The sequence below is a fragment of the Grampus griseus genome (genome assembly GCF_964374135.1).
Source record: "Grampus griseus genome assembly, chromosome: 15".
Classification (NCBI taxonomy): Eukaryota; Metazoa; Chordata; class Mammalia; order Artiodactyla; family Delphinidae; genus Grampus; species Grampus griseus.
Window position 1 is genome coordinate 5,434,324 of NC_139009.1, and position 72,089 is coordinate 5,506,412.

The following is a 72,089-nucleotide window of genomic DNA, read 5'->3' on the forward strand; positions in this document are numbered from 1 at the left end:
TCTAAATGTCCCCTTCTTATAAAGACATCAGTCATATTTGATCAGGTCCCACCTTAAAGACCTCATCTTAAATTCCTTCCATCTCGTAAAGACCCTATCTCCAAATACAGGCACATTCTGAGCTACTGGGGTTAGGATTTCAACATATGAAGTTGAGGGGACACAATTCAGCTCATAACGTCCATCATAGGACCTGATACACCTGATAAACTCACCTACTCATCTTGTAAGACCTAGTTCAAAAGTCATTCCTCTTTGACCTCCAGCCTTCCAAGTACAATTAACCCATCCCATTCTCTCTTGTTTCAGGACCTCGGAACCTTTCTGCAGTTACTGATTTTCTATATCCCTTTAAGCCTTCAGCAGATCAAGGACAGTGCTGGGTCTTACCTAACTTTTATCCTTTCTACCTGGCACATGGTAGATGCTCTATCACAGACTACATTGGTTATAAAAGGAATGAAATACTTTAAGAATCAAAACTTAAAATTGTCATTCAAAAAAATCCCTAATTTTTAAACCAATTGCTGAGCAGAGAGATAGAGTTTTAAATGGTAGAGACACAAAGGATATTCCAATGGCTTTTACTCTCTGCTATCCAGTAACTCCAGGCTATTTTCTCTGGAATTACCTGCCCAGAAAAGGCTGAGATCCAATGGAAAATGCCAGATGAGATGAGGGAGCCCCTCCCAGCCTGACCTCCTGTTTCTCCTTATCTGCTTGTACGCCTCACCTTGCCCTGCTCTCATACCTGCTTCACTCTCTAAAATCCTGATGACAGGTTGTCATTCCAGCCTCCAGTTATTTTTTAACAAGCAGCTGCCGCAGCACTCTCATGAAAGCTCCTTGACATCACAGGGTTGGGAAAACAACAACTGTGTCCTGAGTAAAGCAAGATGTCCTTGCTCCCCAAGCCCCAGGCAGGCCAGCTGGAGTGCACATCTGCTGGGCATGGCGACCTCCTTCCAAGGACTGGTGTATTTTAGAGGCTGGTTCCCTTTGAAATTCATGGGCACAGGGGTTTTCCTTGGGGTCTAAGGCAAGTTATCTTGAAATTTTTTAATGGTAAAGTCTAGATTAGTTCACATTTCAACCCCAAACCCAAATCAGTTCCTTTTACTACCTGTGATTTCTCCCCTTCTCCCCTGCAGACAAAAGAATGCATGACCCAATGTACCAACAGATAGGGCGCCTGTTTATTTCTAACAGATGCATTTTTAAAAGTTAGAGTAACAGGAAAAAAAAGTTTAAAGGAAAAACTGGAGCTAGTGTTGAATGGATTAATAGCTGGCAGGTGGCTGGGTGTGTGTGAGAGCAGATAAACACAGAGGTGGAACCAAGATAACTGAACTGCAGTCTGGCCACCATGCGATCAGCTGAGGGTGCACTGACTGCTGTAAGCTTGTTCTGAGCTGTGCAGTCCGCCTCCCTTCTCCCTTTCTTCCCCAAACGTAAAAATTCCCAGTATAAAGATATGCTTTGACTTTCCCCTGAGAGTTGGTTACTCACCTCTCACAATGTTCTGGAAAACAGGTTGAGTGTGCTGGTGGCTTCACACACGGTCCATTCGTAGAGAGCATGAGGACATAGAAATTACTTTCTCTTGACCTTGAGGTTTTTAGGACAGGGCTCTCCTTCCAAACCCATATTTCTATGTCTTTCCTCCCTCCCTCTCCTCCTTTTCCCAGCTGGTATTACATGATGTACTCTGCTTTCTAGATCTGAAAATACGTGAAAAGCTTGGGCTAAGAGAAGCTGGTGGCATTTATAAATGCTTGCAGAAGTCCATCCTCTAATGTCACCAAAGAGAACAAGCATTTGGAGGAGGAAAGAGAAACAGGCAGTACATGAACATAAACTCATTTGCAGTTTAAAAAAATTAGATTTACTCATCGCTCTATTATAAACTAAGAGAATTTTCTCCCAATTCATCTTTGTCACAAAGAGAGTTATTTTAGGGGTCATTGTAAGGAAGAATGTTGCTTTTTTTCTGTATCCAAAAATGCTACAAATATATCTTCTGTTCTGGGGGCAAAAAAAAGCAATAACGCTCCCTCTTTTCTATGAGGAAAAGGCAGCTTCTTATTTTTATGTTAAAGAGTTGTCAAGACAGTTATATTTTTCATAGCATTAAAAGTTATTTTTTTACTCTGCTTAATTGTTCATTGAGATTTGAAAACCAAATCTGCTTTCTTGCCAAATACCTTTGTAACATGTACATTTCACACTGGCTTTTATTATAATAGGTGTTCTCATGGAATCTCGCATTCTGGTGTCTGCTTTGTTATGATATTATTACAATAATTAACATTTAGCACTTACTGTATAGCCAGCCTTTGATCCATATTTTTAACAAAATGTAATAACAATGCTGTTTCATGCAGCATCTTTCATCCCAGGGCCCAAGTAGCTGGCAGCATCGTATTATAACCCAAGATGGTTGTATTCACTCTTGAAACCCTCCCAACGCCCCCATGGGGTCTGTACTCAGCAGGCATCTTCCCTAAGGGGAGAGAAGGGAAGAAAGGTCAAGTGAACAGCCAACTGCAGTGCTGGGGCAGCAGAGCCAGGAATAGCATCTGGTCCATTTGCCTTCTTGGTCAGAGATTCCAAAGCTTCAAGGCACCTATTTTTAAATAAAGGAGATGGATGAGGAGATAGAAGCAAAAGTTCCCAAGCTTATTATGACGGGGATTTGGATTTATCCTGAAAGTCATGCTATGTCTTCTGAAATGAATCCCTAGAAACAAAACTCTGATTAGATTATGCAATGCCTGTTCGGCAAACATTCATGAGCACCGCTTTTTGCCCCATGCTAGGTCTCTACTATGTCTCCCTGCTTTAGCAACAGGTTAGAAGGAGGCATATGAATGACTTCAAGAATTATAATTTTCAGTCCCTCTAATCAGGGCCATCAACAGACACCAAGAGGCATCGCTCACACTCACCACTCAGTCGAGGGGATGGCCTTTTGCCCAAGGCTACCCTTGGAACAGTTAACCTATCTCTTCTGCTTTTCTCCTGTAAGTCCCAACTCTTAACTCCTAGCATCCTTACAGGAAAAGAAGCATGTCACCATGTTAAATTTTGTGGGGATAATCAGTCATGATGACCAAACAAAAGAAGCCAATTGTCACTCTTAAATTCAGAATCATGAACATGGCCATTATAGTTAATTAATTATAGTTAATTACTACATCATGGATATGGAAAATTCTTCATCCTATCTTGGCTTCACTCCGATTTATAAAATCTCAGGTAAATGTCAAGGTGTAGGTCTAGGTCAGAAACTGGCAGGAAATGAGGCAGGCAAAGTGTCTGCCACAAACAAGAGACTCTAAGTTATGTCTGGAGTGAATCACAGTAGGAGCTACAGAATGGCAGGGGATGGCAAGTGGTCCCAATGTGAATGGAATAACGCCCAGAACCATCACAGGTAATCCACGTGGACACAAGGCTTGATGTGCTCAATCGGGTAAAAGTCCAACAGTCCCATGAAGTGGGGCTCATCTCCATTCATGTCCTTATCTCCATGTCCTTATCTCCATTTATGGCTGAAGAAACCGAGGTTGACAGAGCTTAAGTTGCCCCAAATCACAGAGCCAGGAAGGCAGGAGTGAAAGCCATCCGACTAGCCATGCACTTGGCGTCATGAATTTCTTCAGCCTCTGTTGAAATATCTCTAGCTGCCAAAAAGGGGTCTAAGTCTGATTAATAATAGTGATGATTAGTCATCATAACAGCATGGAGTTAGCAGACACTTATGCTAACCACGTGCCAGGGACTGTTCCAAACTCTTGACATCCATCAACTAGTCTTACAGCAACCCTATGAGGCCTAATTTCTATTTTATCCCCATTTAATGGTTGAAGAAACTAAGTCCAGGCTAATGAAGCTAGTGAGTGTTTTCACTAATGGATCTACTTGCATAAAACCATCTGCCATGCCCCTCTTCCCTTTTATCAACAAGAGAGGGGACGTGAAGACAATTTTGGTTTGTATGATCTGATTCTGCAGCAGTGGCAGCACCAAAGAAGAGAGACCTGTGTCCATTCTTGACAATTATTTTTTGTCCCTTCCAAGCACATGAAACGCCACAAAATGCACCACTCTCTGATCCCTCATGGCACCCCTGCTTCCATCTCCACTAAAATAAGAACAAACACTTTTAGAAAATGAGTGATTCAATCAAGTGCATTCCAGGCCAGTCCATAAAGAAAACATCCAATTCAATTTTAAAACGAATTTAGTCCAGATCTACATTTTTACCAATACCATATGCATCTTGCTGGACCTTCATTTGAGTTGATTCTCATTCCACATGTAAATAAAAATAATAGCGCCCATCAGAACAGATCTCTGAAAAGGAGACTTCTTCATAACAAAACACGTAGCAGAAAAATATGTTTGGCTGTGCTCCAATGCCCCAGAGTTGATGTGGGCAGGAGAATCCTGCATCAGTATAAACTCCTCAGCAAAGTTATTATCCCTACGCAGCCCAGCAGCCATTCTACACTGCAAAGGAGCGACCACAGCACTGAGAAACCCAAGTGGAATTTCATTTCTTGTAACTGGGGGCAGAAAGCTCAGAGAAGCTATAAATACTTTCATTTACAGAGAACTATCAAATGGAGCCTCAGCACGTTGACGCCAGCTTGGGTGGCTGAGTTGAATCCTGTCTCATCTTAAAAAGCATGTTTTGCCATTTGGATAAATTTGAAAATGATGCCAAGTAGACTGATTTAAGTCATTATAACTTGTCCCTGTGGGGTGGCATGCTCATGGTCTCCGACAGCATATCTGTCCCTGGAATAGCTTTTATGGAAAGGGTCTTCATACTCATTGCCTTTCTAGAAAAGGAACTCATACAATGAAGTGTTTGATACAAAAAGTTTACTATAGGTCTTCCCTGGTGGCGCAGTGGTTGAGAGTCCGCCTGCCGATGCAGGGCACACGGGTTCGTGCCCGGTCCGGGAAGATCCCACATGCCGCGGAGCGGCTGGGCGCGTGAGCCATGGCCGCTGAGCCTGCGCGTCCGGAGCCTGTGCTCCGCAACGGGAGAGGCCACAACAGTGAGAGGCCCGCGTACAGCAAAAAAAAAAAAAAAAGTTTACTATAAAAGCGATGGAGGAAATCATGGATTGTCAAAATAAGAAACATGGATTCTGAAACTCAGGTGATGTTGAGAGTTCTGGGAGCACATTGATGATTCAATTCCGTAAATCATATGCGGAAATGTAGGTGGTGTCCCAGAACGAGGAGTCCTGATCAAATGAAGCATCTGAGCATCATGTGTTCACAGCTAAGAAAACTACATGCTGGCTTCAGAAAGGTGTGAAGATTCTGTCCCCAAAACACACATCAGCTAGGGTTCCTGCATATTGAGCCAGTAGCACCTTCTCTGGAACTTTCCACGGCTGCCCCTCACTGGGTGGTAGGAGTGAAATGACCATATTGTTTCTCCGGCTGCTGAAAAATTCTGGGGGAAAAAAATGCTCCATCTGAAGCATGTGTTTCTTGTGATTTGAATCTGTCCTTCCACAGTCATGCTTCTCTAAACGTCCTGTGGGCATCAGGTACAAACGGAGACAGCAAATGCTAGCAAGAAGAAGAAATAACAGAAAAAAAAGAGAAAGGGGGTGCCGCTCAGGGATTCAGACACAGTAGAATCTACTTGGAAATCAAGCAGTCCCTCTCCTGTGCTATGCAGCTGCTTCCCACTAGCTATCTATTTTACATTTGGTGGTGTATATATGTCCACGCTACTCTCTCACTTCGTCCCAGCTTCCCCTTCCCCTTCCCCGTGTCCTCAAGTCCATTCTCTACATCTGTGTCTTTATTCCTGCCCTGACCTTAGGTTCATCAGAACCATTTCTTTTTTTTTAGTTTCCATATATATGTGTTAGCATACGGTATTTGTTTTTCTCTTTCAGAGTGGTGGTCTAAAGAGGGTGGGAGGGAGACGCAAGAGGGAGGGGATATGGGGATATATGTATGCATAAAGGTGATTCAATTTGTTATACAGCAGAAACTAACACAATGCTGTAAAGCAATTATACTCCAATAAAGATGTTAAAAAAAAAAGAAGTCTCTCTCCTAGTTCATAATTCTAAAGAAAAAAAAAATCTGATTTTGACCTCAAGTGGGCAACATTATTTGTTCAGATAAAACATTTAATCAAAATTATTAAAAGCTAAATATTAGAGTAAGAGTAAATTGGTATGACAGTCCCTAGGTCCATCCACGTCTTAAGTCAGAAAGAGAAAAACAAGCATTGTATAATATTGCTTATATGTGGAATCTAGAAAAATGATACAGATGAACTTATTTGCAAAGCAGAAATAGAGACACAGATGTAGAGAACAGATGTATGGATACTAGTGGGGGAAGGGGGGTGGGATGAACTGGGCGATTGGGGTTGACATATATACACTACTATGTATAAAATATCAATAGATAACTAATGAGCACCTACTGTATAGCACAGGGAACTCTACTCAATGCTCTGTGATGATCTGAATGGGAAGGAAATCCAAAAAGAGCAGATATATGTATGTATACGTATAGCTGATTCACTCTGCTGTGCAGCAGAAACTAACACAACACTGTAAAGCAACTACACTCCAATAAAAATTAATTTTAAAAAAGAGTAAATTGGTTACATGACCTGGGAAGCTATGTTCAACTGAAAATGTCCTAGTCTGTGAAAAACTGGCATTTACCGTCTTTAATAGCTTCCCAGTCTCCCTCTGTCTACAGAGCCTGCAAACCCACGCTGTCCAGAGGGCTTGGTCAGCGTCCTTTAGACGGGCACTTGCCCGGCAGGGCAGCTCCCTCATCAAGGCCCACGTTTGCAAGATTGCCTCTTTTTTTGAGAAGCCACAACCTGAAAATTAGAAAATAGCTCGGTATTTTGACTCTCAAGAATGCTGAGCAAATTCCGTGACCCTGACGTGAGATTTGGGGACGGGCAAGAAATCAGAGATTCCACTCTTCCTCTCCGTGCAGGTGGCAGAGTCGGAGAAGGGGTGCTGGATGGAACCAGGAAAGAAGGAGCCTCTCCTAGCTTGTCAGCACAAGACCCATTAATATGAAAATTAAGGTAAAAACATGATTGGCTGTTTCTCTTAGCACGGTGGAGAGAGAACCAGGAAGGATTATTTTGCGGAATGATAAACTTCCCTATCTAGTGCCTAACCCTGGGGAGATCCAGAAAAGTATGAATTTTGATTCGAACAATAATGAACCGGTAAGTGATACAGCTTTGGCTGTATAATGACTGTATTAATTTGCCGGCTCTGATGTTAAACCCAGAGGCCCTGAAGAGATAGGACTTTATCTAAGCAACAATTATCATGCTGAATATGCTGTTTAGAAAGAGCCCACAGTTCTGCTTGGCTATCATGGGCATAGCTTTTATTCCTTGGGCAAAGTTATACATTCTCATAGAAAATTTAATAAATGTGGTGTCGTCTGAAGGAAAATAGGGTTGTCATTTACAAACAAATGCCAATTTCCATTTCAGGTTTAGACCTCAAACTCGAAAAGACATCGAGAGGGAGAAACCGTTCATATATTCTGACCTACACTTATTTCCCCGATTTAGGAAAAATGACTTTTTCTGTGATAAAGAGATTGAATTTTTACCTCTGCTTGACACTGCATCAGCAGGGTAGACCCTTATCTGTTAATTTGTCAGTGAGATTATTTTTTTTTCAATTGCACTTTTCCTCCTCACGGTGAGAAAAAGCCCTTTCAAGTTTCATTTGACTGTGGAAAGGCGGTAAAGGACAAAATTGAACTTTATGCTAAGGATTTTATTGCTCCATTTGCCAGGCTTAAAGCAGTCCGTGCAGGCAGTGCTCTTAGGATTTTCTATAACTACTGGAGGAAAAGACTACCTGACCCGCACAGGGCTTGGCCTTATCAGCAGCTGAACTGCAGCCTAACAGTATAATTATTCTCTACCGGATTGGGGAAAATTCCAGGACATTCTGGAGTGAGGTTGTATTATATTCAGGACTTGCCTCTATAAAGGGATTTTAGGGCACTGAGGGCAGAGGAATGCTGCTCAGGGAGTGTTTGAAGGCTGTGCACTATTTGTGCTGTCAGCTCTGAGCAGCCCATGCTCAGGCTTACATCCAGGGATGCAGTGCTTCCCCAGGTCTGGTCCACACCTGCCTGTGTGCCCAGAAAAGAGCCGGATGCTGAGCGCTGCTCCAACGAGCCCCGAGAAAAGAAGGCCAAGACCAAACTGCTCTCAGGTTGCCAGGAGGTGCTGGCAGGGAGAGATAGAAGTTTCTAGACTTTTCGGTCCTGCCCCAGTCTCTTCCTCCAGGATCTAATTAGGCATCAGGAAGAGTAAGCAGTTGTGTCTCCCGTCCCTGTGGCAGGGCACCCTCTCCCGCTGACCTGCAACCAAGAAGGCTGGGGGGGTGGGTGCCCTGCCCTCCCCACCGCCCCCCGGCAGGCTCCCTGGAAGACAAGTCCAACCTGACAGCCTCATGCTAATTGTGCAACCGACCTTAGGCTCCGTGCTGTCATTTCTTAATCCTCTGTTTTCGAATCTGAAAATAGGGGTCATTACAGTGTCTGCTGTCCAGGTTTGTTTAGAGGTATAAATAGTTTAATCCCCAGAAACACTCCCAAAGGGCCGTTGAAAGGATCAAAATGTGAAAACAATAAAAATGATTTCATATATTTGAAAGCACTTCCCAAATGTCTTTGACCATAACCGTCAGGAAAGCAGACATATTTGTTCATGGTTTAGAATGGTGGTGACACTAGCTCTACAGGCTCTCCTGGATCAATGAGAGAGCTACTTTTAAACAGGGTCCCATCCCTAAAGTGCCAGGGGCCCAGAGACTCAACAAACACAGATAGATTTCCCTCCCCTTCTTCCTGCTTTGTACTCAGCTCATCTCTGCAAAAGAATCTTCTCACAGTGTCCCTTCCCTCCTTGACTACCTTCAAACCTTCAGCTTCACACAGGGATCTAAAGGAATTCCCTCTCACAGGTTCATCCCGAGCCACCTTGAGACCCCCTTGAAAGGGCACAGTCAAAGTCATGGCAAAGAGCACTTCAAAGAATAAACCGGGAAAGCATCTTCAAAGGAAAGGATCCCTTTTGTTGCCTGAAAAGTTGTTCTTGACATGGGCTAACAGCATTTTATATCAATGATCACCGTGACCCCATCCAATCCTAGGAGGCAGGTACATTTTGTTGATGGTGAGAAACTGAAGACAAACAGATTAAATGACGTGCCAGCACTCAACAAAGGCGTTTTGTAAACTGGAAGCAAAGTCATCTGGGCACAAAGCCCTCCATAGAAGGGGAGAGTGAACCCTGGGGATGTCAGCTAGTTGCTCTCTCCTCAAAGGTGAAAACAACAAAGCCCATCTGTTTGGAAAATCTCCAGCATAAAAAGATGCGGGGGGTGGGGGGGGGTGGGGGGGGAGCCCTTGGAAATTCTTGAGACAAATGGGTCATAGAGTCGATAAGAAAAAACTAAGAGTAACATCTGGGCACTTCTGGACTGTCTTCCAGCTCCATGCTTTGGGACCCCCATGTGTGGCAGAAAACACCATAAACTGGGAATTCACATCAGATTCCTCTGACCTTTCTTGACTCCAGTCTATGAAGTGCACTATTTACAGAACAGTCTTCCCTAAGCAAAAGCTCCTTCCTTATCTCCATAGAGACCTGCCCAGCTCCCTGCTGCCTGGGAAATCCCCCAAAGTCTTGAAATGAACATAGGACCCTCCTTTAGTCCATCTCCCAGCTGCCCCAGCTCTAGAGTCTGCAGCGCTTGTGCAGCAAGGCTACGCTTCTCACTGCCTCACCCAAATTCTTTCCATCTCTCGGCAACTGTGCAGGCTCTACCTCCTCCAAAGAGCCTCTCCTGATCATTCCTGCCCAATCTCCACTCCCCCAATTCTAAACTCACTCATTTAATGGTTAAATATTGATATCCCTCTGTTTGGCAGTCTTGGTGATGGGAGGAGTATTTATATCCTTCCTAAAGGTTTCTTGTGTGGTATTTGATACAGATTCCAGCTTTTTAAATTGTCAACCAAATGCCTGCACACGAATAACAGTACGTCTTTTCTCTGGACACCTGGGTGGAGAAGTTGTGGTCAAAAGGACCAAGGTGAATATAGAGTCAGGACTCAGCATCGCCGCCATGCTGGACCTCCCCGCAAGGACTGCACAGCGTCCTCTGCTATGAGGGCCTGGACCCGGCCAGAGACAGCTTTCTCTGCTGGCTGGCTGCTGTCCCACCACTGATGAGCTTCTGCCTGGTTACTGACAGACTGTCAGAAGCACATGGAAGTCACCAAGGTGTGACCATTGCACCAGCTAAACACTGTAATAGGACTCGACCATTCGCGGGACTGATTTGGTGGCCCGTAGGCATGCTCCTTTGTCTTCTGGAAGGATGTGACTCAGGAAACTGGTATCCCCTAGTAATAAAGTAATGAAGTATCTTTATTATTGGCATTTGTTTTCCAGCCATAAACTTGCATTTCCGAAGTCCCTTATGTACACATTAGCACACGTTTTTTTCCGTTAAATTGCACAACAATGGTCTGCTGGAGGATTACCATCCTTAATGCTATAGCTCAGGAAACCAGCCCTCAGAGGGTGAGGGACCAGTCCACAGTTACACAGCCCGAGGTCTCAGGCCCGTGTGGCAATCTTTCCTGGAAGAGCCTGGAAGAAACTGAGAATGTTGACTTCTCCCAGGTGTGTGAAGTTGGCGCTTTATTTCAGATTCCTTTTACAAATAGCTGGAGGATTCAGCAGAGGCTGCTTTAAAAAATTTTTGTATTCTCTTATTGGAGGAGGATAGGGTCAAAAAGAGCCTTCAAGGGCAGTAGGGAAGCAACGGGACAGATTTCAAGTCCTGTCTACTTTTTCTGTGATTTAGAGAAAGGTACTAAAGCCCACTGATAGAGTGGGATCAGCAGGTGTTTGCCCCCCTCTTGTCTGGTACAGGAGCAATAAGACAGCCTTTGAGGACATTCAGTTTGGAATTAGGGGCCAGCAGGGGAAGGAGACGGGAGGAAGAAAGAGATGAACTGGCCCTGCCACTGCCCTCTTACTTTCTTACCTAATTACTTGGCCAAACTAAGCTATTGTCCATCCCCTCCTCCTGACACGCAGGCACAGCACACATTCTTACAAGCGTGTTCCATATTCTCCAATATTGGTGCCATTGCATGCACCATTCCTTCTGTTTGGAATGTCCTTGGCCGCCCCTTTCCCACCTAAGTCCTACCCACCCTGCATAGCCTGTATTTCCTACTTATTAAAAAATATGCCCTTCAGCATTTGACAGAGTTCTCACAGATAGTAAATGTCCAGTTAATGCTAATTGAATTTCACTTGTTGGTAAGATATCTAGAAGGCAATTCAGCCCCAGAGTAAGGCACCCAGACTGCACTACACTTAGTGTGTATGGCGACAGCCAAACATGCCTCTCCCACGTTCATGCCTTCTTCCCAGGACAGTCTGGATCCAACATCTAATCAACGCCAGACCCTGCCAGTGGCTGCAACTCAGGACTTTTCTGAAGGGCCAGCCCAGGTCCACTGCCCTCCAGGAGCTCAGCTGAACCTTCCCTGGGCCCCCATCCAGATCTACTTCTCTCTCTGCCCCATCCTGCTTTCATCCCTTCCTTTCTGCAGGCCTTAATCCCATGAGGTCTTGCTAATCAATGTCCTGCAAGGACAACGTAGGAGCATTGTTCAAACAAGAAGACGGCGCATGCGTTGCTTTATCAAGCAGGGCAACCGTGCTACTCCTCCCACCCGACATGGGCTGCACTGTCTCCCTGGATTCCCCTTCCTCCCTCTGAGCACAGCCCTGCTCAGGGAGGAGAGTTCTGTGTCTATTCACGGTGCAGGCTGGTGGTTGGTTGTCTAGATGGGCCAAAGGCTTCCTGCCCACAAATGCCTCTCGTGGACCTGAGCCCAGGGCTGATTCCCACCATTGTAATCAGCTCCTGCAGAGTGTGGATGGTCGGGGAGGATACACCCACACAGCAAAAGGAGAGACACACTGGAAAGGGGCCTCGGAGGAGAAGATGTGGAAAGGGCGTTTGTGGAGCCCCCAGCTGGAGGAAAGCCCAGAATTTAAATTTCTGTTCCTGCCGCTATTCAGAGTTTGGGTAGCACTTTTAATTACAGCAATGCAACAAGAAATGAACGCCCGTAGGGCATCATTACTGGTTCCATTTTTAACATCCTGAGAGGCGGGCATGGATGGTTCAGGCAGTGCCAGTAAGTGGAATCCAAACCTTCCCTGTCTTCAGATTTCTAACCTACTGCCCATTGCTTTGGCCAGTCTTGTTGCTTCCAGCCACGACGGAGGACTAAGCTGGCCTTGATTAGCACCTGTGCCCGTTCCTAGGCTGGCACGTGGTCATGAAGCTGAAGAATCGGGGTGCCGGGCAGGGACTTCTGCTTCCCTAGAAAAGAAGGGGTTACCATAATAGGATATTTCAACTGTCCCTCCGGAGCTAAGATTTTATAGCCAGCCAGACATGGGTCTGATGTCCCCGCACTCTTTTTCTCTAGAAGGATCTAATCACAAAGATTGAGAAGACAGCTGGATACTTAAGAAGCTGAGGGTGGTCTAGGGTCCAGCCACCTACCCAAGGTCTGTCACAGTATCATAAGCTGTGCTACCACTCGTCCTAAATATATAAGTCAAAGTCCGATTTTAAAACTGTTCTTTCCATCCAGTTGAAGGAAGTCGGAAGGATGATTTATGTCACCACAGGTCATCTAGTTTACGACAGTGATCGACCGCTCTCCCCAACACATTTTGGGTTTTGCCTTTGCTTAATTGAGTTTGGCAGTTGGCATGCAACCTTTAAAAAATTGTACTGAAATGTAAACCTTGCAAAAAAAAAAGATTATTTGATGAATTTATCCTAAGTGCCAACCAAAGCGCAAATGTTCCCTGTGGACCTGTTACAACACTGGAGGTTCCCTCTGGATTGCTGGAGAATAAGCAAAGGAACACAGCACAACATTTACCAGCTAAGCAAGTGTAGTCTAATATGGACAGAATGTTTGTCCAGAGTCACATCTGTGTCCTGTGACCACCAAAGCCTGGAACTGGTTACAATTAATGAGTAAATAAAAGCAAAAACCACTGAATGCGTAAGATACAAACAGTGACCGGCCAGGAACACTATTCCATCCTTCAGAAGCACAGAACAAAACAAGAATCTGAGGCCACTCTGCCTTTGCTGGGTGCTCAGTTGCCTTACAGGAAAGAAAAATATAACCAGAATATGACGCCGTCAGCAGCTGACTTCAGGTGCCATCTGCATGGATTCCTGGCACTATTAATTTGCAATTAACACGGGCCGTATGTTTTATTCCCTGCAACTCGCTGTCTGAAGTCTGAGGGAGGGGGGTTAGCGGAAGGGAACATGCAGGTGGGTGGTGAGTCTTCTCAGAAACAGATAATTCTGCTTTTCGATCCTGAATCACTGATATGTAAGCCGCTCTCTCAGACTAATAAAAGGTCACTGTTGAAGGGAAATAGAATATTTCCATCATGTCATTGTGTGAAGCAACTCCTCCAGCATGTGGTAGTACATTACAGAGATGAGCCTTGTGCCACGAGGCAGGCTGGCAATCTTTATTTACATCAGACTCAATCCATTTTGAAATTCCAACGTGCTGGGCAAACTCCTAAATTCTTGAAATGGGCAGAGGGGAGCAAAATCTGCTAAAAGTCTGTGGGCACTAGAATAGAGCAAAGAGAAAGAGTTCTAGATTTGGTCGTCCCTGGCTTCTGATCTGGGGGTCTGCCCCTCAAAGCTGTGTGACCTATGGCAAGTTACTTAACCTCTCTGTGCCTCAATTTCCTTATTCATGAAATATTTTTTTAAGGCTCATTGTAAGGATAATTATTAAATGAGATAATTGTGAAGTGTCTGGCACAAAAGTTGGGTACTTTGCTAGATACTTATTTGGTGTCTCAAAGTATTTCAGCCAATTATCAAGCAGCCACTTTTTGGTAAGAACAATGCTATTTGTACCCAATTTACTGAAAAAGAAGTGAAAGTCCAAGTAGCTTTCTCACACTGCTACACTGCCCATGGAAAATCTTGGTTGATCAAAAATGGAGAGTGACTTTCCTTGGCCAACTCTCTAGGACACGTTATTTCAGAATCAAAAGGCAGGGGTAATTCCCATGGTGAAAGTCCATAGATCAGAAGGGCTCATTGACTTACCTTGTTCTCAAAGAGAGCAAAACAACGTTGGGGTGACCAGATTATGTAGTGAATCCAGCTGATGGGTGACATAGAAGTAACAGATTGAAAGAAACTGACCTTTACTGGTTTAACCTTTAATAATATACATAGCAACAGACATCTGCTAGAGTTGATTGAAGGCAGATGTCTAGCAAAACAGTTAATCAATAGTGGGCTAGAAAATTGGAGCTTCTTCCAGAGCAGCAACCAGAGTTATTTAATAAAACCAAAATAAATAATAATACCAACAAAAAGCATAGGTACTCATCACATATTCTCTCATTGCCTTGTAGCCATGTCAGCAGATAAGCAGGGACTCTAAAGGTTTAAACGAAAAGCCTCCATGACACTCAGGAAAATACAACTTCCTCTAAAGCTGGTAAAGAAATGCAGGTGCTTCTGCATCATCCAGAAACTCTGCCACTTACAGAAAGAGCATTTCATGGTTGCTCGGGGCCAGGACACAACTCCCTTGAACACCCGCTCCCGGGCCAAGACCTAGGGGCATGACTCATCCAGAGGGAACAAGGCAATTTTCTGTGGGGAAGACGTGTCTCCACCCCAGATGTTAGCCAAGTTCTGCTTAATTAAGTAAAGTTCTGTGAGCCTGAACACGTACTAGCAAATGCTTTCAGTTCTCCTTTAAAAACTGTGGGGAAAAGAAGATAGACGTGGGGGAGGGATTGTCCACTCACAACCTGCTTGACTGGAAGGCAGTTGATGAATTTCAATGATTTACACAAAGATAATTGATCAGGAATTTACCGCTAACTTTATACAAGGATTTCACACTTCACACAAAGGTCAATGTAACTCAAGATGTGTTTATTGATCATCCACCCTGTCTAAGAAGATTCTAAAAAAAATGTTTGGAGCTAGCAAGTGGGAAGGTAGGAAGTTGTTATAGAAGGAAATGGACAAAAATGTCAATGAAAGCATTCCTTCCCTGGTAAGCTTTCAATTTTATATGAGAATCCGCCATGGCAACCGTTATAAAGGTAAAATAAATACGAGCTAGGGAAAAGTTTAAGACACTTTCTGTAGACAGGTAGAGGAAGAAACAATTAATTCTCACTGGAAAAAAAATTGGAGTGGCTTCACAGAGACCAGATTATAAATAATGCTTCTAAGAACACGTCCGTGATTTACACTAGCACGTGATTGTAAATACATAAATTGCATACAACTTTTTCAGGTACCACTTAACTGCTTAAAACAAAGTATAGGTTTACCAGGTGTTACAGATTTTGAATTATGTTCCCCCAGAAGATATGTGGGAGTCCTAGCCCCTAGTTAGGACTCAGAATGTGACCTTCTTTGGAAATAGGGTCTTTATAGACGTCATCAAGTTAAAATGAGGTCATTAGGGTGGGCTCCAACGCAGTATGTCTTTATAAAAAGGGGAAATCTGGACAGGTACAGAGGTGCACAGAGGGAAGACTGTGAAAAGACAGAGGGAGAACCCCATGGGGAGAGGAAGGCAGAGATCAGGATGATGTTTCTACAAGCCAAGGATCACCAAAGATTGCACGCAAACCACCAGAAGGCATGGGAACAGCCTGGAACAGATTCTCCCTCACATCCTTCAGAAGCACCAACCCCACCTACACACTGATCGCAGGCTTCCAGCCTCCAGAACTGTGAAACCATGTATTTCTGTACTTTAAGACACTCATTCTGTGGCACTTTGTTATGGCGGTCTAGAACACCAGCGCACCAGCTTTGCCACTTCAGAAGACGTCCTCCCAGGGCCTAGGGTCTAGACCCATATTCTCCAAAGATGCACATGGAGACTCACTGAGGTCGAGGAAGAAAGCTCTAGGACTCCTTTGTATCTCATTAGTTTAAGACTTCTATTTTGGCCTATATTTTAAAAGCATTATATATTAACACAATGATATAGCATATAAGTTATAAATAAACTATTATACGTATATAGGATCCTTTGTTCAAAAATAATTTTCTAGTAGCGATACACAATTTAAACAATATACAACTGTTAAGACTGATCAAAGTCTGGATAATCACAGAAAGAAAATGAAATCTCTTATTCCCCTAAATTTCTCATGGGTAAAATACAGTCCCAAAAGGCAAAGTGATGTGGCTTTAACTACCATGAAATGATAGTAATGATACTGTGATGATAGCAGTCATCGGAAGACTGACCTTCACAGCAGTTTACAGTTTCTGAGTGTGTTCTGTGACTCAAGGAAGATGAGGAATAACTCTTGCCAAGGGTTTTCTTTTCTCATCTAAATGTGAGGCGTCCAGGGCTGTAGACTCACTGCGCTGTTTCAAGAGCCACATGTTTCCATTTCTCCCCCCATGCCTTCCAAACAGCCAGCACCTAGCAGTCGTTGAACAAATCTGGGGGCCTTCTGTTGAATAAAAGCCCTATTTTTAGCCACTGCTTCCTTTCTTTGGGTTGGTCTCACTGCCCATTTAGAAGGATCACTTCCACCACCCACCTGTCCAGATCCAGACCCTAATTATACTAACAAATGAGGGCCACATCTCCTGACTGGGATTTCCATGAACCTCTCTGAACCCACTGTCTGGGACCCAAAATTTAGCATTTAATGATGACCTGGATAAACGACAACTGAATGTGTCATGTGGATCTAGCCCACTTTCCGCTAGGTCACAGTTGTGCTCCTTGAGGCCATGGACAATGCTTTGTACTTCCTGGAGCCCCAAAGTGCTTGGCCCTGTGATGAGCTAAGGTTAACCTCGTTGATCAAGGTGAGTGCCCATGGGAACACCAGACTATTTCTCTTCAGGTGTAGAAGGAGCTCAGACTTTGGTGTCAGATTGAGCTAGATTCCAATTGTGAGTCCGACACTAATTTCATGACCTTGAGGAAGATGTTCAACTTTTCTGAGCCTCAGTTTCCTTACCTGTACAATGGGTATAACAGCATCACACCCCTCAGTCATGAGAGGATTAATGAGCTCATGCATAAAAGCCTGTCTGGTTCACAGTACCTGTTCAATCAATGTCCAATACATACTTTTGACTCTATTTCCAATTCCATTACTTATTCTCATCCCATCTAGCCAGTGTTTCTTTCCCACTAGTCAATGTTCATTTTCTACACACATCATTATTTAGGACACTATGGTGTCACATTGTGGAAGTACACTTTTTTAAAAAAAAGAAGGAATCAGTGTTTGAATGTTACTGTGTTCTTTCTCATGGCTCCTTTCCAATTTAATGATGACACTGCTGACAGAAACAAAAGATCTGTGTGTCACCCAGCATGATTATAACATCTTTGTCCATTATGCCTCCAGATTATTGAGGGAGAGTTGGTTCAACTCATATTGGGTACTCAGAGATGACTGGGTTCATGTCTGTCTTCTCAGAGCCTTTTAATACAGGGGAGTACATTAGAAGTCAGCAATACCGGGAAGATCAATTCAACACGATCTAGCCAAGTCAATGGCAGGGCCAGGGAATGACGGTGGGCAGAGCAGAAGACAGAAGAGAGGAAATAGGAGCTCTGGTCCCAGTCACCAAGAAGCCAAGACAACATTAATATCTGAGTCATCACTTTCCTTCTGGGGCCATCAGTTTCCTTGTTGTAATAGTGGGGCTCCAGGCTCTCTAAGAAAACTAGTGAAAAGTCTAAGTTCTTGTGTGCTTTTCCTGATTCACCCATGATTCTCTGGCCATGGACCTTAGGCCTGTGGTTCAGTTACAGGCAAGCTGAGCTGTGCTTCCAGAGGCTGCTGTATACAAAAGTGGCCACATTGCCTATTTCCCTACTCAGATGGTTTCTACCCCTACCATTAACATCCTGGGACTCATGACTGAGTGTGGAAGGAGTGGAGGGTGTACCCTTCGTTTTCAGATCATTATGTCAATGTAATCACTTTCTGCAAAATCCCATTGCAAACTGGAGTATATTGAATGTCCCCTTAAAGAGGCTGCCTTCACAAATGTCCTGTGAATTTAACATAAACAGAACCAAACTGGGTGTTTTTTCAACACTGTTTTGGGCCAGTTCATTATTTCAGAACATAAGCAAACTGAATTAGCTCCGAAAGATATAAATAAAAAGTCTTAGATCAGACAACTGAACAGATAGTGAGTATATACTCTAAGCTATGCCAGGGAATCAAAAATATGAATTAGGCATAACTGAAGCTTATCGTAAAGAGAAAGTGAAGCAACAGACTTCAAGGTGCTTAGCAGAGTGTTCAACACTTAGAGTGTTCAACACTTCATCCCTGTTCTTTCCTCCCCTTGGGAAATAGATGGGCTACAACTCAACATTTCTTCCTCAGCTGGTGTTCTTCTGTGGTGTGAACCCTGTGCTAGGAGAGACAAAGGAAGAAAAGGCACAGTGGGGGACAAGAGACCTCAGATAGCCAGAGGGACACCATGGGGTTCAAGTGAGGAACATTGAAAGCTGAGGACGCAAACAAAGTCAACCGGAGCTCTGCTTTGCTCTCATTTCCCTTTTGGGGCATCACCAACAGCTCCTGCTGACTTCCTAAGCCTGTGTCGGGCTGGGGGCTGGCTGGGGAGGAAGAACCCTCCACATTGCAGGGCTGCCAGGACTCACAACATTCTGAACATAGACAGCAGCCCACTAGGCAGCCCAGAAGGGTTCAGGAGCGATTTGAACAAATCTCTGATTGAGGGAAGGTGTCCAGAGCACACACACCATTGGGCAGCCCCCAGAAAGGGCTCCTGCTGGCCCCGGTGTCACTGTCGTTGTCACAACACCCTGACACCTCTCCCTCTGCACCCCCAGGCTTCACCCCTTTACACTGTGAGCGTCCATGGAGGAGAAAACAATTGTTCGGGGAAGATTGAAAACACCCCTCTAGCTTCTGGCCAGAGCATTTGCATTTTTGGAAGAGGTTCTTATTTCTTTTTAAGGCTCAGAGTGAGAAGCTTTTAGAAAAGCTAAAAATATCTGTTAAAGAAGAGAAAGAAAGAAAAAAAGAAAACAACCCATCCAGCTTTCCCTTCTTTCTGAGTAAAAGTCTCAGGACCCACGGAGGAGCAAAGTCAGCTTTCCCACCCTCTTCTCTGCAGGCACAGGGCAGGGAAAAAAGTCATCAGGGCCCGGGTCTTCCAGAAACAAAGGTACACAGAGATAAAGATAAAAGAAACCCAAGATCACAGTATGTAATCATAGCAGTTGAAAGCTGAAAATGGTCTGTAGAGTTAACACTAATGCCTCATTTTACAACTAAGGAGACTAAGACACAGGCAGACAGAACAGCTTGCTGGGAACCACAGCACCGAGTTCCAGCAGCTGAGACAAGAGCCCAGCGGGAGCCCCTCGGCTGCCCAGGGTGTCCCCAGACCCCTCCCCACCAGCACCCCGCTTTTACCTACACCTCAGAAATGACTCTTGGGAATCTGGTCCATCCACTGCCCATTCGGGGACACCTGACTCAGGGTGGGCTGAGATTCCTCCAGCTGCCCCGGCAAGCAACCGTGACTCTGCAGTCTGGGGCCCGGCTTCCAGAACTCACTGAAACACCAACATGCTCCAAGGGAGTTTCCACCAAGGACGTGCAGTCTCAATAAGAAAGTCACTGACTCACTCAGGAATAGAAGAATTTCATTCTCAGTGGACTTTAGCGCTAGGAGGCCAGGCCCTCCATTCAAGAGAAGAGAAACAGGCCTCGACGGGGCCACGATTTGTCCAGCAGCACCTGAGGTCAGCACAGGGCTGGACAGCATTGCTTTCACCACGCTGCCGGTCCCGCCAGGCCACGCTGCCGCTGTTGTGCTTTCCCTTTATTTTTTCCATGCAGTCTTTCAACCAGCACCTTTGATTGAGCTCCTATTATGCTCCTGGCACGGAGGATACAACACTGAGCAAGTTGAGTAAGATGATGAGATTCCTGCTACGGGGACCTTACATCCCACTGACCACTGCCCACCCCGACTGACCCCATACGGCCCACATCTTCCCATTCTCTCCATTTTACAGATGAAAAAAGAGAGGCTTAAGGAAATCACCTAACATGCAGCTGTTACTTCAGGAATCCCTCTTTATGTTAAAAAACAAAAAACTAAAAGGCTAAAAATTAGTTTATACGGGAAGGGAATTTCACCCTCGTATGTCTGCTGGAAGCTGTATCTCCAGGATAAGGTGGCCAGACTTACCAAATCCAGGAAAACCATTTACATTTGAATTTTAGATAAATAAAAATTTTTTAATGTAAGTATATCTCAAATATTGCATGGGACACACTTATACTGAAATATTATGTTGTCTATCTGAAATTCAGAGTTAACTGACCCTCTGCATTTTTTCTGTCTGCCCTATTCTAGTAAAACATCCTATCCCAAACTGAAGACTAGCGCCGTCTTACGTTATTAGGAGCAAATTCCTAGGTAGTGCCTGCGAATTACTCCATTAGATTTGGCTCTTGTGCTCAGTTTTCCTGCAAGAGTCACTTATGCAACAGGACTAACTGGCAGAAGGTCCACAGTGCAAAAGATAAAGACAGATGAGTTTTCTAGACCTCCAGAAAATGGCTCTTCCTAACTGCCTAACAGTAAGTCTATCTGTCCAGCCTGGCACTGCACCGGAGATTTTTCAGTGCATTTTAGAGGCTGTGATGTCTTGGTTCTCATAACCACCACATAGGAGAAAAGGGCTTGGTATTACTCAGTTTGCAGGCAGGCAAGATAAGCACTCACAGTGGTAATTACCGAAGGTCCCATGGCAAAGGTCAGGGTTGGGAGCCACATAATTCAGCTTCTATGCTGATGTGTCCTCAGTGCTGCTATGGTAGAGGTTTATTCTTAGCTTTCAATCTCTCATATCTAAAGTCTGCAATTTAAAAATGCCAGTGAATGAGTGTGATTTATAAAATCACAGCCTATGGAAAGGCAGGTCTTCAGAAAGCTGGGACCCTGGCCCTGCATTCAGCTGGCCTCACTCAGGAAGGTGAGGAGGGAGGCAGACCAAGGAGTTCCCAGCCAGGATTCCATGTGTGTGCTTTGGACTAAAGGTTTGTATCCCCCAAATTCATGTTGAAGCCTCACCCCAAAAGCGATGGTATTAGGAGGCGGGGTTTATTAGGTCATGAGAGTGGAGCCCCCATGAATGGGATCCGTGCCTCTATAAAGAGGGCCCAGAGAGCTCTCTTGCCCTTCCCACCAGGGGAAGACACAGCAAGAAGAAGCCCTCTGTGAACCAGGAAGCAAGCTCTCACCAGACTCCGAATCTGTGGGAGCCTTGATCTCGGACTTCCAGCCTCAGAACTGTGAGAAATGAAAGCTGTGTAAGCCACTTGGTGTTTTTGTTGTCGCAGCCCCGAGCTGACTGAGGCAGACGCCCCTTATCCACCTTCTGCATGAGGGCTCCGTCTTTGGTTGCCGTCCTTGTGGGTCTGCTCCTTCTTGTCCCGTCCTCAGAAACAGGAGCGAGCAGCTGCCCACCCCCTGCTGAGCATAACAGCTCCACACTTTTGCATCAGAGAGTTGTTTAAAGTCCCTCCACCTCGTGACCTTCTGAAGCATCCAAGTGAGGTACTAGCAACCTGTCACACTGCCGACACCAAGAGGAAAGCACAAGAATGAGAGCTACGTGGAGAACTCCCCTTCCTGTTCTCCAACCTCACCACAAGCACTAATCACCTTCAGTGCTGACAAAAAAATCACTTCTCTATTGTTTAAGGGCTTAACGGTTCTTAACAGCTCTAAAGTCTTACGTTCCCAGGACTTAACAGTGACTAACTCCACACTTGTTAGCCTGCCTCTCCATCTTGTCCCATGAGGAAAGGTCAGGAGAGACCAAGCAATGGGGTTAGTGCCCCATAAAGAGACTCCAGAGAGCTCTCTTGTTCTTTCCACCAGGTGAAGACACAGTTGCTGCTCTGAGGGGACAGCATTGGAGGCAACCTGTCAGAGGCCACATTGCAGCCCACTGTGCCACCAACTGGTCCCCGGGCGGACCGGGCAGGAACAGCCAGTAGTCACTCCCAGGACACCCTGTGACCCCAGCTGGTAAGCAGAGGCCAAGCTGGCAGATCCCCCTCCCCTGCCCACCGAAACACAGCCTCACGTCCAACAGACGCATCTGGAACCTCAAACTTAGGAAGAAAGAAAGAGGAAAGGCAAGGAAAAAGATATTGTTTGTGTCAATAACCCATGGACCCATCCCTTCGGTGTCACGACTTATCCTACACAAGTCCTTCAAGGCAGGCCTAGTGCATGGCCTGTACAGACACACAGACACACACACACACAGAGCCAACTTAATCCCTGTATCATTGGCTGCCACTGGTTTTCTAAGAACCTTACCAGGGCACGTCCTGACTTCAACAAGGACCTGCTAATGGTTTTACATTTCTCCCCAGTATTAGAGGCCATTCTTGTGATTCTTATCTTCTAATGAAATCAATAACTTCAGGAGACAGCCAGAGATAGCGCAGAGGCAATGCCGGAGCCAAGGGCACTGCAGGCTTGTCTGCTAAGCCGTAAATAATCATCCTGAAATGACGATCAAACCTTGACTTTTGCTTAGAAAAATGACGTTGTGGATCCCCTGGCAAAAGAAAATTTCTTCCCATTTTACTTGAAAAAAAAAGAATAATGCACCTCATATAGTTGTGACTTTGCTAACATTGAAAACGCCATCTCTCACTGAAAGCTCTATTCACTTGCCTTTTAGGAGCCTGTACTAGCAGCTCATAGCGTTTCCTCTTTCCGCCCCCGTGTAAAGTGTGTTTCTAGCAATAAACACCCCAGGTGAGTGCTTGCTTTAGTCACCACACACTTTTGCCTTGATCTTTAAAACTAGCCTATATATTTAGTTACTTATTTCTTCCTAATCCTCCCCAGCTCAGGACAAATCTGACCCGTCACCACTAGCCACCACTTGCTGCTTTTAAAAAGTCCTTAACACAGCCCCACCTGCCATCCCATTGCCTTCCCACTGACTGCCCTGGGCTGTCTGGGCTTTGGCCCCAGCGGTCCCGCCTTCTGATACACAGAGACCCGCCCCCGCTGCAGCCCCGCCCACACGTCCAGACCAGGACACTCCCACTCAGCCCCCAGACCGAGTTCAGCTGTCACCTCTTCAGGGATCCTTCCTTGGTCTCCCTGCGGGCTCACTCCCCTTTTTATACCCTTCATAGCTCTGTGCACCCTTCCTTTCATATCACTTAGTGTGCCTGTCAGTTTCAGTGGTTTTCTATCAATGTCCATCCTCCTCACTGGACAGTAGCTTCCCGAAGAGCAAAGGTCAGATCTGGGTTCTGGCACAGGAACTAGCTCGCAGTAAATGTTCCAGAACTATGTCTTTTTTTTTTACACATTTTTTTTTTTAAAGAAGATGTTGGGGGTAGGAGTTTATTAATTAATTTATTTATTTTTGCTGTGTTGGGTCTTCGTTTCTGTGCGAGGGCTTTCTCTAGTTGCGGCAAGCGGGGACCACTCTTCATCGCGGTGCGTAGGCCTCTCACTATCGCGGCCTCTCTTGTTGCGGAGCACAGGCTCCAGACGCGCAGGCTCAGTAGTTGTGGCTCACAGGCCTAGTTGCTCCACGGCATGTGGGATCCTCCCAGACCAGGGCTCGAACCCGTGTCCCCTGCATTAGCAGGCAGATTCTCAACCACTGCGCCACCAGGGAAGCCCCAGAACTATGTCTTGAATGGAAAATGCAGCGCCCAGTCTATCTGGCACACAAAGGGTCCACTATGATTTTCTCAACTATCATCCTGCCCCGATGGCTGTACAGACAGAAGTCATATCACGTGATGGGTGTGCTTGGCGCAATCATCCCAAAGGGCCTCTTGTTCCGCGGTTCACCTCCCTCAAGAGGGGCGTGTGCCCCAGATAAGGTCAGGGCGAATTGGCCTTGCTCAGAGGAAGAGGGTCATCTAGGACTATCCTCGGTGCCCCATGAAACCTCCCCCCAAATAAGGAAGCACCCCAAAAGTTAGTCAAGCGCTTCTTATCGTTGTGCTACATGGGCAACAGAACACAACACCCACACCACACAACCTTCTCCCGTGCATTCAGGGGTACCTCTACCAAACGTGAAACAGTGATGGCAACACTCCCCTCCCTGATGGAGGAAAGCCAAGTAGGTCGCGAGGCAACGTCCCATCCCCACTATTCTAGCATCAGAGAGTCCACTCTCCCCGGGTAGCGCTCACCCCCCTGACTTCCCCTGACATGACACGACGTGAGCTAAACAGTACACGTGACCACACAGATACACTTTGAATGCAAAGGTGCCGAAGAGAAGGAAGAAAGAGGACAAATATGTCCCCCCGCAGGCTGGGCTGCTGGAGAGGAGTGCAGGGAGGGAGGGAATCCAGACGCGGACCAGCCCGGAGTGAGGGCTTTAGTCCAGAGGCAGGGAGCTCAGGACAAGGGAAAGGTGAACACGCAGGGCTGTGCTTGGCTGGACTCAGGGGCTGCATCTTCCACCCTCAGCTCTGAGTAACGCCTAAGTACCAGAGGGGATACCCGGCAAATGTTTAAAACCCCAATTCAACTCCTGTCCCCCGCCCGTGACCTTACTCCCACCTTCCACTCACCCCTCGCCACATCTCACCCCAACATTTGCGTGTTCCCCACCAAACTTTCATGCGCAGATGAGTTATCTGGGGATATTCAGTGGATGTGTTTGCATGAAGATTCAGGTTCGGTAGGTCTGAGATCCTGCACTTCTAACAAGCTCCCAGATGGTTCCCCTGCTCTGGCCAAGGGACCACACTTGAGGTAGCGAGGTTTTAGGATGCACTAGGGTGGTATCTACGTGGCTCTAAATCTACTGGCTGAAAGTAAGGGGGTAACTACAGGTAACCCGTCACTTTGTCAGGCTGTCTGTACTGTGTAGGCCATGTGCCTGCCGAATTCACGCTGCCCAGGAAGATTTACAGGAAGGCGCCCTGGCCTCACTCTTGCCGGCCCAGACGGTAGCTGAGCCTTCTTTGCAGCATCTCCTAACTCCCTGGGGCTCTCCCACAGGCGGCTTGGGATGGTTCATTGTGTGTGTCAACATGACTGGCCACGGACGCCCAGGTTAGACGTTATTCTGGATGTGTCTGTGTTTCGGGTGAGATGAACGTGTGAATGGGTGGGCTCCCTAAAGTGGATGGCCCTCCCCGGCGTGGGTGGGCGTCGTCCAATCCACTGAGGGCCTGAGTAAGACAGGAGGTTGGGGAAGGAGGAGTTTGCTACTGTTTTCCTGCCTCCCTGCTTTGGCCAGGATGTCTCCTCCCCTCTCCTCCTGCCCTCAGACTGGGACTCACTCACCCCATCGCCGCTCCGCCCATTTCTCAGGCCTTTGGGCTCAGAACGGACCACGCTATCAGCTCTCCTTGGCCTCCCACGTGCAGACAGCAGATGGTGAGACTTCTCAGCCTCTATAATCACATGAGCCGATTCTTCATAGGAGACCTCCATATATATACCGACCCCCTATCAGCTCTGTTTCTCCGGAGAAGCCTGACTCGCGCGCAGCTCTTGTCCACTCCTTGCCTCATGGGACCTCCCAGGGTCCTCTGCTCAGGGCAAACCCACTGTCTCCACCAACGCCGGGTATTTGTGCCTGGCACACTTTGCTGCCGATTTAGGGTGAAGGATGCTTTGTGACCTCAGAGAACTTCCCTGCTGGTAACATAAACACTGACATCTTAGATGCCTTTGTTCTCAAAAGTTCTACGGAGCCTGTAATAAAAGCTGCGGTGTCCTCACCTGCATAGGCCTCTCTGCCTCACCCCAGCCCCCAGCCTCAATAATCGCTTTGTTGTGCAAAATAGTGTACTTTTATCTCTGTTTTGCTGTTTTCTTCCAAGCCATGCTGTGATCCCACAGAAGAATTTTGCTTCAAAAGAAAACAGCATACAGTCAGAAGAGAATTTACACAATTTTTGTAAGAGTAAAACACATTGCAATTTACATTAAAACATATCTTCTGGTCAGCACGTGGGTTGCACTGAGGAACATAGAACCACTTATTCTACTAATTTCTAGGAAATGACCTTGAACAGTCGTTCAGCTCTGCACCTGTTTCCTCATCTATACTATGGTTACTGGTATCTTCCTCACAGGTATTTGTGACATTTCAAAAAGCTGACAAGGTAAGGTACCGAATGCATACCTGGCAGGCATGGCCTCTCTTCCCTGTGCTAGTGTCCTGCTCTCCCCAAAATCAACTTTCATGATCGCTTCAATATTAGCCCCATGTAGTAGAATTAGAACAGCAATCCTGACGAATTTAGGGGGGAAAGTAGAATGTATTCTAGGCTGTTCATTAATTTAGATTATCCAGGCCACCCCCTCCGAAAGTATCCGAAGAGAAATGCACCACTTGGTTTGGCTCCAAACACACTTGTAAAGACACGCGCCCTTCTCTTTCTGTAATTTCCCCTTCAGATCTGTGATGTAGACCAACAGCGAGAAGACAAACGTCCCCGTTAAAACACATGGGTACTGTGATGACATCAGCCATCATAAAAGCCATCAGGAGAAGGCTCACAAGGTAACTCTCCATCACGGCAGCCTTCTGGGAAGAGTATTCTAGCCATTGGAAAGTGACAGGCATGGCGGTGAGTGGAGAGAAGGCTGGTCTACGTACACCTAAACGGAGATGGAAAGTTTGCTGTGCGTCAAGGGCTTCTGGACTCCGTGTCTTGTCGTGCTTTTCGACTGGAAAGTGAGTTTCTTTTCATTTTTTTCCCTTTGGACAAACAAGACCAGAGCATGGGAATTAATACAATTTAGCCCCTTTATAAGAGTCCCAGCTGGCAGATCAGAGTGGGACATTTTCAGATGACAGGAATAGGACCTAGGAAGGGTTGGGGCCCCCAGGGAAGGCAGCTCAAAGGCGGAACTTCCTGTGAACGGGGCCACATGCACCCCTCAAATGCGCCTTAGGAGGAGAAAAGAAAGAGAATCGGGGAAAGGAAAGGTAATCGTCGGGTATGGAAACTGATCCACTCAATTCATAGGATCTGAATCCAGCCAGAAGAGCAAACGGAGTCGGACCAGAATTTCAATCTCAGGACCCTTTTTGCAAAATGAATGAAACATGTCTCAACCCCCTGACTGCCCAGGAGCAGGGATTCTGCAGCAGGGAGCGAGCTGCAGAGAGCGGTCAGTAGGAATGTGGACGGGAGGGTTCTTGTCTGTTCACCTGATCCTCGGTCATCAGCCTGCTGGCTTTTCCTCCTGTTGAGCATGTCCAAGGTAAAGGCGGCATCTAACATTTGAAGAGTGAGTTTAGAAGGGCTTTTAGGTACGTGCTGATCTCCTAGCAACATGCCACGCGTTGGGCTGGGTGGTGATCGCTGCTGTGCTCACTTTACAGCCAACAATGCTGGGTGCTCGAGGTTACACCAGATTACACATAGTTCATTGTTTTGACAAAGAAGCCTCTAATCCAGGTCTCCTAAACCCCAAACTGTAGGACCCCTGGCCCCCCACTACAGGGACCTCTCCAAGAAGTGACACAAAGCAACAGACCTTCAGACCTTAATATATTGTCAGGACCTACAAACCCAGCGTGCTTGTACAATTTCTACAAAGAAAATGACAAAAGCACCCTAAAGTTCCCACATTACCATCAACAGACGTGGGAACTAATCAAGCAAATCTTTAAACATTAGAGGAAAGCTCTTTGCCTTTTTACTCAAATTGATGGTGATAAAATACAAAATCAACATAGATTAACACTAAATATTATCTTAGCATTAAATTGTAAGTAATCAATGACTTTTTTTCTGACCTTTCTAAGCAATGGATAAGGATAAATTAGTGCCTTGCACTAAAATAAAAATACTTGGTCAACAGCTTCTCAAGTTTTGTTTTCCTTTTCTTGAAGGAAAACAAAACAAAAAACTTGGAAACATGTTTCAAAAATCAAAACTAGGTTAAGATATTTAGGATTTATAATAAATTTATTTCTACTATGGCCCATTAGGGTTTTTCCTAAGTATACGAGGATGGTTCAGTATCAGAAAATCTATCAGTGTCATTTACCACATTAACAGAATTAAGGGAAAAACGTCATAAGATTAGCTCAATGGATGTAGAAACATTATTAAATAAAATTTAAAATTCCTTTCAAATTAAGAAAAAATAAACTTCTCAGCAATATACAAGAATTTCCTTAACTACATAAACGGTATTTAGCGAAACTTTCAGCAAATATCAGTATCACACTAAATAGTGCAGACTGAGCCTCATTCCCATTAATATCAGGAAGAAGACAAGATTCCCCACAGCCAGCTCTACTGCCCATCATATCAGAGGGATGGGAAGCAATGACCCTAGAACCAAATGATCAGGGCTTCACACGCAATTGCCTACTGGCAAAGAGTCTCAATTGCCTACTGACAAAGAGTCTCCTTGAATAAACTTTAGTCAGGCTCCTATGAGCCTGCTTCTCATCTCAGCCTCATTCTTGGGTACTGTCTTGGGCCAGCCTAGTCCAGTTGTAGAACACATTTTGCTAAGTCAGTTTAGGGAGCTTCCCCCCACCCTCGATATCTGATCATTGTCTAATCTGATCAAGTTCTTTACCTCCACCTTTGATGTCTAAATCATTGACCTGCCTTCAGCAAGAATCCTGTTAAGTTAGTTTAGCAAGAATCCCCTGACCCCTGATGTGCCCTCTTAGTAATTTCCCATCCACAGATCCTTGGCTATGAATCCCCACTTGTTCTTGCTATTTCTGGAGTTGAGTACAATGTCTCTCACCTATTGCAATAGTCTTGACACCTATTACAATTGTCCCAAATTGTCTTCCTTACCATTTTAACATGTCAGAATAATTTTTTTTCTCAAACGCTACCAGTAAAATAGGAATAATAATATTTACCGCATAGAGTTGTCATGAGGATGACGAGTTAAGACATACAAAGTGCTAGAAGAGAATCTAACACATAAAAAACCCTCTAGAAATTTGAATGACTATTATTACTGTACAGATATTTTTGAAAAGAAATGTAATGAGTGGAAAGCAATGGACAAGATGTTAGAAAAAATCCTAGAAAATCTAAAATAAGTTATTAGATATGAGGCTGTAGGAATACAAAATCAATTTAAAAATCAATACCAGCAATAACCAATACAAGTTTTTTAAGTTTCAAAAGAAAGTATTATCCCATCTTCTTCAATAACAACAAATGTGAGGTACCTAAAAATAATCTAACAAAATATTTATAGAACATTTATAAGGAATATTATAGAGCTTCATTCAAAGACATGATGGCCAGAATAAGGGAAGGAGGATCTGGAGGTTGGGGGAGAACAAAGACATTGTTGAAAGTGTCATTTGGCAGAGAAGAAATGTGACCCACCACCAACCAGGTGTCAGATCGAGGACTCACTGAGTTTCTACTTCCTCAACTTCACTCATGTCCATCTTCAACTAAGTGTGTCCTTAGTGCAGAATCCACTTCAAAATGGAAGCATCTGTAATCCAAGGCACAAGGAGAATAAAAGAAAAGGTGGGTTTTCTTTTGTTTCCTAGCAAAAATAAACTTACAAGTTGTCCTAAATGTTTTACCTTTCACCTTTTGGTGAAAAAGAAGAGAATTCCAAAGGTAAAGCCTCTTTCTAGAATTTTGACCAGCAGACAGGACAGTCCCAAGGAATTAGCAACCACAATAAACTCATAGTTCTTTTGGGACACTTTTGAAACATGGTTCATGAAGCTTTATCATCAGCTACATAAAATCTGTTATCATTTCTTAGGCTCTGGAGATTTTATTTAATCGAGATGTTGAAGTGCAGCACCACCTTGCTAAGTCTGCCTTGCTAACCTCGCGTTTCTGGAGGAGAGGCTGTTTTCATTGCTTCCTCCATTTGCTGAACTATTTTATAAGCGTGAAAATGTGATTAGTTTATTTATATTTAATCAAAACACATTACAAAAACTTGATAACTTACTACTGAGAGCTTTGCATCATTGATGACAGATTAGAAAAAAAATCGTTCAGCAACTTACTCTGACTTACCATCATAAATATTCAAATCTTACATATTTGTTCCACAAAACACTTGTTTAAGTGGCTTTAATTTATTTTCAATTTTATTGTCTCAACAGTATAATGCAAATCAACTGTTGAAATTGTTTGGTACCATGCATCCATCCAATAAATAGTGAAGAGTCTCTCCCTCTCTCTCTCTCCCTCTCTCTCTCTCTGTCTCTCTCTCTCTCTCTCTCTCTCGCTCTCTCATGCAATTGATTAAAATGAACATGATGGAGCTTTAGAGTCCTGTAGTCCATCCTGACAAATTCAGAGTAGATATTTACATCCCATCAGCTAAACAAGTTCTGTGTATGTGCAGAGTGAGTGGATGGTGAAATTTCACCATCATCAATAACTTCTTTCTTTAAATATTGACCTCTAGGAGTTCTGTTTCCTAGAGGCTATGTGTTCAAACTAAACACTGAAAATAGCTAAAAATTATGAATAATTTTTTTCCATTCTCAAAAATATCTTTATGACATCACAAGGAATTGTCAAGCCAAAAGCTAAGTTGGAAAAAACAGAAGTAAGAACAGCAATGAAATCATTTTTGCCTTGAGAGCAGATATGATGAACTTTCATTTTCATGGCCTTTATGGAACTACCCAGGTCCTGTTACGCAGACCTGGGGTCCAGAGGACTCCAGGACTCCAGCCCCACTGTGAGGGGTAAGGGATGCAAACCTCACGCTCAGGCCCCCCACAGATGGTGTCGGTGCTGAGAAGACTGGGTTGGGAGCTGGGAATTTGTGATGAAAAATAAGCTTTCTACCCAAATTAACATTAATGAAAACAAAATTCATACATTAAAGGTTTTTGGACTTTCCAGATGCTACCAATAAAACCAACAAAACTGGAATAGTTATATTAATATCAGGGGGAAAAGCAGATTTTAAAGCAAAAGTATCATTAAGGATAAAGAGGGTTACAACATAATAATAAAAGAAATTTCACTGGGGAACTTTTTTCCCTAATTTTTTTTGTTTTGTTTTGTTTTGTTTTGTCTTCGTCAGGGAGAGAGCTATTGTTACCCTTACACATGATTTTTTTCCCCCAAACCTTATGTATTCCATGACGTCTTCCAATATCCTAAAGGCCTTGGAACTCAAAAGCCAGTTTATATTCCCTGGAAACAGAGTCTGAGATGCAAAACTGTACAAAGATTTACTGGGGAGTGTTCTCAGAAGACACATCACCAAGGAAGGGAGGAAGGTAGAATTGGGCGTGGGAAGGTGACTCTCAACAAGGCTGCACCTGAGACCCCAGCCTCCCGCAGGGGGCTCTGGAGCTGGAGACTGCCCCTCAGGTCCATCCCATGCTGAGGCATGGGGACCGGGCCTTTGTGCCCACATATCAGCCAGCAATTGAACATGTGCCCTTCTCAGCGTTCCTGGTCCCTGCTGCTAGCAGATTCGACATCAGCAGCATTTAGATCACCCTGGTGAGTGAAAATCCTACCAATCCTGCACATGGGCTCATGTGCAGCCTCCATCGCTGGTCGTGGCATCAATTGTAACTGCATTGGGGGGCGGGGGGATGCTAATGACAGGCTGGCTGATGTCAACAGGCCCAGTCATTCTAGTTCGTTCTTCACTACCTCTACCGTGATCCACAGGGAACACACTTTGCTGGGCATTGCCTTGTGATCCATCGATCTTCACACTCTGGGTTCACTCCTAGATGTCCATCCACAGGTCTCTTACCCAGACCTCCTTGTCTCCCATATGCCAATCTTTCTCTCTCCAGAACATTCACCCTTGTCCATGAGCTTGGCCATAAGTGTCACATGGCATCTATTCTTATCTCAGGCCCCTTCCCTTTCCCTACAAAGTGGATGACCAGATGACCCACCCAGATACGTGTCCCCTGGGGGATTTCCCCTCAATGCTGTCTTGCAAGGCCATTCCTGAGTGGTGTCATCCACTTCTTCTGTCAGCCCGTGGTGGATTGGATTATATGGGGTCCAGCCAACTGTTCATGAATCTTCCTCATTCTCTCTGACCCCACTCAAGCCAGAGATGCCCCAGCCCTGGATCTTTCACTTCCCCTTATGATGAGTCCACACAATCTCATAAGGCAGTGTGTCCGACAGAGACCAGCCTGGCCATGTGGTCACTTGTCATCCCATGGAGCAGTGTTCCACATCTACCAGGGCCAAGAAGTGGGCCAGGAGCCACACTTCAGTGACATATACTTCTCTGCTGATGAGGACACGGCCTTTCTCCAGAATGCCAGGAGTTACCACGTGACTCTCCCAGGCTTGCCATAAGCTCTGCATGGTGTCCTTCCCCATCACACATCTCTCTAGAGAGTTACCATGCTATACCACGTCTACCAAAGGGTTGCCCAGGTCATACGGCACAAAGGGCACGACCGCTTGCACCACCACACTACCTGCTGCAGACCCTTTTCCTCTCTGGGTCCTGCTCAAAGATGACAACCTTCCATGTCACCCAGAAAATGGGTTGAAGCAGTATTCACAGGGATGGAATATGCTGCCTCTAGAACCCAAAGATGCCTGCTAAGGGTTGTGTTTCTTTTTAGTGGTGGAAGGTATGAAATGCAATCGTTCCTTATTTGGAGGGACGATCCCAGCCAGCCCAAGTCTCTGGATTCCTGAAAATGTCACTGATATGGCAGGCCTCTGAGTCTTCATAGGGCTGACCACACAGCCTTTGATATTGTTGTGTCTTACTAAGGCCTTCAACCGGCTGTGGATGAAAAATGTCACCTGCCGTATCAGTAAACTAAGGATGTTGCAGCCAGCAAGTGGGCAGCCACTGCAGCTGCCCCCAGCTGTGCACCCTGAGGGGTCTCAGGATGGAGAAAAGCAGGACACTGGCCCCAGATAGCTGAAGTGTACATCAAAGGAATGATTTCAGTGAGCCCAGACTCTTGCGTCTTCCCATACATAGAAAAGTGCTAAATTCCTTAACTTGAGATGTCTGGTTTTCTTTAATGAACAGTAATCTTTTGATGTTCTGACTGCCTGGTCTTTGTGCAAAAACCCCTATATACCCTGGCCCCTCCCTAGCCTCTTTGGAGCCGTCCCTCAGAGCTCTCTGAGAGGCATCCTCCCGGGCTTGAGTCCTCAGAAAGTCCACCAGATAAAACAATTCTCAGCTTTTAGGTTGTTGGTGTTTTTTTCAGTTGACACTTCTTATCACTCCTTGCTCATCTAGTCCAAGTCGAGTGACACATGGATGTAGTGGATGAACGTGACATTCTTTGGAATGTCCAGAGAGTCCAGGTGACTTCAGACAAAATGGCAAAGAGTGGGAGAGTCAACACTGACCTGTAGCAGGACTGTAAAAGTATTCTTTGTCTGTTTTAGGTAAATCTGAACTGCTTCTGACCCTCCTTTTCTCGGAGATGGAAGAGAACACATTCCCCAAATCAACACTTCCTTCCCCAGGCCAGAGACTGTGTGGAACTCTTTTAGCCAAAAATGCCACATCTGGCAGAGCAGCTGCAAGGGAGCTGCTACTTGATTCACTTTGTGGAGGTCCTCTGTCCTCCGCCGAGGTTCACCTGGTTTCTGTGGGGTCAGATGGTGAATTGAATGAGGGCTCTGACAAGGACTACATCCCCGCATTCTCCGTCTCTCAGGATTCTGCACCCTGTCCCAACATGAGATGCGATCCTGTTTATGGTCTATCATCTTGTGGGGGAAAGGGTCTGCCCCGCAACCATATTTCTTTCCTCCAGGTAAAGGAACCAGTGGATAGATTCTGTCAAAGACCAAGTGCCTCTGTTCCCCATTGTACTTGTGCTCCAGGCAAATGACAACGAGTGCCTCCATGGACCCAGGGGCCTCACTGTGAGCTGGACCTGAGCGAGGATTCCATTTACTACCTGACACCCTGGTCTGCACTCTAACAGGAGAGCCATGGTGACACTTTGGGTCCCATATAAGTTCAGTAATCCTTGGAAAGCTGAGGTACTGCTCTCTCCCCAATGCATCTTTGTCTAGCAAAGGAGCTGCATCCCGTTGGGGAAGAACTGGGGAAAGTAGTGCTGAATATGCTTGCTGTACTGTTTTTGGGTCCTTCCTGGGAGGAACTCTACTCCTCCTTCAGTCCATGGGTTCTGAATCTTAGAGTTAACTCAAGTCAAGAAACAAGGCAAGAGGTCCTGACTGTTGTCAGAGGTGGCTTTGTTCATCCTCTTGATTGTTCGTACTTGCTTTCCTTTAATTGTATAAATCAAGCGTTACCCTCGTTGGCTGCCCATCCTGGTCCCTTCTAGGAGCGTTAGCTCTCTTCAGGGCAGGTTACCGCCTGGGGTCCACTGATCCTGCCTCTTACTGTGGCCGTCGTCTCCTCAGTGCTTCTGCTGGGGAGCACACCACCTGGCCTCTATCATCTCAGGGTCCTATCATCCCCATTGCTCCCAAGAACCAGCTCTGTAATTTTATCATCTGTCATCAGCTTAACCCACAGAGTGTAGCCATTCCTGAGCTTCTTGGTGATGCTGGGGCCACTCCCTCTAGCGCATGGCTTTGGGCACAGGAAGCCCTCCAGGCTTTCTTGGGAGCACATCCACTCCAGCATGTCCATTTCTCTGAGCCACTGTGTCCATTCCTCCACTGTCTTGCTGAGTGTGGACCCTTGCTTCCTCCAGGCTTTCAAGTGTTAGCATTGTCTCCAGGGATCCTGGCCAAAATGTGAAATCCTGAACCAAAGTAGAGTGCCCCCATCACTAAAGTCTCCCTTATTCAACTCTAGAGTCTATACCCTTTGTCCTGATCCCATGAATATTCCCCTGGGTCCTTCTGGAACATATTAGCTTGATCCTGCAGTTTCTTTGCCACGGAGACTTTATTTTCCCTTTCTGGCCCAGCTCAGCCCCAGTCAGGCTGTGCTGAGATCTGGCCCTCCTCATTCATCTTGTTGCCAGGGAGGAAGATGGAGCTAGAGTTTAAGGGGGCAACCATTGTCTTATAAGAGCCTGCCTTGTTTGAGGCTTCTGCGGGATCGTTAAGAAAGAAGAATCAACAGCCTTCTGCAAAAGTGGAGGGGACCACTTCTGTAGGCTCAGGGGATCCAGGGGAACAAGGACTTCAACTGTGCAGGTAACCCACCCCAAGTACTGGGGTCCTACCTCTTCTCTATAGGACCCTGACCTTGGAGGCCCGAGAACTTAACCTTCTCCAAAACTCTGTTATTCTTAGGATTAAGACCGGCCTTTCAGATGCAGAACATTGGGATTTGCTTAGATGCTGCCAAGGAGGTACTTTGCCTTAAACAGGTGATGAGTCACCCCGAGCCTGTCACTTTCCAACAAATCGGCCACAGCCACCCCATCCCACAGACCTTCTAGTCACTGTTTCCCTAATGCTTCTCCAGCGCCAACCACGTTCCACTCACCCTCACTGACAGGATCCACACTGTCAGCGCCTGTGGGCTCCAGCTCCAATTTTCCACTTAGAGGCCACTTCTGACAACACTTCCCATGTCGACTGCCTTGAGGTTCCCTGGAAACAGAGTCTGAGATGGAAAACTGCAGGCAGAAAGTTTACCTCAGAGTGTTTTTGGGGGATTCATCTGTAAAGAAAGAAGAAAGACAGGATTTTGTAGTAGGAGAAGCTGACTCAAAATGAGGCTGCAAAGGAGGCCACCTCCAGCCAAGCCTTGCGGGGGCCTGGGGCTGAAATGCCCTATCAGAGTTGGCTCAGAATGTGTGCAGGGGACTGAGCCTTTGTATTCCTGCCCGTCACAGGTCATAGGTAGCCCTGCATGGGCAGTTCCGAAGCCCAAGGTGATATCCAGTGAGCCGCTCAGTCGTGAGCCATCATTCCCAGCAAGGGAGGTGGGTGCTCTGCCCTAAAGACCCCCCAGTGCCACTTCAGCCAAAGTGGGCCTGCTTTCTGTTCTCTTCTTCCTGCTCTCACCCCCGACCTAAGGTAAGGAGCAGAGAAAAGGTCCTATCTGACGGGGAGGGACAGCAAAGGGAACACAGAAATCCGGGGTGAAAGAGGAAACTACAATTCACGTTTCAAAACACTATCCCACCGGACCAACTGCGCAGTTTGCTAAGAATTACCCATCCCCTTCTGTGCACTCCTAGGAAATGGTTCACTCTTTTGTACACACTCTCTTTCCCATCACACTGAAGCGTCTCAAGGGCTATGATGGTCCTGCACATTCCAGGACCCTCCGTGCTTCACACGGCAGTGCCAATAAGTGTTGAATGAATAAATGAAATCATCAAGCAAGTCATTCAGATTCCTCCAGATTCCTTACTGTGGGTCACAGAGTCAGTTTTATGGCCTGTTTTGTGGTTCTGTGTCCAAGGAAAATGGCCCCAGTACCATACAGTACACCTATTTGAGGTGAAGATCTAAAAAGACCATGCTATTTTCTAAAACAAGAGCAGGAGAGATATGGCAAACGTGATACAAGGGAATAACATTGAAGATGAAAACACAGCCACATGTGCTCAGTGCAGCAAGTCAGCAGCTACCCCCAAGCCTGGGCAGTGCGGGTAGGTGGGAAGAGCCCTGGCTGGGAACCAGCAGGCTCTGCTGTGGAGCCACAGAGTGAAGACCAAGGAACTGGCCTCGCTGGAGGCAGTTACTCCACCCTCTGAGGCTCAGTTCCGTATCTGCAAAGCAGGATCATGAAAGTGATACGCTCTGTCCCTCAGGGTCCTCAGGCGGGTCAAATGAGAGATGTGTGTATGCTGTCAGCTGAACACACAGCTGCCGCCCACAGGACAGCTGCTAACACCTACTCCCCTGCTGGGGCAGAGAGTTCCCTTGCAGGGCTGCTGCTCAGAAGGGTTCTTCAAGGGAGGGAAGCTGAGAACAGGGACCTGAGGACCCATCACGCGCCAGTGAGAGCAGCAGTTGTGCTTCGCTCCTGGCCCCGCTGATTTCTGGCTGGGGAACCTTTTATCTGAACTCCTTACAGCTGCTTGCCTCGTGAATCTGTTATAAGGACCAAACTATAGAGAGCATTGAGAAATCATCTGTTATTGCAGAACAACAGAAACTCTGAATTCATTTTAATGTTCTGAGATCCTTCCAAAAAATGCTAGCTGTTAATCAATAGGTCACTATTTTTTATTATTACATATTTTTTCTTTTTTTTCTCCAACGTGTAAGCATGTCATTTGCTGTGACACACTTAAACTAAAAGGTCATGTTCTCTATCATTAGCTACCAAAAAGCCTTGATTTTTGCTGGTATTTGATTTTGCTTTAAGGGAAAAAATTCTAAATACTGTAGATGGCAGTAACTCTGGGCTGAAATCACCTGCCCACCCCTCACCCTGTTTGTGTGCACCCTCCCTGGCCAGCCGGGCCCTGGGCTAAAAAGTGAGGCTTCTCCAGGGCAGCCTGGGCATGTGTGTGCCCAACCTAGAGGCCTCAAGCCAGGGCTGAGGGGTGAGAACAGTGATACCCCTGCAGCCCTGACAATGAAGCCCACATTGTGAGATGCGTCCTTCCTGGAGACCCAGCCTCCCTGCAAGGCTGGGCACCTCCCATCACCACTCACCCCTCTGCCTTACTGTTGTCCCCAAAGTAGGATAAGTTCTACCAGGCAGCGCTGACCTTCCTTTGCACTGAACAGCCCCTAGGGCTTGTGCAAAAACAGCCCAAACAATGGGCACAGTCCCCGCTGAGTCAACAGAGGTCAGACCCACCCAAAGGGCCACTTCATCTGACCCATCAAGAAACCAGTTCAAGCCCTCTTTCTTATGGTGAGTGACAGGAAACAAGAAGATGCCCAGCAGTTCTGAGGTTAACAGGGAGGGGCCTGCTGAGCCCCAATCTCTGGTTTCTGTTCCTCCCAGTGTTTGGTCTCTAAAAAATTAATAAACAGAAACCTCAATTAAATAGAGTTGGAAAACCAGAAAGGGGAGCTCTCATGCCCTGCAAAGATAGCAGAGCCCAACAGGAAGAAGAAAGACTCCTCTTCTTTCCTGGCAAGGGCTCAGCCAATGAAAAGCCAGAGACTCTTTGTTTGCAGCCCTCCCTGCTTCCTTTCCCCTCTATAAAAGGGGACTTGTTGTGTGGGGACTTGCACAGGGCTCACCATGGTTGCAGACCCTGAATTGCAAAACTCTACTGATCTGAATAAACCCATTTTTGCTGTAGAAATATCCGGCATTCAATTTGCTTAAGGTCAATATTTTGGTGGCCCATAAAGGGATCCAGAAAAGACCCCCAACAATTCTGGAGCTAGTGAGCAAACAAGTGCTCTGCTCACGTTGAAGCCACTGTTGCTCACTGCTTTTCTTACCAACCCTGAGTTTTGAAGGTATGACTTTCTCCTGGACTCACGCTTATGACCTCTTTGTGTTTTGAAGCCCTCCAGGCTTTATTCAGGATCTATTTTAAGGTTTCATCCTTTCTGGTTAAGGCTTTGTTCTGTATGTGAGTACTTGTTTGGTACTTTTGTCTGATTTGAAATCAGATGGTTTCAAATGGAATGGGCTAGCCTTCAGCACATTCCTTCAGGAACGCAGGCTGTTTCATTGGAACTGTGCTGGTTCAGCCTTCAGCCCATTCCTTTGGAACAGAGGCTGTTATATGGGAATGGTGCTGAAAAGCCTTTGTCCTGACTTCTCTGAGACCAAGCTGTCCCCTTAGAACCGGCTGGTATTAGGTCTGCAGGCTGTTTGAGCTGCAAGAAGCTTAAGCTGTAAGCTACTTGAGCTTTTTAGGTTGTTCAAAAATTATTCTTTTACTCCAGAGAAAAACTTCTGAGAAATGGGATCCCAGATATCTAAATAATTTGAGGATGCCTACCCTAAAGAGATGCCAGCTAATTTTTGTTTAAAAGCCATAGCCCTTCCCCATGTGCATTTCTAACTAAATGGACCAATCTAACCAAAGGCAACTTAGAATATCAATGGCCTGTATGGGGAACTTTTGAAATCCTCAAACTTACTTTTCTTAATACTGAATTGGACTACCATAGTTCAAAAATTTCCAAAACTGAATGGAACGCCTATTTCAATTGGTGTTTTGAGACTTCCAAACGTTATCAGGAACGTAAAATTGTTTCTCTGCAAAATTTTAAGATTAACTGAGGCAAACAGACAATTCAGGAAAGATAAAATGGCTTCCAAATCTTTATGCTCCTCCTCCTTGGCTTTTTTGTCCCAAGATCCACCTCTTCCTCTTTTCCTTCTATGCTGTCTACCCCTCCTCCATACCCGCAGTTCCACCGTATGAATTCTCTTACCAAATTTTACTTTTTCCCTGAAACTCTCCCCACTCCCTTTTCCTTTGAACTTATCAGAAACTGTGCCTTTAAAATCAAGTGTTCTGAGGATCCAGAAGCTAAGCCCTTAATTTCTTATATGCACTGGACTAAAGCTGAACTGTGAGCCGTAGTCAAAAATATTCCCAAAGTAACTAAAGATTCTCACAGATTTGCTGAGGAATTGAATAAAGTCATTCAAACGTATCAACCTGGTGTCTCTGATTTATATCAGCTAGTTCATATGTTTTTCAGTGAAGGCTAGGCTCCGCATTGGATGAAAACCACTAATTAGGGAAATCCTGAAAGGTCTCTAGAATGACAATGGGGAGACTAGCCCACTAATTATATGATCAGGCTCAAGCAATCACTAGGCAACTTCATCAGGCAATTCCTAGGGTTTTTTCAAAGCCTGTTGATTGAAACAAAATTCAGTCTTGCACTCAAAAATCTGTTGAATCTGTTCATGAATCTTACAATCAACTTCAGATTATTTGGAAAGAAAATTCTGGTCTTCCTTCAGATGTTAGTTCCACCTAGGTAGCTTTTAATTCTATGTTTATTAACTGGCTGAACTGAGACCTTTCCCTTCTTGTAAAAAGGACCAGGATGGAATGGGAAACTATGTCCACTCCAGATTTAGTTAATCTGGCAGACCAGCTCTCTCATACTCTAGATGAGTCGCCTAAAGCCACTAAAATTCTCAGTCTTTGACTCCAGCAAGTGAAGACCCTAAACAAAACCAAAAGCCTTCTATTTTCAGCCATTATTGCAAAGATCCAGGACAATAGAAGTGAAACTGTTAGAAATTTCAGCACATCAGTCCCTTTCAGCCTTCTAACCAGCTTCTGCATCATCCTCCCCATTCTCAATGGTGGGCTCCGAGGAGCTACAGGGGTTCTTCCCAATCCTCCCTCTCACTCGGCTTGGAGAAACGTTTCTCCGGATTGTGGATGAATCTATTTGATACAAAGCCACAGTCTCGGCGCTCAATCCCCTGCCTTGGGGTACTAAAAGTTCACGTTACTGTGGATCTCTAATAAACCTCAGGAGGTTCCTTTCTCTGAGCCTATTCCCTTTTGTTTAGGCCCTTTGAGAGTTAACGTACTCTTTTCTCCTTAGTTCCTCCTCCCTATATATTTATTAGGCCAAGACTTCTTAAAGAAGTATCATGTCAGAATTTCTTTCTCCTAAAATGGGGAAATAATTCTAGAAATTGATAGTAGTCATCAAAGCAGCCAAGCAGGTGAATTAAGTAACCCTTTGACATCTTTTATTTGTTTCATCTCTGAGGGTAATAAGCTGATTCTGGAAACACTCATTATTTGCCCCTGTTGAATCAGCTAACACCCCCCTTATGGGCAAATCTCTGACTGATGTTGGTAAAATTCAGTGTGCATCTCCCATCAAGATTCAAGTAGATCCTCAAAACCTCTTCCCAGAATTAATCAATGTCCTTTAAGCAAAGAAACCCTTCAAAGCATGAAGCCCATAATAGAAGATTACCAAACTCAAGGCCTCATTATCCCTTGGACTGGCCCCTGTAATACCTAACAGCCAAGGTTGGAGATTTTACCAGAACTTCTGGGTAAGAAACAACAGTGTTAAACCTGGACAGCCTGTTGTTTCTAACCCTCATACATTACTAACATCCATTCTCACTGGAAGCAAATTCTTTACTGTAATTGATTTATGCAGTGCATTCTTTCAATGATGTATTCCAATGATGTATTTCAATGATGAAACTAGCCAATATCTATTTTGCTTTCACTTGGGAAGAAAAGCAATTCACCTGGACAGTAATGCCTCAGGGTTTTACTGAGAGTCCTTATTTCTCACAAACTCTGAAGGCTTATCTAGATGATATGAAGTTCCCTAGGGGCTCTACATTGTTGCAGTATGTGGGCGATTTGCTTCTTTGCTCTCCTTCTCAAGCCTCCTCACAGGAAGACAGCATCCACTTCCTAAAACTTTTAGCCTTAAAGGGACATAAAGTCACCAAAGAAAAATTGCACTTTTCCCAAACCCAGGTTCAATACTTAGGGCATCTGATATCAGAACAAGAGCTACCCCTAGATCCAGACGGCTTCCTAGTGTCCTAAGTCTCCCAAAATCCAAAACTAAACACCACCTACAAGGTTTTCTTGAGCTATTTGGTTATTACTGAAACTGATTTCCAAATTTCTCTCTTCCAACCAACCTCTGTATGTTTTACTAAAGAATAGCCCTGACTTAATTTTATAGGAAGAACCAGAGGACATAAACTTTAAGGCCTTAAATGGGAGTTTGATGAGCCCACCTGCCATTGGACATCCCAATTATCAGATTCCCCTTTTCCTTTTTCTATATGAAAAGGAAGAGAATGCCCTTGGGGTACTCACCCCAATACACATGGACTACCATTGACCATTAGAGCCAACAAATGGACCCTGAAGCATGGGGACATTCCCTTTGCCTGAGAGCCATTATAGCCACTGCCCTTTTGGTTAAGGCCACTGAGAAACTAGTTGTGGGGTCCCCTTTAACCATTTTTGTACCTCATGTCATAGAGGCCCTCCTGAATTCTTATCACAATCAACATTTCTCAGTCAGCCACCTCACCTCCTATGAAGTCCTTTTGTTAATTGCTACTCACATAACACCTTTAGATTATAATAACCTTAACCCTGATATTTTCTCCCCTCTGTTATCAACAAAATCCTTTGGACTATCTAACACTGATGGACATTTTAAACTGCCTACTGGACCATTCAAGGTCTGGCAATTGTATGGGTTTCATACAATTTCTCCATCTTGTGAATATAAATATGTTTTAGTCATGGTCTGTATGTTTTCACACTGGACTAAAGCCTTTGCTTGCAGGCAAGCTACTGACTCTTTTGTCTGTAAAGTCCTTTAAGAAAAGATTAACCCTATCTCAGGAACTCCTCTCAAACTCTATAGTGAACAAGGACTCCATTTTACTGGCCAAGTACTTCAACAAGTCTGCACTGTTTGGCCAGTTTTACAACACTTTCACTGTGCTTACCATGCTCTGTCCTCTGGTTTAGTCAAACACACTAACAGCATTATTAACACTCAATTGGCAAAATTTGTAGAGGCCCTCAAAATATCTTGGCCAAAAGCATTGCCATTTGTCCTTCTAAATCTTATATCCTCCTCCTCTTGGAATTCATAAACTCTTACCCTTTGAAATAGTCATAGGACACCCAATGCACTTGGTTCCTGCCTTTATTGACCCACAACTGATAAAAGAAGAGATATTCCAATATTGCAAAGATCTAATTGCTTTTATTAAAAAGATTTGAATGTCATTTCAATAGGCTTTTAATCTGTTCACTTTTCCTCCTGGACACTACACCCAGGAAAGGTCCTTTCAGACATTGAGGGACTAAAAGCTGCTGAATTTGGAAAACCATACTCTTGATCAATGATGCTTTCAGAGACAGATCTTGAGCAAAAGGGGGAAATGTAAAAAAACTAATAAACAGAAACCTCCATTAAAAAAAGTTGGAAGACCAGAAGAGGGGAGCTCTCAAGACCTGCAATGATAGTGGAGCCCAACAGGAAGAAGAAAGACTCCTCTTCTTTCCTGGCAACAACTCAGCCCATGAAAAGCCATGAACTCCATTTGCTGTTGCCCTTCCAACTTCCTTTTTTCTCTATAAAAGCATTCTCCTTCCCTTGTTGAGTGTATTTTTACACATGGCTTGCCATAGCTGCAGACCCCGTATTGCAATTCTTTGCTGATCATTAATAAACTCATTTTTACTGGAGAAATAACTGGCAGCTTATTTATATCAGGTCAACAGGTCCCCTCCCACCCATGAGGCAGGAATCAAAGTAAATACAAGATGCATGTGAGTGACAGAGACTGCCAAGAGGTCAGGGCTGTCATGCTCGCCTCTACCTCTTCAGGGCCTGGCACACAGCACACATTGAATTCATGAAGAATTCTCCCCTTTCTGCCAAACCACTGTTGACTCTTCCCAGAGAGAAGCCCTCATGGGTAAGTCAGAGAATTGCATCCAAGGAGTAATGAAGGGCAAACAGAAGCAATCAACCACAGACATTTGGGTGGTTGAGTCTAAATCAAGATATTTATTAAAATACCATTTGTGTTGTTAAGAGTCAAAGGAAGGGAAAGAAAAACCTCACCTGTGCTGAGCCATGAGCCCTGGGTGCCTTGGATTAGGAGGTGCTCAGGAACTGTTTGTTCAATGAATAGAAGGATGAATGAAAGTAAGCAAGGAGTCAGTGAACTTGTCACAACAAAATCGGAATTGAGTTGACTGTGAACCAAAAAAGGAAAAGAAGTAAAAGGGATCCCAAACTGTTATTTTGTTTAGAAATAAAATGCAAATTATTGTAAAGGATAATGGTGTAATTGCTATAAAGCAATTTATAGATTGCTATAAAAGGCCTCTGGTCCAAGAGCTCAACTTCCTGCTGAAAGGGGATTCCAGAAGAGCAGGTGGTCAATGGAGGAGATAAAGAACCTGTAGGTCAAACCTTGTCCTGCCTGGGATGGACTCACCTGCCCAGGGCATGACATATCTCAGGAATCTAGGCTTAGTGTAGATCGACTCAAGTTTCTGCCCAGTGCAAATGAAAGCCCTTGACATCCTGCTCCATGAGATAGGTAACTCAGAGAAGTTTGAGTAATGCTCTAGGGGAAAACAAAGCAGACAGGTAGGCAAGGGAATCTTATAGAGCATGATCTTTACAAACTCTTGATTGTAAGTTCCAGCTTGGCCACTCACTAATTATGCCGTTTGAACAAGCTTCTTAACCTCTCAGAACCTCAGTTTCCTCGCCTGTAAAATGACAATGATAACGGTGCTATCTTCCTCACAGTATTGTTGTAAAGATTAAATAGGACAGTTCTTGTAAAGTGCTTAGCACATTGGCCTCCATGCTGCCCGTTACTTTTATTATTGTGTAAGTTTTGCAGGTTTTTTGCAGCATTGCAATACTGAGTAGATGATTAACGTATACGTCAGGAGCTCACTTTGGGATGTCACCTAACGCAACCAAACGGTACTAAACGACACCACACAAGAGCAAGACCCTCGGCTGGGGTTTTCATCTCCAACCTGCCACTGAGCCAGTCGCTTCTCTGGGGGTCTCAGTTTCCTCAGCTGGTAAAATGCAAGCTTCTTGCTTCTTGTTCTCTGAACTGTCTTCCCATCTAACAGTTCCTGAGGCTGTGCTTTCATAAAACACAGTCTATGATGGAGCTGGCTTGTCCATGCATGAAGTTAGTCTCCCTGAGACCAACCTCAGCCTTTCCAAGCCACTCATGGCATCCTCCCCATGCGGAAGCCACCCTTAGAGAGTGTTTATATCCCTTGCTGTGATTACAGCTGATGAGTAAATTTCCGATGTGCTTGAATTTCACCAGGCTTACAGCTCACAACAAAAAGCAAAGTCGAGTCCACACTCTCATCTGTAAGGGCACCCATCCAGACTTAAGAAGACATCCCCTAAACATATTCCTTCTTTAAAAACCTCTCAGAAGACAAGTGTTAATCAAAAGCAAACCTTGAGATTTTTCTCTTGATTCCCTATTATAGGCATTTGCTGTTTGCTCTGCAATTGCATTAGCACATGTATACACACATGTGTGCAAGGGCACACACACACACACACGGTGGAGTACTGCCTGAGGTTTGACAATTCTTAATGGCCAAGAAAAACAGCACCGGCTATTTGCCTGGGTGGGTGCTTTAACATTGTGAACGAGATTTTCTGGACAGGACTGTGGGATAAGATACCCACCAGGTGCCAGAATAAATTACCAAAAAACGTAAATGAGGAAAATGATCCATTTAACATACATCTACCATCCTAACTCCCTAGGAACACAGATTACTAAGTCTTAGATGAGATGAAGAACCACAGACGGTTGCTCAGACTTACAAGCTAAAAGAAAATCAAAGTTCTGCTGCTGGATTCTCAAGCTATTTTGTCACTATCTTGTTGCATTGGCCTGGGAAAAATAATTATATCTTTCTGGGGCTCAGTTTCCCCATCTGTGAAATCAGAGTTTACATTAAATGGCATCTCAGATCCTTTCTAGTTTCAAAATGATGGGAAATCACTCTAAAACCCCTTTTAAAAATAGCTTTTTAACCCCTTGGGACCACGGGTCACTATAAGTATCTGATGAAAACATGGGTCTTCTCTTTAGAAGTATACACAAAGCTTCATAAACACACAGTTTATGGATAGAGTGTGAGAGAGGATTCAGAGAACCCCTGGAGCCAATTGTGGAGAATGGGCTTAAAACGTCTGGCTTTAGGAAGAGATCTCTAAAGACTATGTCTCTGAAAAAGAAGCAAAAGATACAGCAGCTGGAGAAGTATGGCAATCTGAAATTTTAGTTTAGAAATAAATATAGCTACCTCATTCCGAGTTTTCAAAAACTGAGCCACAATTCTGGATAGTACATCAAAAAATTAAAAGATGCAAGATATTAAAGCAAGATTCATTATTGTGATAAGCTATGAAAGCTGTATCTGAGGCCAACTGGAAGTGTGTCAGATTCTGATAGATCAGGTATTATGCAAATGTCCGAGGCTGCAGTTAATGAGTTGCATGTTTTCCCCAGATGTTCCACCCATGTTCCAAAGCTGGAGGGAAGCTGGCTAAGGACCAAATCAAATTTTTATATTTCTGTAAGATAGTGCCAGGCACTCAGAGTTCATCAGCCCCATATTGGAGGCATCAAGGCACCACATCATGGTTGGATAACCCTACATTCAATCCATTTTACTGCAGACAGAACAAATAAACTAAGAATCAGAGCACTCAGTGACTCATGTCAGAGGTACAAATTGAAAGTCAGTGCTTGTCCCACATATAATCTAGCTGGAGAAAAGTTTATAGGGGAGAATTCTCCATGTTGAATGCAGCTGCTCTTTCCTGAAAGGACAGCTCCGTGTGTGTGTGTGTGTGTGTGTGTGTGTGTGTGTGTGTACATGTATGAGTGTGTGTGAGTGTGTATGTGAGGGTGTGTGTGCATGCTCACAACTTAAAACAAAACCACCCATTCCAAGAAAACAGAAAAGAAGAAGAAAAAGGAATCCAAAACTTCTATTTCATTTAGAAATAAATGCAAGAATAATTGTCAAAATTGTAGTTGAAGTAGTGACTTTGAGAGTTGTTTCCAAGTATATTTCCAGAGACACAGTTTACCATTTCTTCAGCCATCTCTCAGTTTGGACTATTTGTCCTGTTCAAATACTATTTTTCAAAGGAAAATTTTGGTGTTTGGAGCTCCTTGTTCCTCTCTATTCAGCGATGATGTCATTCGGCCTTGAAGGTGAGGTTACCGTACAGGAGTTTGTCCTCTACTAGACTGTAATATACTTAGGGATCAAGATTCTGCATTCTTCATTGGTGTCTCCCCAGGACACCTGTCCAGTGCTTGTCACATAGGTGATCATAGCTGTTTGATCAATTGAATTAAGTTATTGCCTATGAATGCTCTGTGGTAGCAAGAACACTCACCAGCTGCTTTAACTCAGGAACTTCCGTGACCTTCCCTGACCTCAGCTTCCTTATCTATAAAATCAAGAGTTTGTACCAAACGTGAAGTGCAAGACCCATTTGGCTTTATGCTTCTCTGTGAGCTTGTTACCAAGAACCCAGCCTCAGAAGGAACTCACCCAGAGACCACCCATTCTAAATGTTTCATCAAAGGGGATGTAAAGAAAAGGCAATTCTTCAGGGTACACGTATAGCTATATACCTATATACTAGGGTATAGTTCTGCATGCTAGCTGAAGGCTTTGCTGTTTCTGAATGGCTTCTGATTTATGTGGAACCGAGACCCACTCAGGAGACCCACTGCATTCTAAAGCCTTGGAAAACTGTTCTATCCGAGGACTGCACTTTAAAGCCGCTCTGAAGGGCACTTTGCCTCCGGAAGAACTGGCGATTATTGAAGTCCACGGGGTAATGAAATGACTTCTGCAAGGAGCAGTGCTCTGAGCAAATTACAGTAATTGGACCGTGGATTCCGAGGCACAAAGGCAGAGATTTACAGACCTACTTTCCCAAGCCCACTTGAAAGTTGCTGACAAAGGAAAGAAAGGCAGAAAGAGGAGAAAGAAGGGAAGAGGGTCAGGTGTTGAACTCAGGAGCTCTGGTCTTCCCCCTGGTCCAAGTGTCACCCAGAAGCCAGAACAAGAAGATTTGGTAGAAAACTAGCGCAGAGAGAGGAGACATCATCTGTCCTGAAAAGATCGCTGGCCGTGGATCCCCGGGAGCCATCTGCTGCCAACCCCGGGCTCTGGCTCTCCCAGCCTCCCTCCTCCTGGGCATCTTCCCTGGACCCCTCCTGCACCCCTCATACAGCCTGCCTTCCCGTCCACCAGGCCCTGCTCTCCTGAGTGCCTTGTCATGTCTCCCCCCTGTTGCTCTCACTTCATTGCAAAAGGATTACGTGTGTATATTCCCACCTCCTTCGTTGGAGTTAGGTTCTATGAGGCAGGTGTGTATCTAAGTGGTCTCTGTACTCTCAGGACTTAGCTCAGTGCCTCACACAGAGGTGGCACATGATAAAGGTTGAATGAAAGACTAATTGAATGAATGAGCAAAACTGACAAGGAAGGGAAGACTCAGAATGCATTCATTCAATGAATATTTACTGAGGGCCAGCTCTGTTGCTGGACCAAAGGACAGTGGGATGCACAGGGTGCGGTGTCAGGGGACAGGGACATTTCCAGGCTTGGCCCCCATTGAGAGGCTTGCCGCCACCCCAAGCACTCACTGGAGTGCACTGCAATCGTTGCCCTCCTTCCTGAACCTCTCAGCATGCAAGGGAGCCCAGCAAGTGCCAATGCGGTCACCTCCGAGCTTGGGAGACGCTTAGGAAGGTCTTAACATGGAAATGACACTCTTCCCCAGGGAAAGGGCTAGAAGCTGAGCCTTGGAATAGGGGGGTAGCTGAGATCAGTGTAGGGCCAGGTCACCAACGTGGCCAAAGAGCTGTGATCCCAAGGGCACAATACACAGAAGGAACAGGACAGTGAAAAAGAGGCCAAACAATGGCCAGAGCAATAGAGGGAAATAGCTGCACGACCTTGGGAGGGGAGAGGTCCAGCCACAGCTCGGGACTGAAATCCGCAGCCAGGGCCGAGGACATGCGTGCCTGATTCGTTTTGTCTTTTCCCAGCCTCCTGGGATTAGCTACTGTTCTGCGGTCAGGCTTATGAAAATACAGTTAGGAGTTTGGGAATAACAGATGCACACTACTGTATATAAAAGAGATAAACAAGAACCTACTGTATAGCACAAGGAACTGTATTCACTATATTATTATCTGTAATAACCTGTAATGGAAAAGAATCTAAAAAAGGAGAGAGATATAGATAGATAGATAGATAGATAATGTGTGTGTGTGTGTGTGTGTGTGTGTGTGTGTGTGTGTGTGTGTGTACAACTGAATCACTCTGCTGTACACCTGAAACTAACACAACATTGTAACTCAACTATACTTCAATTAAAAAAAGAAAGGAAGGGCTTCCCTGGTGGCGCAGTGGCTGAGAGTCCGCCTGCCGATGCAGGGGACACGGGTTCGTGCCCCGGTCCGGGAAGATCCCACATGCCGTGGAGCAGCTGGGTCCGTGAGCCATGGCCGCTGAGCCTGCGCATCCGGAGCCTGTGCTCCGCAATGGGAGAGGCCACAATGGTGAGAGGTCCGCGTACCGAAAAAAAAAAAAAAAGAAAGAAAGGAAAATGCAATGGGGATTGTGTCCGCAGTTAGCTGCTCAGAACCCTGACAGCCCCACCCTAACATTCGGCACACGTGGTCTTGGGTACTAAGCATCACAAAGCCTTGCGTAACATGCGTAGATTTTGAAACTGGGCTGTTTGGGTTCAATCCTGACTGTCACATACCAGCTGCGAGACTTCAGCAAATTACACTGTCTCTCTGTACCTCAGTTTCCTCATTTGAAAAATGGGACTAACAACAGTACCTACATAACAGAGCTGAGAATTCAATGAGCTACTATATGCAAATTGCCAGGAAGAGTCAGGTATAGTCAGCACTATGTCCGTTGTTGCCGTTATTATTATTTATACAGTAATAAAGGGCACATAACACTAAAGACATGGGAAACCTGATTTTATGGTGTTATTAGGTGGTGAGAGAGCATGCACTCATCTCGCTATGGTGGCAGCATTACCGGGGTGCACTTTTTCACATTCTAAAACCAAGCAGCAAGGGGCGGGGGCATAGGGGTGTGTCTGCATTCCAGGATGGAAATTTATAGCAAATGGGTGGCCGTTGTTTTCTATTATTAGATTATTTACCGCCGCAGGACTGATGAGTGACAGTTGATAAGAAATGTCGCCCAGAAAGTCACATTCTAAGCAGAAGGCGCCCAGGTCTCACCCCAGATCCACCAGTGAGACCCCGGGCGGGCCCTGGTCAGGTCCTTCACGCCTCTGAGAGGGAACTGAGACACTAATACAGGCAGCAAGGAGTCCAAGGCCAGCAGCTGAAAGCTCTGTGGAGTCTAGATGTCTCCCCAGAGCTCCCTGGGGTGGGCAAGCCAACAGCAAGACCTCACCATGCAGACGGGGCAATGGGTCGGCCTGATCTGCCCAGCTCTCCTGGGAGCTGGTGGAGTCAGGCCATGAGCTCAGCTCTCCAGACTCGGAATCTAGAAAAATTACCAAAACAAGGCTGGGGGTGTGAGTGAGCCCCAGAGAAGAGGGTGCAGTGGAACTGAGGTCCCATGACTTAGCGAACGGGCAGGGGGCTCTTTCTAACCCTCAAATCAACACTCTGAGCATCTGCCAGCAAATGGTAAACTGAGCTGACATGCGAGGCAGATGTCCGGCTCGAAGAATCTTTGATGCATGACGTCTTCCTTGGTGAGGAGGGCGTGGGGGGAGGGGAGGAAGTGGCGCTTTGGTGGTTTTGTGTAATTATTTCCCAAGAGTAACAGCGTGCTGTTTTCTTCAAACAAATCTGATGTCCTTGTGCGCTACTGCCCTCGATTGAGATCAGTTACAAGGAAAACTTTCCCCAAGGTGATCCGGGATTTTGGCTCTCCTTTCAAATCGTCCTGCAGAATGCCTTTGATGTGTCCTCCTAGGTCCCTGGGTACACTTTCCTCAGCTCAGCTGACTATCAAGTCGTTTTGGAAGTAGTTGCTTTCAAAAGTGACCCTTTCCAAGGAGTTTCTCAGTAGACATTTCAGCATCAAGTTGTACACACATTTATAAAATGTCATCTCAACCATCGGTCTGCTTCTGAGGCTGCAAGCAGGGCAGGATTATCGCTGTCTCCGTGTTTTGCCCATTAGTGAGGGAGGGAGGGCTCATCCCAAAGGTAGAACAGACACAAATGCAGGAGAGGGGGAGCCACTCTTACTCACTTGCTCACAAGTCCATTATTTCATGAGTGCAGAATGAGCTCCAAGTCTGGGCTAAGTTCTGTTCTACAGAAGAATCAAGATGCTTGCAGAACGAAAGGAAAGGCAGACACAAGTAACAGTTACAAGAGATGAAACCTACGAGGAAGGCATGCAGAGCACATCAGGGGGCCCCAGAGGAGAGAATGGCTGGAGAGGGTTCCAGATGGAGCCTGGAAGGATAAATTCTTCGAGGGTTCTTCGAGGTTCTTTACCTCGAAAAGGTAATGACATATCCAGAGTGTGTTGAAAAGAAAAAACTTGATTTATAATGTTTGCCAGAGTCCTTGGTGTAAATACTCCTACTGAATAACTGCAAATTTCAAGTCACCGAAGTGACATCACTGAACACAGAGTTGGGAATTCACACATGGCAGGTGTGACACACTGTTATGTCCACCACATAGATGCAAGGGACACAGATAACTTCAAGAGGCTAGAGAAAGGTAATTAGAAAATGATGAATTTGAGTATTTATTATCTTTGTTTTTACTATAAATCATTTAATGATAAATGTTTATATTTTAATTTGTAATAATGGCTGTGTTGAATAACCAGATGCCAAAATTGCTGAAAATTTAACAGTCAGCTCTCCAGAACACCCCCGGGGTATCCCTTCATGTACCTCTACAACCTGGGTTCAAGCCGCCATCCTGTCTCTGGGGGAGCTATTACATTGTCTCCCTAACCAGGCTCCCTACCTCTATGTAGCCATAGTAATCTATCTAAAATGCAGGGCGATCCTGTCACCCCCTAAATAAAACTCTCCGATGGTTCTCTACGGTTTCCAGCTCCCTCCATAATGTGAACTCCCTGCCTCTCCACGGGGTCCCTGCCATCCCCACCTCCTGCATGCCATACTCACAGCTCACCCTCAGCTCCCCTGTTCCCCCGTCCCTGCTGCTGGAAGCACCACCTTTGCTCCTATGGTCCTTGAGATCTCTGCTTGGACATGACTTCCTCAAGGAGACTTTCCCTTCCCCTCCAGAGCTCAGAGGGTCCCCCAATTGTGCTCCCACAGGGTCCTGGGCTTGAGCCATGGAAGCACCTCTCTACTGAGTGGTAAGGAACTGTCTTTACAGCAGGGTTGAGTGTAGTAGGGCTGGTGCAGATTGCTTGGCTGTGACTCTTGTCTCTGCCACTTTCCAGCTTTGTGTCCATGGAGCAGCCACTGCACCTTCAGGGCCTCTTTCTTTCCTGTAAAATAGGGAAATACCAGCCTCTAACTTAGAGGGTTATTATGAGCCTTGAGTGATTTTACGTGTGTGCCCTGTGTGCTTACGACAGCCCCTGGCCCACAGCAAGCACTCCCAAAGAGGTCACTAACACTGGCCCTCTTGCCTATTTTCACCCCTTTGACTGATCATCGTGAGAACTGGGCGGTTTCTTTCTTCCTGCTGTTGTATCACCACGTTGGGACTTGGTAGGTGCTCAGTGACTCTGCTGAAATAAATAATCTAAAGAATGAATCAAGAAGGGAAGAGAAAGCCCAGCGTCCCCTGTAGAGAGAACATCCGGTGCTGTGCTTGCAGCTGCAGGAACAGGAGCACTAGTGCTGGGGAGTCACAGGAGAACTCCGGGGAGGGCCATGGTGCAGAATCTTCCTTCTGAGGCATCACTTCGATTACACCACCTCACATTAGTCTGCTTGTGCTGCTACCCAATCACTGACTGGTCAGCATAAACAACAGACATTTATTTTCTCTCAGTTTTGGAGGTTGGAAGTGCAAGACCATGGTCTGGGCAGGTAGATTTCTGGTGAGGGCTCTCTTCCCAGCCCCTCATGGTGTCCTCACGTGACCTTGCCTAGGTGCATGCACAAACAGAGAGCTCTGGTATCTCTTCTTCTTCTTCTTCTAAGGACACTAATCCTATTGGATCAGGGCCCCACCCTTATGACCTCATTTAACCTTAATTACTTACTTACAGGCCCCATTTCTAAATATAGTCACACTGGGGTTAGAGCTTTGACGTATGAATTTGAAGGGGATGTAAACATTCAGTCTATAGCATCGCTTTCCCCACCGCTCCAGACACCCCCCTACTTCCAACCCTACACACATGAAGAACAACTCTGCTGTCCCAGCCACCATCCTCTGGTGTGGGGAGGTGAAAGGGAAGAAGCATCTCATCAGCACTCCCAGAGGGACAGCTGCTCCCTGCACCTCTGCTAATGACTGCCTATATCCACTGTGTCTGCAGCCTGAGAATTTTTGTTTTTTTTAACTGGGGACCTTATTAGCTGCTAACTGCTGAAAGATGAGAAATTGTGATTTGACCATTCAGGTGCTTGGCCTTTCAGCTAAAATCCCCTCTCGGGAGCCTGCCTCTGCCTCTGCATATTCAGAATTTTCCAGCCAGTTCCATTCTGTCAAGTAATTATTTACAAATTAGATTCCCAGGGAATACATGGTCAGAGAATGCTAGTGTTACACACATAAATAACAACAAATTGCTTTTCTCAGTAAAAGACCAACCATTCTCCAAATAACCAGTGTCATTAGGAAACTCAGGGACCTGCCACCTCATCCACCCACAGCTGAGAGCATTTATCATCACTTTCTCTCCCTGATAGGAGCTGGGAATGTATACAGTACAAGTCACAGCAAGCCATGATCCATGTCCTCTTCTCTTAAGCTATCATTAAACATTAGTCTTTTCCAATTATTTTCTCAATTCAAAATACTCTAGCACTCGGTAAAAAGAGGAAGCATTTATTTGTGCTTTCATGAGAGCTAAGATAACATAACTGCTTGTTCTGAAGCATCCACTCTTTGCAGGAATCGGTTAGGTCTTAGAAGCTAGCTTCAGGCTACCATCAGAAATCCAGTTCCCCTCCTTCCCTGTAACACAACTTCAGTATTATTTATGCCCATTTGAAAGCACAACGTTTGCCAGCCTCTCTGCAGCTAGGCGTGGTCCTCTGAGCCCCCGCCAAGGATGTGCAAGATGAAATGTGTGTAGGTGTGGCCAGGGAGAGCTTCCAGAAAGGCTGCTTAATAAAAGCAGAAGGGAAGGGAGTGGCCGCCCTTTCATCCTCTTCCCCTTCTCTGCTCTTTGAAATATGGATGTGATATCTCCAACGCCCACAGATACCTTGACCATGAGGTTGCCATGAGACTGAAGCAAACCATGTACTGGGATGGTGGAGCAGGAAGCCAGAAGGAGGCTGGTCCCTGTGACTGTGACGGTGGAGCGGCCGCCCCTGCCCTCGGCTGCCAGCACCAACTCCTTTAGGAAGAGAGAAACAGCCCTTATCTTTTTCGAGCCACTGTGGGTCGGGGTGTTCTGTCACAGACAGCCAATCCTAACCCGTGCCACGCTCTACACACCTCCTCTATACAGCCCAAGACGTGTGGGCATCAGGAACCCACAGTTTATCTAGAGGCAGCGCTCTTGTCATTCTATCATCAATTCATTCAGAACTATTTGCTGATGTTCTGTTTATTATGCCCCTGGAAGGTAATTCTGTCCCCTAAGTTTCCCAGTGCAGTTTAGGATGTAAAATCAGACGTGACTCTATTCCAGTATAAGGCAACAGGTCCCATACAGAATTGAGTCTCACCTGCTAGAAGCTTGTCAGTGTCAAAGTATCAGAACTGGACACTGTTTGGTTTTTCCCTCCTTTTGAAGGGCTCAGGATAGAAATTTGGAAGAGATGTGACAGAGAAGGATGTGTGTGTGTGTGTGTGTGTGTGTGTGTGTGTGTGTGTGTGTGTGTATTTTAGAGGAAGAGAGAGAAAGAAACAGAAGAAAAGTTGAGACTGCAGATAAATGTTACTGAATTCACATCTCCTATCAAAAGCACCATGATTCTTATTAACATTTACAGTGAAGCACTAACTCATCTGCACTTAAGTGTTGTTAAAACTCTAACCATCATAGAGAAAAATTTAGTATAACCGCTCAACTCCATATGATTTTATTATTTTCAATAAAACGAAATGTTAGGTATAGAACTAAAAGTGATTGAGTTTCTATGTTTATGTAAGACTTTTCACATAATTAGACTCACCAATCTATAAACTTCATTTTCAACACAGCCTCAAGTTTTGGTGTAAAAAGAGTGATCACCATAAAATCTCAAGGCATGTCTCTCCAGTTCTGGGAAACACCTGAATTACCGTGAATCCCCCAGAAACAAAAAGAAGTCACTTTCATATTCCTTTGATGATGCCTATTACTAAATTCACATATTTCAGTAAGAATCATACAAAAATAATATTACATGGCAAGAATAAGACCCTCTAACGCACAAGTGTAGGTGAGAGTTAATAATCAACTAGACCACATACTTTACCCTGAAATTCCACAGTATTTCCCAAGAGCGTGTTAATGGCCTCTGCCTGAGAGAGTGTGAGGCACATGTTCTTTTTTCCAAAAACCAAAATGACAATAATTAAACCAGGCAGCTGCCACCCCCAGTAATATGACAACCTCTCCCCGCTCCCTGGAATTTGCTGGAATCACGCTGCTTGAGCTCATCTCATTCAGATTTGCTGTTCTCTTCCTGTGCCCCAGCAATCTGGGTTAGTTTCCCATCTATTAGCTGAATTATTCAGATGTTTTCCCACAACGGCACTAGCAGTGCTCATATAACTAGTTTCTAAATCAACAGTGAATTACATTATTGACAATCTGAGCAAATTAATTAAGAAATCTGTCAGGAATGACGCTACGAGAGCTGGCTCCTTTTCAAGTCAGATCCTCAGTCTTTGAGATAGAATCATACCTGATGTGATTTCGGAAGTGGAAGGGTGAGCTATGACACCAGATCTGGGGATGGAGAGAGCCCCACTGGGCTGAAAGGTAAAGCCAGGGTCGGCTGGAGACAGAAAACTGCACACACACACACACATGCACACACACACACCCCACAGTATTGCTGGCTGGTTAACATCAACTAACATGCCAAGCTGCAAAAGTTATCCTATACAGAGTAAAGCACTTTTCAACATGTATGTATCGTGGTTTCTTTCATGCACAGATTCTGGTGTCAGGAAACATCATGAACGTGTCAGAAGAGGCTACTTTGTCTTTTGAGCTTTTGAATGCATGTGCTGCAACATCTGGGGTCTCAAAGCCCCCCAAAATAAGCTGCCTAGGAAGCTTCCTTTGGTGCCCTGCTACAAGAAAGCAACTTCTCTATCCATCTATTTCTTTCCTTTCTAGTAAAAGTATTGATGATTTTTCCAGATAGCCTTACAACCAAAACCCAACATACAATAAGAATAAATAAATTAGATAAATAAATAAATAAATAATCAGAATATAATAGTATTTTGCTGTCTGATTTGATTTAATTTGAGAAAGTTTGAGAGCCTGCTAGATAAAGCAGCAATACCCTTGCAAATTTACAGTAGATAACACGTAGGATGGAAAGTCTGAAGTCCTAGATTCAAGGTTGAGCTCAGTCCCTGAGTAACTGGGAGGCCTTGAGCCTGCCACTTCTCCCCCAAAGCTCCGTGTTTTCACCTGTGATGATCCCTGCCTCCCAGGCCGCAGGGAGGTCCAAGTGGGGAAATGTGTTGGAAGGAGGTAACGACCCACCGGTCTTCTGAACACGCCTGTTATTCAACACACAGCTGCAATATCTCGTCTTGTTTTGTGTTCAGAACAACCTTCCCAGAAGCATTGTCTCTGGTTTAAGATGAGAACCCTGAGGCACACAGAGCTAAGTAAATATTCCCAAAGTGCAGAGTTCTAAGGGACTGGACTCACCCCTGCACCCCGGCCACTGGTCTCCCAGCTGAGGCAGCATGCCTGTGACAAAATGGTTGGAGCTGAGTTCCTGAGGGTGAGTGACAGTCTCCGAGAGGGCAGAGGGCGCCTCTGTGTGGGTGACGGGCTGGGGAAGGAGGTCTTCCAGGAACCTCTTCTGGGGTGGAAACCACAGGAACCAGGATGAGATGTGCAGGTACAACGTGTGTCCTATGTCTGGGACCAGTGAGAACAAGTGAACACGGCTCATGCCAAAGGAGCCAGGCAGGGGATGAAAGGGTGATGGTGACAATAGTACTGACCGTGAGAACCACAGTCACAACAACTAACACTTACTGAGGATGAACTGCAGTTGGGTCCTGTTCAAGGTCCTGACCACGTATTAATCAATTGTGCTCATATCACCACGTGATAGATGAAGAAGCAGAGGCTTGGAAGGGCTCCGTGACTTGAAATTTGTTGTGAAGTGGGACTCTGAGAGTCTGAGGAATAAGTAAGGAATGTCCGGAACCCTCCATGAAGCCTTCCCCACCCACAGTGCAGCCTCATAGCTGCCTGAGAACCACGAGAGGTGCAGCCAGCCCACTCCCAGTAAGCTTCACACGATCTGGGGCTTTCAAGGTGGAAGACCATTTTCCTGGAACTTTGCAACAATTCCTACATCTTGTCTCTTCTACCTCCAGACTCTGCGATTCCATGAGGCTCAGGATTTGGGGTCAGTTTTCTGACCTGGTACTCTCCAAGGTTCTCACTAGTCACATCCAACCATGTGGCAGAAGCAAGGAGAATGGAGTTTGTTCACACACACACACACACATAGAAACACATACACGCACACACACACCAGATAGAATGGAGTTAACATGTGTTCTTCCTGCATGGTTGGATTCCAGGAGTAAGGTGGCTATTATTTTTTCCTTAACTCTCCATATTTTCAAATTTCCTACAATGACCACTTTTCATTTGCGTAGTCAGAAAAATAATAATCATTTTAAACAGAAACGATATATAACTACAAAGGGCTAATAGGAAGTCGTGGCTTCTAGACCCTGGAGATGGCAAAGCTGTGAAGCACAATTTGAAAAGCACGTAATTAGCAAGTCACAGCCCTGCCACATCTTGACCATTATACTTTAGGTAAATCGCGTACCATCTTTCCAGTCCTCATTCCACCATTGACAGAGTGGAGTTGCAATGTTTTCTCAATAATTTCACTGGATTTCTCAAAGAACCAAACGCTTATGCATATAAAGTGCTTCGTATCGTGTAAAGGCACCCATGCTGTCATTGCTCTTGTTGCGCTTGTAGTACTAGTATTAGTATTTGTATTCGTATTCCTATTACTGACGTAGAGGTCACTTGCACGCTGAGGAACAACATATATTTAAAATTTTTCTTTATTTGAAAATCTTAACATAGATGCTATTCATTCTTTGAGGGCTGCTATACTGAGAATGAAGATAATGTGGGTCCCATCTGCCTGTTTGAGTTTTCTTGATACTCATTAGGTTATTTATAGACATTCAACTGCTTAAAACCAATCACTTAAACTAAAAGCTTACCCAGGGTTCTGGAGAGAGAGGAAATAGTCTCCTCATATCATTCTTCCCAGTTTTAAGGTGAAAAGCTCTACTTCCTTTAACCCAGATGGGAGTGTCCTTTCACAGGAACACAACCTGCTGTTAAGGATTCTTTCCCCCACAGCAGTTGTCTTTGGGCCTGATGCTGTCTTTGATTTGTCCAAGGAAAAAATACCCACCCTTAGCAAGGGTAACCCTTCTCAGGAAAACTACAAAATGGCCATTTCAAATAATGATGGTCTTATTACATTATATATTATTTATACATAGACCTACAGTATAAAATACTTTATAAACCTACACTTAAATTAAAACAAACCATATTGTGCAGACTCTTTTTAATTTAGGGAAAAATACAGTTATAGTGACAGAGTCTTCCATTTTCAGATGATTCCATAAATGGAGGCAAGAGATTTGTCATTAAGTAATATTGATGCTAGTAGCAGTATTCACATGTTTGTCAATTTCATTAACCTTGCAAATCAGGTATTCTTAATGTGTTAATGACAGCACAGCACTTCATTACATTTTTCAATGTAATTTCATGGATATGATATACAGTTGATCATGTTAGAATCTCTTGTCCTTACAGCTGTTAGAACACATTATACTTTCCAAGATCATTAGGGATGTGTGAATACCAAACAGCTAAATCTACGGCTCAGACAACGGTCCCTGCTTGGCCTTGAATTCTGAGCGGGGTACACCAGACGGTTTCTACCTGTGAAGGACTAAGCTCCCTTGAATGTTTGATACAAGAACTGGAGGTCCACAAAGCGGATGGAGAGCTTGAGAATTTTTTTGATTAAATTGCTTGGCTTCGGATTAGCAGTGATAAATTGAATCATGGTTTAGCAAATAGTCACTCCCCCTCCTTCTTGCAATAGAGCGTACGTTCCTGCCCCACTGACTATGGAATCGGCCAGCTGCTTGTTCTCCAATGGGCTGTGAGCAAACACGATGGGAGCAAAGGTTTTCAATGAGCGTGCCCGGCTGGTTTGTCCTTTTGTGCTCCTGTGATGCAGTATGAGGGGAACATGGCCCAGACAGTCACTTCCCCTTAACGTGGGCCCCAGAATAAGACCCATGGAGCAAGCCTGAGGCTGACCTGAGCCTGGGACCAAGCCTGGCTAACCTAATAAGATCAGCAGAACCTCAGCCAACCCACAGACCCGCATCTGCAGCACATCAGTGTTTGCTACAAGCCACTGAGAGTTTAAAGCTGTTTGTTACAGCATTATTTGGGCAACAATGGAATAATACAATGGCAAAACTATTTAACTGTTCTGTTTAACCATTCATTGTTGCAATAGGATCATGAACCATTCTGAGGTTTGATTTCTGAAGAGTACAAAATGTTTGTCTCTTTCATGAAAACCTTGGCACTGATACCAAATCATCTTGGCTGCATCACTTAATTTTGTGTGTGTGCTTCAGTGTCTCATTCATTCATTTATTCAGTCAGGTATTCACATACTCATGTAACATATTTTCAAAGTTCTTTCTATGTTCCAGACACTATGCCAACCGCTGAAAACAAAATGGGGAATGAAATAGACAAGATTTTTTTTTAACTCAAGGGAATCACATTCTATAAAACGGGTAGAACTCCCGTGGTCTCCCAGCCTCACGAGGTTGGGGAATGCAATAAGATCTAAGATTGTGTTTGTGAACGTGCTCTGAAAGCGTTGAAAGCCATGAGCAAACATTAGGGAATCTTACTTTGAATTTCAGGATTGTCATTAGTTAGAAATCTTGACCAAATTTTTAAAAGTCCATGAGCTTTCTTACAATAAAAGTCTTACCTCCAAGTCTGAAGCTAACATCATTATCTTCAGCCTACACGTAAACAGAAATCTTTATATCCATCAAATACTGTATGTGTATGGTATTAACCAGCTTCTGAACCTTGCCCATGGAAACTAAGCATCCCTTATTATTAGTGAAAAGAATAATGAATTTCTCCCTCCCAGTTTCTTCTGATGTCTTTATATTTTTCAAAAGCATGTTTATCGATGCTAATTTCCTTCACTTTGGCAATTACTTAGTAACAGGGAATAGAATGGATGCATTTTGACGGCAAGACTTCATAACTGGGTGAAGTCAGTGAAGGGGGCGATGGTCCTGGAGTAGAAGACAGTAGACCCTTGGAGCAGGAAGGAACTGAGGCAGCATCCCTTCCAAATCCTCACCCACAAGTGAGGAAACATAAACCCAGGGGCTGAAGTGATGAATTTGGGGAGAGCCAAGAATGGCGTCCACAGCTTTTTACTCCCAGACCCATCCAAGATCTCACTTTTTAATTTTTTTGGCCATGCCACTCGGCACGCGGGATCTTATTTCCCTCACCAGGGATCGAACCCCTGCCCTCTGCAGTGGAAACATGGAGTCTTAACCACTGGACCACCAGGGAAGTCCCCCAACAATGTCACTTCAGGAGAGGTGTCAGAAAGCTAAACAGTCGGCTTAGTAAAAATGAACAAGCAGGTATCTTTCATCTGTGATGCCCAGTTGTGAGTTGGAATTTGCAGGGGGGAGAGAAGCATTTACCATCCAGAGCCTAAGTGATCAAGCCTGCTCAGCATGCATGCCTGCTACTAACGTACAGTTTCCTTCAGATGTCATCAGGTGTCCTTCTCTTTGAACCAAGGCCCCAGACATCAGCGCAGGGCCCCACAGGGCTTTTATCTTGTTTCTCACCATCGGGGTGATTTGATCCATCGCTGACAGATTTGCCCCTTCATTCTTCCTTCTAAGGTAAAAACACAGCCTCGTACTTTCCTGTTACTTCGCCTTCACTCTTCGCTGGCCCGCCAGCCGTTCTGCCTCAGTGAAAGTAAACTAATTGAAACTGCGCTCTCTGCTCTTTTCCACACGTATCACCTCTGATCTTTGTAACCCTTTGAGGTATCTTTTAGTATCCCCCCTTTTATGGGTGAGGAAATAGAAACTCAGAAATTCCCTTACCTGGTGTCCCACTGCCACTATAAACCTAAACCAAAATTCATATCCAGATCTGTTTTCAAAATATTTTTGCACCAAAGTACACTTTTATTAATTTTTTTAAAAAGCACAGTTTTTAACAAAAGAAGATCTGCAATTACAAGGAGTTTTCTGAGGATGAACCCGGATGGTCCCACTTCTAAAATCCGCAAATACCAAAGTGAAGTTGGAAAGCTGCAACTAGGAATTTCATCTGCATTTCACTCTGCTCTATAGTGTTACCCATGCTGACAAAGACCTTCCGCACATCCTCCAAAGCCCCACCCACAGCCGCCCAGGAAATATCCTTTGGTTATCTCAGTTTAGTAAGAGACATAAATCTCAGTAAGCTACTTAAAGAGTGATTTAAACAAGCAACCCCAATGAAGTGTTTTAAAAAAAAAAAGATAGGTAAAGCACCAGATGTTATTACAGCCACCAGTGAAAGCATGTTCCTCGAAGCTGCAAGAGGAGGTGGGCTGGATGCCGTGCTATGTTTGAAGACCACGGCCAAGCTTAGCCCGGTTAATAATGATGAAAGAGCCTCATGACCCTGACAACTGTCTGGCGGGTCCTGATGTTCCCCTCGACGGCTGTCACCTCTGAGCATTGCACGGAGCTAAGCCACACTTTCCCCAAAGGAGCCAACAATGAAGGCCACGACCTCACTCAAGGTGCCCACATACCCGAGGTGGTGAAAGAAGTCATTTTCCTCATCAACTCAAAAAGAAAAACTATCAACGCTCGGTGCTTCCACTGCTTCACGACAGGACACTCGGCAGGGCGTGAACGCGGGACTCAACCCCACCCGCTCCAGATGTCAATCGGACTCTCTGAAGGCCGCCTTTCTCACACTTGCCAGACACCATCCAACACATAGGACGTGTGATCTCAGAGGGGAAATGCGTCTGCGTCCTCCTGCATCAGGAAAGCTGCCCACCCCCGAGGTCTTTTGCTGGGTGGAAATGTCTCTCAGCGCCGGGCATTCTCTTGACACCTTCAAACAAAGCTAAATTCAGTTTGTCAGTTTCCTCTGCTTGTTTGGCGCCTCAGGGGAGGTCTGCTCTATGCGGTAACCCCTGCCGTAAGCTGGCTTCTTGGTTGCCTGCAGCCCCTGTCCACACCTTCCCTCCTGGTGGAACCCACTCCCTGGGGTTAGCATCTGTCCTTTCCTCTTTGCACTTCAAAGGTCAGCTCTAGAAATTTCGTGGTGAAAAGATGGGGCAGGTGTTTCTGGGAGAAAGGGAAGAATGAAAGTGTTGTTCAAACCCATGTAGTGGAGAGAGTATGGGCTTTGAGATCGGACCAGCTTGGGCACGACATCTCAAGACATCTGCCTCCTGATTGCCCTGGAGCCTCATGTTCTCCTGTAAAAGGCCAGAGTTAAGAGAGAGAGCGTGGGCAACATCTGGATGTGTGGAAGATACTCAATATATGGTAACAATTATCAAGTATTTTAAGAGGGCTTCCCTGGTGGCACAGTGGTTGAGAGTCCACCTGACGATGCAGGGGACGCGGGCTCGTGCCCCGGTCCGGGAAGATCCCACATGCCGCGGGGCGGCTGCGCCCGTGGGCCATGGCCGCTGAGCCTGCGCGTCCGGAGCCTGTGCTCCACAACGGGAGAGGCCACGGCGGTGAGAGGCCCACGTACGGCAAGAAAAAAAAAAAAATTTAAGAGCTATCGGGTCACAGAGGGTCGGCTTGTTTTGAGCAGCTCAAAATGACAATTAACATTCACAGTGTGCTTTGCATGAGCCTTGCATTGACCTTATTTCATTTAATTTGCTCACCAATCCTCTGGTGTAAATGTTGTCGTTACCCCCATTTTCCAGAAGATGATGCTAAGGTCCTCCTCGGGGAAATCCGCTGTGGATCGCCCACCCCTGAGACCAGGGAAGCTGAGGCCTCCCCTGCGGGTGGGGACAGAGGAGCTGGGATGCAAGTGCTGGTGCATCCACACTCACGGGAGCCCCTGGGGGACGGAGGGAGGTCCTGGGAGGTGCTACGGGAGGGTGCGCATGCGGAGGGGGAGCGCCAGGGGGCTGCTCTCCCTCTGCTGCCGCGTGCTGGCACTGAGCCTCACGGACTCTGAATTCCAAACTCGAAGCTGACCATCCAAGGCAGGAGGAGAGAAACTATTCCAGTCAACAGTTCATAAGCTAAACACATCGTTTTAAACATGTAGATCGTTCACGTGTGAGCGCTCGTTTGCACCCTTGCCCTTGGTGCCTGCAAGCATTCAGGGCCCTTTCCAGCACCTTCCACTGCCCTCTGCTGCGGCAGGCTCTCCCCCATATGGCCTCATTTATCAGAGGGAGCAGGATAAACAGTCAGGCAGGTGGCAGAGGGTGGGAGTTACCAAATCCTCCTAGACCTGGGCACTTCCACTTCCCCCACTGCACACTTGTCCTCAAGTGTTCGCTTTGCTTTACTGATGGAAAGAACGCCCTTCAGGAAGGCTGAGTTCCCAAAGAGACGCTGGTATTCACTCACTTATTCACACGTCCATTCATTTCTTCAACGAGTATTTGCTGAGTGTCGGCTCTGTGTCCGCACCATGCTCTGGAGGTACAGCAGTGAACAGGGCAGGAGGCTCTGGGCTCCTGGGGCTTACCTTCTAGGGGCAGATGACACACAAGAAGGCAGTCAACTGAGTGTCAGGAAGGGTGGTGACCAACACCCTCGTGCCCGAGCGTCCCCGCTGCTCCCTTCAAATGAAGCCCATGAGGCTCGGGGAGCTCGTCCAGACCCCCTACCTGTGGCACTTCCCTCCCAAGGGACCAAGCAGGGCGGATGCCAGGCCTGCGTGCCTTCCACTCCCAGATCCCTCCTGTGTCAGGGATTAGCATCAATCCTGAGAATCATGTTCATTCACTCATCTTGGTCTGAAGATAGGACAGCTACTTCCTTTGGTACAATGTTAGGAGCACACAGCAGATGAAAGAGAAAATGAATCCAACACCACCCACAAGAGCGAAACTGGAGCCGATCGACAACAGTGGAATTTTTTTTCTATGCTGATAAACAGGAAAGGAGTTTGGGTTTCACAAATCAACTGATTTCCTTGCTGTAGCCGTATCTAGGTTGTGTATCAAAGAAAATAAAAATAATTCTGGGCACAGAAGGGAGATGGAATATTTCTGCACTCAACGCTGGGCCAGGTTGGCTCAGTCCCAGACGTAAAGAATTCTGGTGTCCCTTTTTAAATAAAAATAAATAAAGCGGTTCAACCCCGCTGGTGAGTGCCAACACATGTTACAGAGCAGTGGGGAGTAGGTGGGTGGCTGGTGTGAAAATGTTTCGCAATCGCTAACAGCAGCCCTGTTGTGAAGCCAACAGCTGGGAGGAGAACACAGGTGTGTGTTCACACAGCCCGGCTGTCCTTACCGCCCTTCCCACTGGCCGGGGTGCTGGCCAGACCTCAGGGCCACAGCTGACCACAGAGAGACTCCGTGTGAGACGGCAGGCGTAGGGGAGAGCTGTGGCCTGGCAAACGTCCCTGCAAGGGTCACAGCCCTGCTCCCACCCGTCAGAGCCCAGCCCGGCAGCTCCTGACCCATCCATGGGCCAGCGCTGTGCTGCCTGATTACTTCTTATTGCTGAAAGGCTAATGACCAGGGATGGACATGGCTTCGTGGGGTAGCTCTGGGAAGTCCCATGTCCAAGCCCTGGCCTGGCTCTGTGGCTCTGTGGGTGAGTCAGCGTCTCTGAGCCCCAGCCTTTATCTTAGCTGAGAAGCATCTAGATAATCCTCAGAAACATCTCTGAGGAACAGTCACGGAGGCGTTCTATGATCAGCAGGGGTACCGGGCAGGTTTCTGGAAGAAATTGAAGAAATTCAGTGAAGATGTGCTGCTCTCCCGTGACCCTAAAAGGGACGTGCGTGAGGGGACATGACCCCACCTCACTTGGTCACCTCCTCCCACCAAAGAGACCTTTGGGTGACCTTTCATGGGTTTTAAGATCAGGGGTGTAGAATTTTTTTCCAAGTAAATTTTAGCTCGGCCAAAGGGATTAAAAAATTGTTGATAGAAAGTACTGGTATTCTCGTGATCATTTTTTTATGCTGAAGACCGTAACTGCATTAAATGATACAAATTTTAAAAAGACGACAGCCTGACAGTCTTGGCTCTGTAGCTGTTGCTCATTTCACCTGGCCTCCGGTAAACCCCTCACTTCGTGCCTTTAATGCAAAGTTTCCAAAGCCAGACGGGTGCAGGGGTCCACAGGGCTTCTGAAATTATTGTGCTGACTGTCTTTCTCCTGGAGAGACAGTTGCCACGGCTCTCACCAGCCCCTCAAACAGGCTAAAAGCTACCGCGATGGGTCACCTCTCCAACGCCCAAGGGAATGAAACACCTGTTTGTCGAAGGTGGACCAGAAACCGCCCATCTTCTCTTTCAGGGGTGGACACGTGAGGACTGAACACATACCCACACCCACATTTCCGACTCTGCCAGCCTTCCACCTCATTTTCTCAAGAGCTCCTTTTTCTGAAACTAGATGCCTGGACTGAACCCAGGGCACAGATGCAGGTGAGCAAGGTGACAGGCAACCGGAAGTAGCAGAGGGTGCCCAGTGGCTGGAGGAGGCATCCTCCCTGGCTGCCGTCCCCGCCAGGGCCCCTCCCGGCCACCTCCACGCCGTCCAGGATCCCCGGGCCTGGGAGGGAAGCCAGCCGCCGGTTTCCCTCTTCATTAACTGGTTTGTCGAAGAGGTGTTTCCTGAGCACCTACTACAGGCCTGGGATGAGTGGCTGGCGGCCTCTGCCCCTCCCGCACCAGCAGTCAAGGATTCAGATGCAGAGTTACCAGAGGATCCCAGAGCTGCCAATTGGATAAGCGAACTTCCGCCCACGTTCCAGCTCAACTTCAATCCTGAAAAACCTGTTTGCAAGTTTCCTGTGCTCCTTTGGCTGCACCAGCCCCCCAGGGTGCTGAGGGCAGTCCAGAGGGCGCTGGTCCTCGCTCCGACCACCAACCACAGGGGCTGGCTCTGGGAGCACCCACGTAAGGACCCGGCTGCTGCCCTGTGCCACCGCCAGGTGTGGGCTTATGGGAATCCTCACTCTGCCACTTAACTGCTAGCTGTGGGACCACATCTTAGAGACTTAGCCTCGCTTGACCTAGACTTCCTCATGTGTATAGACAAGGATAGTTCTGTATTCTTCAGAGGGCTGTTGTGAGGGTTAAATGAAACAATTAGGTAAAGCGCATAGCACAGGTACTCCACGCCCAGCATGGTCTCCATGGCACCCTTGTCCTAGCAGCCCGGCATCCGGACGCACAGCGGCCAGGCGTTGCCATTCTGCACCGGACCATGAGTGCCTGATCAAAAAGAAGGGAGTGGATGCACCGAAATAAACAAAGAGGGAGCGAGAGCGGGCGTCTACTAGGTGACGGTGCAAAGCCAGCTTGGTTTTGGCTGCACAGCTGTTGGAAGCGCCCCTGACAGCTGAGGCTCTTAGCTAGCAGACGGGTGAGGCGTCGTGTGCCCTGGAATCAGGGGAGTCCAGAAATGATGCAGCAAACGCAGAGCAAGCTACAAACCGTGAGCCTCAGACCAGGAACTTCTGTGCGCACAGAAGGACTTCACCAGAGAAGGTGGCCCCAGCTGTGCAGGTGCCCCCGTGACCAGGGCCGTCAGAGGGTGCACCCCATACAGGTCTGCCCAAAGGCCGCAGCTCTGGTTTGCACAGCCAAGCACATCCATTGCGGCCTTTAAATATATAGTGTTTTACAGAATAAAAATGTCACACGTGCTCTCTTTATTCTACGATTAGGGGATGTGAGAAAGGAAAGGAAAATCCCACCTGCAGCCCCTAAAACTGAGCCCTTCCTCGTGGTTAGGGCTGGTTCCCCACACCCAGCTCGAGACCTGGCACCTGGGGTCCTCGCTGAGCTCTCCGGGGCCAGTGTTCCTCCAGAATCAGTGATCAGCAGAGCCCGTGAGCTCTCTGTTCAGAGGATACTGTGCAGGGAAGGGGAGATCTCTCCCAGCACTCTTTCCCTGGGGACCTTTCCTCTTCTTGTCGCCACCCAACTCATCGTGGGGGAACCCTCATCGTTTCAGCAACTTTAGCTCATAAATGAGGAGGGGAAGAGCCCAGTACATGTGAGGGGAAAGATCTTGAAAATAAGTAAATATCCTGACCTGTTTGCTGTCGGCTCCCAGTAAACATTTAACCTGCCGCCCCCAGACCCTGCCTGCGGGATGCTCTGCAGGGGCTCCATGATCCATGAGGTGATCTCTGATCCACTCAGGGATCCGTGATCCTCTAGGTGATCCACAAGACACTAGGTGCTCAGTGATCCACTAGGTGACCCTTCCAAATCTTTATGGTTATGCTCTGGGCTTGGGGTGTAGACGGAGGAAAGAAATCTTGCTCCATCACTGCACCAGCTGTGTGACCTGGACAAGTCATTTAACCTCTCATGCCTCGGTTTTCTCATCTGTAAAATGGGGGGAAGAAACTCTACTTCACAGGGTTTCAATGAGGAGTGAATGAATTAATATCAGTACAGTGCTTTAAGCAAGTCCGGCATGGAGGAGGTATCATATGATTTGCTATATTTTTGGTGCTGGTTTCAAAGTAAAATGAAACTCAAAGTTTTGAAGACATATGTGCAAACTGCTACACCCTTAATGCAACTTATTCTTATCCTTATTATTGAGAATGGGAAGGGATGTGTAAATTACTATAATATAATAATATATTTATCAGACAAGACTTCTCCCTGCGAAAGGATACAGTAATAGTATGGAAGGTAAGAACTGGTCCCAAGAACATATCTGTTTCTGTGTACAACTATTTTGGGTAAAATCATGTCACTTATTGAATAAGGAAGCAAATATTAAAGGCCTGGAAGTTACTTGGAAAATCCAGTGTAAACCAACAGAAGATGAAATGTCCCATGGGCTAAACCAACAGGAAGTTTCAATCAGTCTTGAATTTCCTCATAAAATGATTGAAAATGCCCTTTGTTCCTATTCCCCTTTGCTACCAATTTAAAGGAAAGAAAACTGGGTCATGCATTCAACATGAGAATGAAAGGGGCTACAAAACAAGCCAGGGGTAAAAAGAGAAGTTTTCCGACAGCACATGCGGCCTCTCGAACCCGAAGTGGTTTGTAAAAGGAGCACAGCTCAGTCTTGGGAGGCAATTCTTCTGAAGGTCCAACACCAGAAGACTTTGTTTCGAAAAGGAGCAGAGTGCAGAAAAGCAGTTACCCAGTTAAGACCGCAGAACCCAAATGTGTTCAGAGCTCACTTTAGTTCCAGGCAGAGGGGGGCTGGAGATTGCTATCTGCTGGGAGTGTGGTCAGTGGTCAGCATCGCAGGGCTGCACACCCGTGGGCGTTCTGTGCAAGGCTCTGCTAACCCAGGGCCTCCACGAAGGAGCCCCACAAGTAGAAAAGCAGAAACAGCAGTTACTCGCACGTGTGTTACCCTTGTCACCACCTCAACTGCCGTGCCCGCTCCCTAGAAAGACAGAGGGGTTGTGGGCCTGCTTTGTGAGCTAAGCATCACCCTGCAAAGTAAGCCATCAATCTCCTAACAGACAGGTGGCCGTCCACCTCAACTCACATCAGCCTCCCGAAGAGGTTGCTGTGCCCCCAAAATACAGATAAATAATTTGTACAAACTAGATTTCCAGCTAGCTTTGCTAACTAACAGAATGAATAAAGGAGAGGAAAGCATCCCCAGTCCAGATGGCCAGCGAAGCTTACACCCGATCTAATAGATCAACAGTTCAAACTTCCTGGTCTCAGGACTACTTTGCACTCTTAACAATTGCAATTCCGAAGGATTTTTCTGTATGAGTGTTATCAATACTTAACCACAGTAGAAATTAAAACTGTGTCGACAGTAAGTCACTAGGAATTGAGAATAGAAGGTTCGATGGTAAACCAAGCTTTCGAGGGGTACAGTGATCACCGAGTTGCAGATGAAGGGCACCCACGGGGGGTGCGGGGGTGAAGCCTGGAGCAGGGTGTAACATACAGGTGTGCCTCCGAAGGTGAGAGATTTAGACACACACTTGGAAACAGACCAGACCCCTCAGAGAGTAACTGTGGTCCCTTGTGATTGTTAGCAGCTCAAGCAAAGGGTATGACGTCCTGCTGGCCATTCTACATATGTTACCTTCAGTAATTCTCTTGGGAGTACAAAGATGGTGCAGCTTCCAGTTTACAGAAGCCATAAATGAAGTCAGTGACATTAACTGAACTAACGCTAAAAGCTAGTAGACGTTGGAAAGGGATTCCAACACGGTCCTTCCTAATTCCAAGAGCTAGGCTCCTTCACCTGTCTTGTGCTGATTTCCTAAAATCGGCAATTTCTTTCTCCAGGCTCTTTGGTGGGTTGGTGGCTCCCTGCCCTGATTTCTCAGAGACAGTCAACATTCTACCCTAACTTATTACTTGGGTGGTTTACTTTTGACAAAAATTTTTATAAAGTGTGGACACAGAGTGCTTGCTCAGTGTTCTGAAATCAGAAACTATATTTTTAAAATTTCAGAAATGGAATGAAGTGATAGAGTTACTTCCTGACAAACGTGTGTTCTTGACCAGAGGGGACCTTCTCTGGGGCTAGAGTCACTGCCAACTCCTTCACGTATCCTGGCTCACAGAGACAGTCAATACATGTATGTCAAATTGCCTATCTAGTACATGTATTGCATTTATGATATAGATAGATAGATAGATACATAGATTGTCTTTGATTTAAATTTGTTTCTAAATTACATTAGAGCTGTACTAAAGGAAAACAAGAATTATCATTCTTAATCTTGTAGACCAATGAGGGGTAATAAGTGCTGCGAGAAATTTTCTTTCTCCTGTAGCTGTTTTATTTATACTCACTCTTAGCAGATACCATAGTGAGTCCTTCAATACGTCAGGTCCATTTTTCACATGGTGATGACCACAGCTGAGGCTGGCTGGTTGAGACCCTCCTGATAAATTAGCAACAAATGCATGGCTTCAGGGTGCATAAGGGAGAGTCGTTTAGAAAGTGAAGGATAAAAGCACACAATCCTAAAATAGGGGGGAAAAAGATGATCATTCTACCAAAACTTCTACAACAGAAGTTTTCCTAAAAAATGTCCCTCCAGAACAACAGCAAGTTTCCACAGAATGATCAAATCCATCAACACATTGTCAGATAAATTCCTGGGTACCAGGTGCAGCCAGGTCAGAAAGTGAGATGGAGCAGAGGGGATGGAGGAGGCTGGAGTGACTTTGCACCAGAGAAGAGAGAGGAGACAGGGCAAAAGAGCACAATCTTGTCATGTTGTAAGTAAGCCATTTATTCACTATTGTGGGTGAACGTGAATCTTCCTAGTTGTGAGGAATAGGAAGAAAGAGAGAATTGGGACTCTCAGATAAGCATTTGACAAGCATTACGTGAACGCTTCCAAACCTAGAAAGAAAAAAAAAATGAGACTTAAAAAAGAGACTCAGATTATAAAATAATAACCATAAAATAAAATTTAAAAACTAACACACCATTGTAAAGCAATTATACTCTAATAAAGATGTAAAAAAAAAGAAATTAGAAAAAGAACAACAGAATAAATTTAAAGAAAGATTAAAAAAAAAAAAAACAGTCTCCATCTCTTAACACTGATACTCAGGCCCCTCACTGCTATCAGCCTTTTCATTTCAATGTCATCATTCTTTTTTCTTTCTCTTTGATTCAGAGATTAGACGAGCATATTAATACATATGTTTCCCACTTCCTGCCCACACACTTTTATCTAAATTTCTTCAAGGTCCCACAATGAGACAAGGGCAACTTCTTTAAAAACGGATGCAGTTTTCCTAGCCAGCTGTCGGGTCATCATTTCCTGTTGTGATTTATGGATGGCACAGATGTCCTCCGTCAGTCCACTGAGGTGGATCGAGCTTTGGGACAGGTGCTGAGGATCCAGATTTGAACAAGGAAGAAAAGGACCCGTCTTCCATGGAGCTTGTGTTCTAGTTGAAAGAGACAGATGCTAAAGAAGGAAGCAAACATGAAGTGACCATAGACCGTGAGAAGTGTCCCCAAATGGATAACACAGGGTCATAGGCTAGACTAGAAGCCTATCTGATAAGACTGTTAGAACCAGAATGATAAGAAGGAATGAGCTGTGAGATGATTTGGGGAAGAACATTCTAGAAGGAATTGAAAATACAAAATCTTTGGGGCAAGAACAAGCTTGACCTGTTCAAAAAAAAAAAAAAATGAGGACTAAAATGGCAGAAGTACAAACAGCAACAAGAAAAATGACATGAAGGAGAAAATATAGCTAGAGGCTGGATCATGTAGAGATTTCTTGGTCACAGCAAGGAAATTGAAATTTACAGGAGAGCCAATGGACGATCATAGGAATATCTTAAACAAAGTAATGATAAAGTGTGATTTATCTTTTAGAAAATTTTCACTAACCCTCTTAATAAATACACCACCTGGTACGAAACTCTGCCATAAATGGCCTTATTGCCCTGCAGTTACCTGCGGTGGAGGAGAGCCTGTTAAGACATCATTCAGAAACTTCATTGTTAATAGATTTCTGATTCTGTCCCCAGTGAAATAGCTCTAGGCTCATACTTGGCTTGCCATATATTAAAAATCTGTTTGGAAGCAAACTGTTTTTAAAGTACCTTTGGTTTTAATTAGCATTTTAATTTTAAGAAAGGATGAGAAATCTTCATAAGAAGCATTTTCCACTTGGGTGTTTAAATCTGTACCATAATGTTACATTAAAATCGTTCCTGAAGTGTTAATTAATAATTATCTTAGGAATATTGCAAATGTGAAAGGCCATTGTGACTCACCAGCTTCATGTGAGCTCACTCCGTTTAAAAATTCCATTAATTCTTGTTACCAGTGACAAGATCGTTTAATTTCTTAAATGTG